Source organism: Schistosoma mansoni, chromosome 5 (assembly GCF_000237925.1).
Source record: "Schistosoma mansoni strain Puerto Rico chromosome 5, complete genome".
In the NCBI taxonomy this organism is placed as follows: domain Eukaryota; kingdom Metazoa; phylum Platyhelminthes; class Trematoda; order Strigeidida; family Schistosomatidae; genus Schistosoma; species Schistosoma mansoni.
The window spans coordinates 135,381-207,469 of record NC_031499.1 but is presented as its reverse complement, the minus strand read 5'-3'; the positions used below and the strand labels follow the sequence as shown (position 1 = coordinate 207,469).

Sequence of the window (72,089 nt, the reverse complement as noted above, 5' to 3'; positions counted from 1 at the left end):
GACCTTATCACACCATAAAATAGAAAATAATATTTATACAAGATCAAGCCAAAATGTGGCTGTGAATGTGGGAGACAATAATCAATAAACTGAGTATAATTAAGGAACAGTAATAATAATGTATGGGTCAAAATGAAGGTTATAATCAGAGGAATATTTAAAGAAAAAACAACATTATCAGAAGGGGCTTTTGTGGAGATTTCAGTGATTTTATAGTTTAATTCATAAGTCAATTAGAGTTAGACCACCATGGTTATCCAGTGCTTCCAGGTTTTTCATAGTGGTCTAGCTTTAATTGACTTATGAATTCAACTATGGAAAAAAATCATTGGTCAGTATTAGAAATAGATCTGTTTCTTTTGTTGTTGTTATGATAAATCTTTTTTGTAAAATGTTCATAGATTCATCTCACAAGTAAAAATTACACTCAATTTATACTTAGTTGTTTACTAATGAGTAGTATTTCAATCAACTTCCATCAAATAATTGACTATTATGTGTGAAACTTTGCACAGACTGATATCAATTAGATGCTCATTGAAAGATACAGTGTATTTAAAGGACTTTACATGCATGACATTGATCACCACCCAGTGATCAATCAATTATGATTACATCTCAGTCCTACAGAAGGTTGGTCGCGGCCAGAATAGCTCAGTGGTAACGTCTCTGAGTGTGAAGCTGAGTGACACGGGATCGAATCCGTCAGGGAGCACCAGTTCCCTCAAGATTACAGGTACACCTTGCTGACGAGTGCCAAGTAGCACGAAACCCGGGTCCAGGGTTTCCTGTTGACCACCTCCAACCACCAACTTATCTCAAAGGTTTTTTTAGTTTGACATTGGTAAATCTTCTGACTGAATGCTTGAATTGGTTTTTTAAAGCTCTTCTAATAATCCCAGACTAAATCTACACGACAACTTGAACATGAGAGAAAAGGTGCGAAATATGAAAAATTTTTTTACTCCAATGTTAGTTTATGTACAGAAAATTGAGGGTATTTATAGTATTTCAGATGTCCTTGAGATTCCAGAACATTCTGGAACCCTACTAAACATGGTAACAAGGTAGATAATCATCCAAAGAGAAATGTCACTCATGACTCTTCACTTTATAAATGTTTCTGAGAAACTTCTATTCAATTCTGATTGAATAAAATGTTTCCCAGTATTTTCAGAGCCCTTTTGGGCTTTTTTTCGATGAATATTTTAGGGTCCCCCTAAAAGACATGTGTTAGCGACCTATCTTCTTGAAACAGTGTACATATGTACTAGCTTTTAAGTTACATATAACATACTGATTAACTGAATCAAAAGAAACTGTATAGCATTCATATTTGAGGGAGTATTTGACTTCATTTTGCTAATGATTGCATAACTTAACGATGTTATGACTAAAATCAACTTTTTCTTGTTTTCCAGTGTCACTAATTCTACGAGTAAATGCGATCATCTTTTTTTGTCTAACATAGATTTCTTGAATAACTTCAAACTCTCTACAATATTCTACATTTATTTTCATTAATCAAGTAGATTTTTAATGAAAAAAAGGATAAATTTTAAATATAGTTTACTTAATAAATGAGAAGTTTGTTATAAATTGTAACCTTCTACCCTATTAATATATGATGTAATGTTATCACCAATAAGAGAAAAGTGACTTATCAACAGGACTAATGATGCGTAAAACGGTACGAGTAGTCTAGAGTCTTTAACGACCCTGCTTCCCGCCTAGCCCTGCTTGTTATGTCTATATGCCAACCAGACAGACCATATCGTACCAACAAAATAGAAAATAACATTTGTACAAGATTTAGTCAAACGTGGCTGTGAATGTAAGAGACTGTAATTAATAGATTGATCACAACTCAAGAACATTAAATCGTATAGCAATAGTCTATAGGTCAAAATAAAGCTTATGATAAGAGGAACATAAGTATGAGTAGTTTAGCTACTAAACAATTATACAATAGAAACATATATATATAGTATTGATCCATAAATGGATCCCAAAAGTTACCATTCAATATTCTCGTCGGCATATAACATGTTTCATATATTCCTATCAGATGAGTATTATTATCACTACTGTGAGTTCACGCGATTCATCCACTTGTTTTTCGGTACTACTCTTCCATGCTTGCTTTACGTGCCTGTAATTTTGGATATCTGTGAGTGGTTCAATAATAAACGTAATCAACACTTTATATTCGCCTTCTGATTTATACACCGTTGGGGTGTTTATCTAGTAACGGTTATCAGGATGAACAATAAACAAAGTTTAAGGATAATATCGAATACCAATCACTACACTATGCTCTTTACATTACTATACTAATACAGATTAGAAAATTTCCATTTTTACTTTCCTCAATAAAATCAAATGATAGGTGATTAGTAAATGGGAACTGTCTATGGATATTCTGATAAAAATATTAAAAAAATTAGTTTCCTAAAAATAGACTGAAAAAACAACAACAAAAACTTGGTGCTGTTATGTAAAAAAGAAGTTGGCCAATAATAAAACATATTTGATTGTTTTCATGTTAGAAGTCATTAATTAAAGATCTAATACTTCATCAATTGTATTCTGGTATGTGTTTATTTAATAAAACAAAATTACAGGAAAAAAACACTAACAGATATATTTGATAGCACTTGAAGTATATATAGATATAAATATATTGAGGATGAAAAGCATGTTTATTTTATTATTGAATAAATCTATGAACATTAAGTATTCGAAAGAAACTCTGGCTGATCGACTAAATATTCTATCAGAGATCATGATTTAAATTGATTTAAAACCTACATTGAAGCGTGAATAGTACTAGTACTTTGAATCAAATCACCTGACACGATTGAGTAAACTAGAATGTCCAATATCTCGGTTTCATTCAGTAGGATTCTACGTTGATTATACACAGGTCGATTGTTTGAACTGTGCAGCAATCATGGCTTCCATTCAACTTCAAACATCGCATCTCTATATAAAGCCTAGATAAGTTGATTAGTTTACTACTGGAAGTGATAAATCTTATTCGTTCTGTTTATATGATTTCGCTTGATGTGACCACTTGATTTGTCAAGAAATATTAGTGAATATTGTAACCATATTTTTGATTTACTTTTGTAAGTTGTGAAAAACTGATTGATTCAGATGTATTTGTTATTGAAATCAATGAAAAATCATATGACAAACCAAGAATCACTAGTCATCTGACGTTAGTCTGTAGAAATAGAACTAAACTCAATTCCCATTAATCTAGTCAAAAGCTTTACAAATGTTTACTGCGAACATAGAGCTTTCACACATATCTCAATAAGTTGTCACTTCTAAAAGTTCGAAATAAAAAATTATTACTTTTTGCTGTAATATAAACATGTGGATGTGTCATTCACTTTTATCCAAAGAATAATAGACACATCAAGATGAAATGAGTCTAATACGATATCTCTTAACTGATTTCAGGACAGAGTGTGAGACACTGGTGATATCTATCGAACTTGCTTCGATCCGAATAGCTACACGTGGTGAATGGAAATACTAGAAAATCGATTGAATGCCGATTTGTAGTCTACAATAAAATGTGTGTAACGTCAAAATAAATAATTCTTTGTCCGCATTCATCTCAGTGCTTATTCATCGATACATGGACACACGTGAAGGTCTGGACGGCATGCCTTCATTAATGAATTAAGTGAACAACATTTTTACCAGATAAAGTCTCAACACCTTGTTAAACGTTTCTATAATTTACCAAGTCAAACAAACTTGCTAATAGGCTTTGGAAGCTAACATACATTGGTGATCACGAAGAGAATAACCGAAGTATCAATGTCAATATCTACATATATTCCATACTTACTAATTTTTACAATCGCATCACTGTCTCTGGTACTCAACAGTATGTTTTCAGGCTGAAATAATTGGAAAAATAAACAGTTGTTTTTGAGGACTGTATATTTCTCACACAAACAAAACAATATCACAACTCTTACGTTGTTTAGACTCAAGATTCTTCAAGCTATCAGATCCAAAACCCTAGATCTGGTGGTGATCATCTCGATTAGTACGTGAGATTTGGTTAGTTGAAATATCATGATTGGAGTCTGATTGCATATCACACATTTCTATCAGTTGTAGAATTTTGAAATGCAACTAAACAGCTACAAGACACTACTTAATTTTGACCGATAGTCACAGTATATTTATCTACACTGTTTTAAAGGATCTTTGAAACTAGGAATTTATGGATGTGAAGTATTTGAGGTAATCAGTGAGAATGCATGAAGTCGGTTGTTGGGCTTGTAGATAGCGTCGAGTCACGATTGAATATAATCACTACTACAGGAAGAATACGTGCCAGATATCCACTGGGATCCTTCGGTAGGCCATTAAGCAGAAGGCTGTTAATGGTCCAGCTAAGCTATATTTGTTGGCGATGTCACGTTATCGAAATAATACCGAGACGTGCCAAAGTTTACGGGCGTAACTGCTGAGCGTAAGCGAGTTCTTGCAAGGTCACAGCCAACTGAAGGAAAAGTGCTTTTGGTACATTTTAAGAAACATGCCTAGTAAAACAATCACTGGTACAATTGGTCATAAGGATAATCGTTTCCATTATACCAATTCCGTTCTCGCCATAAAAGTAGGCCACTGCACGCTTCATACATTCCCCCTTGTCGCATTGTTGGATGCGGTGTAGCCATATATTGGGTGCTAATATGTCTTATCGTTTCGCTCCCTCCAGCAGTGATGACCTCCGATGTCATGGCAAGAAGGTTCTCAAACCGCTATCTAATAAACTTAAAGTGGGGTTCTCACTGAGTCTTCAGTGACCGGAATGTCTTATCGAACAAGTGAGCAGTTTTTAGGAGTAGCTGGAAGTTAAACTGTCAGGAACAATAAAGGGCCACTCAACTACCACTCTTATTACCGAAGACTGAGGAATGAACATGCTCTCTCTCCCGCTTTTTATATGATGTGCGCTACTGTGTAACATGCTTTTCCAGATAAATTCTGATTATGAATCTGAGTCCTTTAAGACTGGGTTTCGTGATTGTTACTGCGATAGACACGCGAAAGAATTTGTCACAAGTAAGTGTTTATTTATCAGATAAGTCGTTTAACGAATTTACTTTAATGATATATTGTTCTGCACGAAGTGAAAGTTTAGCATGCTGTTGACCTTGAGCGACCTATCAGTTAATCAGGCGAAACTACCTCGTTCCAAAAGACTTACAGTTAAAAGAACTATTAAAACAGTGAAATAATTGGTTTTGATTTTAATCCAAGCGACTTCTCATGAGTCCCTAAAGACTCTTAAGTTTAGGAAAAAACGACATATTCTTATCGACTAAGGATCGTATGTTACTGTAATTTACCTGTTTTTTTCTTTTCCCTCCTTATCGTTAATATACCTAGGTTCTTGCATGGAGGTATCGGTGATCCTCTGTTACTAGAAACGGGAGTCGGTTAGGCGAAAATTTCTTCTATTCTATCCGAAACCACTTGAACTATTTTATAATCAACTCTGACATGTCGACTATTCAGTTCTCTACGATGTGTACTGACAAAAGGGGGCCTGCAGTCTGTGTCGGTATTTTTCTAGTAGGATTCTGAGTGTGTCTGGTCTTCTCTTGGTGTGTTCTCTAAGTTGTCATGATCTGGTAAGAAGAAAAAAAAAGATGATATATCAGGCCTAAAATTATATCCGAGAATTCAATACATCAAAATTAGTTCACTTCTTAGTCTGCGTTAGGATTGTGAAAGATCTAGGTTTTTATCAGTCTCTCTATGTAAGGTAAACCTTTGAGTCCTGGAATTCTACGGGTAGCTGTCCTCTGTACATTTTCCAAGATATCTGAGTCACCTTTTAAACAGGGGCTTGCGGCATGAACACAGTTCTCAAGTTTTAAATCTCACTTAGGTTCTGTATACTGTATTAAGCATAGTATCTATCTTGATAAATGTCTGCCTTAAATTTAATAGGGTTCTAAACCCCTTAGCTTCAATCTCCTAGCAGTGGGTCGTGGTCTTAAGATCATGGCTCACTGGCACATAAGATCCTTGTAAGACCAGACTACGATCACTGACCCTTTCCCTATGCTGTATCTATTCACTTTTTTCCCCACTGAAGATGTAGCAACATTTAGTCGCGTTGACAGATGTCGTTTTAGAGATTAGCTAACGAGAACATGTAAGTCCGCCTGAAGTGCACATGCACCTGCGTCTCCTGTCATTTCGTCATCAGCGTAATGGGACTCAACTATACTTGGGAGCCCATTTACATTCAGTATAAAAAGTAACGGACCTAGGACAGAGCCTTGGGATATTTTACTAAGTACTGGTTTTCAGGAGGAGCATTTGCAATTTATTCCTACTTTCTGTCTACTATCTACTAAGAAATCCTTGATCCAGTGAATGGGAGGTATGGAAATTCCTGGATTTTCCAGCTTCAAGAAGAGTCTATTATTTGGCGCCTTATCAAATGCTTTTCTGAAGACTACATGAACAGCATCTTATTAATCGGACTAGTCGCAGTTAATTTTATTCGCAACATACTGAGACGAGCTTAATGCTGTTCATCACATAGTGAGCAACGATAGAGTTAGGTATTGAGTACTGGGTAAAGATTGCAAATGGGTTAGTGGGGTAGTGAATGGTCGCAAAATGTCACGTATGCTTAGCCAATACCTAATTCCTCACGCGATGTTGTCCGGTGCAGGAGTAGCCTGGAAGGAAGCTAGGAGTTGTTTAGCCACGACTTGGCGTTACTCCATAAAGCCACTAAAAGTGTTAGACAAAGCTGCATATACTAGTGTTGCTCTTTTAGATTACTTTCTAACTTCCTAAATGTCAAGGGCTTTATGACCTGTGCCCTCAGTATTGAAATTTATTCATCTCGTTCATTAGGTGCTTAAGTATGAGCCATGTTAAGTCTGGGGGCTAATGGTACTATCCGTTTGATCAAACTGAGGTAGGTGGAGCAGATTTTGAGCCTTGGGTGGGAGCCAAACGCCTTTCTCTTCAGGCTACTGCTCTCAATGTTAAGTCAGGTACTTGAATTTTCTGGGAAACTGCTTCATCTGCCATATATATATTTCATTCTATACCGGAAATGACTCAACACACCTCATTATAGTATAGATTCAAATGGCTGAATTTTGTAGTTTTACAGGAATACTTATACGGCCGTTGTAAACAACCTTTTAGTTGCGTTTGCTCGTAATCGTTCACCGTTAGGTAGGGATTGTTTCGGAGCTTGACTAAATCCGGTAGTATTTGCACGTTAATCAAGTAAAAGATTTGCTATGTTTTATGGTGAACGGCTTAGATTACTCCTTGAGTTAATATCTATAAATCATATTGCCAATCGACCTTGTATAGCAGTGTTGACTTCATTCTCAAGCTTATTATATGAGATGTTCATATTATTTCAAATGGCAGACAGTAAAATAACTTAAGTTCGTTGATTGGTAAATGGACTACAAAGAATCCCATTTGTTTATTTTTGATAGTTATTTTGTGCGCTATTGTACTGTTGTTCACTTTCTCCATTTTCTGATGTTGGTTCATTTGAAGGTTGGGGGTCATCAATTCGGTTGTTGTATATAGTCATCTTTCTGCTACATTTCATCAATGTGAAGCAAACAGCATATTTATTCTCGTCTTTATGTTGTTGCTATATTCTGATAATTTTTTTTCAGATGAAAGTTTACTTAGACATATCCCTTTTACCTTTGCAAAGTTCGACAACTTTGTGCAGTTTAAACAGGAGATGGCAGGTATATTGGTCTTTTGTTTCTTGAAGTTTGAACTTATAGAAACTATGGACACGAAACAAATGGTTCAATCAGTAGAAGAGGAAGCTGAAAAATTACCTTTTCTACGGAGAGGAAACGATCTTTTTGCATTCTATCAAAGTTGTGATGTTATAAATTTGTGTTCAAACGAGAAGAATTCTTCCAATACTTCCAAGTTTCCTTTACTTGTAAGCTTTAGGTAAGTATATCAGATTTTTTATATTCACCAAACATTTCTTACGTATAATTGTTCATAACACTGAAATTCGGTACACCAGCAAATGTCAAAAAGAAAGCTTATGCTTTAAACGAGTAAATCCACATAAATATTATTTATTGAAAGACATGCTTCAAGTCGAATAATGATCGAGGTAGATCCATATGTGTCTAACGATACATTGTACTTTTATGAAGAATGTAATAAAAAGCCAAAGCAAAATCTCGACTGGCTTCTATTCTAAGCCACGTCTCTTAACGTTCACAGCTTTTGTTGCATGGTCTTCAGAATACTCAACGAGACGTCAAATACGAACACATGATTCATGTACAACTATTTTCTATTCCACATCATCGTCATAACTAGATGATCGGTCTTGAGCTGTATTGGGGTGTTATGATTTATTTTATTACAACCGAGCTATTCTTATAACTTGCTATTCCTGGAAACTACTTCACTCGACAAGTTCCCAAATCAGAACATGGTTGAACAGGAACGTAATTATATTTCAAATAACAAGGGTGGATGGAAGCAGGAATCACAATAAGAAGAACATTAGTTTGTTTGTAATTTTTACATAAGATTTTCGAGCTTTATCCAAGTATCCGTCAGCACTGATTGGTTGAAAAATAGCCATTCATTGTGCCCCAACACAATCCTGCACGAAAAATTCTTTAATCCAATCCATACTCCGCTAACACGGGGTGATGCTACTACCTCTATGCTCGTATTTGAAGTAAATGGAGCAGATTCAGAAACCTTAACTTAATGATTTGCAGCTGATCGGCATGTCATAAACTGGCCACTATTCCACTTTCTCTACATATCTCAATATTTTGTAACACATTAAGAAATTGTCACCTGTATTTTCAAGACCCACGTCTCCAGGTATTAGATCAACACTATAATTATCATCGATTTTCTTCATAACTATTTCTAGGATGTCGCGATTAAGTAGCTTTGCATAACCCCACTGAATTATAAAAATAAAATGATATGTATCCCCCCATTGCTTGGGATCATTCATTTACTGGCAGAGAGAACAGTCCTATCCAATGAATTACTGACGACTCCTATATCAAAAAACAACAAAGACTGGCTCGTTCGTTCCTAGTCAGTCTTTCATACCTTTTGCTCAATCTCCGGAGTATTATAATAACCAAAAGTTTGGTTGTAGTTAGTGTCTGTTTTATACCCTGACAGCTATCACATGAATCTTATAGACTTTCTTCAAATAATCACAATATGAAAACAATAATACTAATTATTGAAAAGTGTACATGCTTTATTTCGCACTTAACGAAATAGCTTGGTTAAAATTGAGGTTGATATAAATGTGTATTAACAGGAAGCAATGTAGGAGAATTGTAGGGATTGTTTATACATTTGACTATCATACTCAACACCATAAATATTCTGGAAGAGAAGCATGTAAACATTCCTTTAGAATTATTAAATCACTGTTGGTTGCGTAATACTAATTCCAATAAAAACTGATCAGGTAGGTGGAGCCCAGATGAGATCTAAGAAAGTAGGAAGAAGATTCTACAATTGAGAGTTTGAGGTGCGATGTTACGTAACCAATCACTGGATCTGAAGCTACCAACAAAAGACAAGATTGACGGCAGTATCCTATCGGATGCATAAATTTAGATCAAATAATCGACTGAGTCGTCTGTCTAGTGATTATTTCGAAAGATTTCGAAAAACCAACGTCTTGTCTAAGATCAGGCGAATGATGGATTGCACTGCTGAAGACATGTCCATGTAGCCTCAGTTTTTTTTAAATGTGTTAGGATGTGCGAACAATAACCCTTCTTTATATGCTTTCAATACGTCTGTTTTGGAATGTAAATGTGATGTGGTAAACACAGTCGTAGATAAAATGAGACCCGACCGTTGCTGCTACCTTTACGTGGTGGTCGGGCTTGCCTATGGTGATGAACCAATCGAGCTATACTGTCTGGAACAAATGTTCATCAAGGTTCGATCATGCCAGACAGGTCGGTTAGCGTTAAGACTAAAAGCAGCAATCCCAAGGTCCGAAGGCAAAGTCGTACTGCTGACTGTACAGAGGTGTGACGGCAGTAAGCTGTTTCTTCCAGACAACCAGCATAACAGCGATGATGCCTTCCCACAAGAAAGGGTGGGGTTAGAAAAGGTCGACCTTAAAAATGCACACTTTGCCTTATCCCACGGATATCCATCTCCGGCGGTAAGGTCCCAAAAAGTATGGAGCCTACACAAAAATTACTCTCGAAAAGGTCGTGTGTGACCGACCTCAAGCAGTTGTCCCATGGGCACTGCGGTCACGCTGTCGGGTCATTAAGACCACTTCTAATCCAAGTTTCTTTTCAGGTACCCCTAGAAGAACCATTCCACGGTGTGGGCAGCTGGGAAGTGATAACTACCCTCATACCTCTAAGAGCACTCAAGATCACTGTACTCATAATCAATCTCTACTAAACTTTGAGATAAAATGAAAGGTGATTTTATCCACCTATAACTAGCGGTTCATTTGTCATAGGCATTTCGCGTTATTAACAGAAGATTGTGGCCGATTTTTTGAAGCCAGTGTATAATTTGGATTGGTCTCAGTTTTGCTTTGTCCAGTGTTTGAGATACTTCTTAAAATTACCAATAAGCTCGTTGCCAGTTCCATAGAGCAGTTACTTGATATTAAGCTTGTTGCTAGTAAATCAGATGTATTGAAACAGCTTTCGGTAATCTCCAGATGCAGCTGTTGCTTATAACTTGTCAGCATATTCTGTTAAGTTTAGCTGTAATTGCTATAATGGGTCTATCAGACATTAGGCAAGCGACAAACACAAGTGGCCAAGATCTAGCTACCTTTTTTAAGGGATGAAATACACCCCACTGGTGTGCCTAGATTTCTGAGGGGTATATATATATGCATACATGTATGAGTGACCAATTATTTCTCGATTCGGTTGGCCAACATAAAGCTTGCTTCTCACCGATGGTCTTCTCGCTTAAATAGCTATCTGGTTGGGAATATATAGGGAGCTTATGTATCACAATCAGAACCGGACATCATACATTATAACAGTAATTAACTAAGATTTGTGAGATCCCACGCTTGCTGTTGTGACCTCTACTCATTAGAATGGACTGATAGATATTAAGTTGAAAGGTGTTCAAAGAAACTTGGTGTTTATAAGCTGAACATTTGACAAGGTTTAACACTATTTTTATAGTGTTGTATAGGTTCGACTTGCGTTAATCTGTACTTTCTAGTTAGTTGACAGATTGTCTGTTAGATGCAACCAATCCGTTTAGAATAATAGGTTTTGAGAGTTGACAAATTTGTTATTAGTGTCTATTATTAAGAAATAAGCATACTATATACAACTCGTGTGTGCTAATATCCCAAATAACAATGGGACAAATATGTTACCATTTGAGTAACATGAGTACCATCTGCTTTTCTTTTCCGAATCGATACATGATCTTATAGTCCATCTTATCCTTCAACGATTAAATAGGATAGTGAGATGGAATGTCTGTCGAAAAATGACCTTTACCTCCCAGTATACCTATTCTCTGAGCTTTATCTCATTATAATCTAAAATAAATCTAGTTAAATAATTGGTTTACGGAGCTGAATTTATCTGATTTGATGAACCCGTTATGGAGCGACTATCCGTAACTTTTGAGTGAAAGTTGATATCCATCGGAAATTTTAACCAAAAATGTCTTAAGTAAAACCACAATGAAATTACCAACAACGCCGAAAAAACCTTCGTTCTTAAAATCTCAGACCACATAACACTTAAAATCCTGGCACGTCGTCCAAAAACTCTCTGTGAATAATATGCATTGCTGCAAGATTAGTTTCTTCCTTCTCAATGTTGATCTCATGAAATAAGGATAAATCGTCAATTCTGTCACTTCGATGTGTGTTTACCAGTTCGAATGCTCGTAGAGAACCTGTCACATTAGGCGTGAAACCATCATTTTCAAAGAACAAAGAATTATAAGAAGCTCCCTCCTTGCATGATAGTCATTTGTTTCTATATAAATTAATTCTGCATTGGGCAATGATTTATATTCACTGTTGACACTGTATCATTGATATTAACGAGTTCTCCGCAATTCCAAAACTAAAAGGATCATTCAGTATTTCTCATCATTAATAAAATTAGTCGTTGAACGTTTTTTCTTTTTTCGTTGTTGTTTCTACTATATATATAGGACATTTTTATTGAACTGTGTTCTTCCTTGGTTGAAAGACATAACTGGTATTCCACTTTATGAAAATAAAGTTGATTTAACTTCTTCACTATACAAACATGGAGGTTAGTAATTAACTGTTAAATATGGAAATTGTATTTTCTCTGTTTGTTTGAAAGCAATTAATAGAGTAATCTTGAATGTAGCATTCATGGCATATGGAGTACTTAGTAATTCTATTTATAGTCGAACGTAATGTTTGTGGAAAAATCTATGCCTAAATGAAATAGCTACAGTCGGTTTTCATTCAGTATTCTTTAAAGAAACCTAAGACATGGGAAAATCGCATGTAAATAATCGATATAGGAAAACATGTTATGGAGTGATGGAAGTACAATGAGAATTCTTCCGTCTCACGAAACTAATGTGGAATGAATTCAATACATTAAATATTAATCATATTTGAATAGATCACTAAGTGAAATATTTTCAAGAATTTATACATGCTTCAGAATATGTCAATGACAAGTACAAATAGATGTTGTTGATAATACTAGTTCTAAGTTTTTAAAATGAAGGTGATTTATTCTGAAACTTTAACTGATAACTTATCATTTATTCCTAGAAGATTGCCACCTAACTCTCACTGCAGTTGAAATTTACCTTAACATCAGCAAAAACGTCTACCCGAAATTTTTATTGAGATCATGAATCTCTCAATGTTAGACCACCATTGGAAACCTGGAAGTATGGAGTGGCTGTTTCGTCGTAGCATGGGTTTGATTGAAGTTACACACTAAGATTATTGGATGCCAGTTCAGTGGTCTACAGGTTAAGCTTCTGCGTGCCAGACCGAAGGTCATAGGATGGAGTCCCGCTTGCGGAATAGTGGATACGTACTTCTAAGGAGTCCCATACCACGATGAGATAGCTGTCCGTTGATTTCAGGCTTTCAATAATGGTCTAACGTTGATTGATTTATGATCCCAATCGTTTTCGTGATATGGTAACGTAATTTTATCAATGTTCATTTTCATACTTATGCCTGTTAACCTTCGTGTAGGAGCATATTTAACTCCGCCTGTATTCCCTTCGGGGGCTACTGCCGGTCGCAAGCCCGGGTAAAGGAGGAGGGTTGGGCATAGGGTTAGCGACCCCAACCCGTAGAAAACCAACTCTCTAAAAAAACGCTAACCAGACAAATTTCATACACAAATTTATTTACAGCTGAAGCTGTAGTTCTATAAACCAATAAAGAATGAATGTTTTTCGTTTGCCCTTGTATCAAATTTTGGAACTGTGGGTTACTTTCCTCAACAATCCAAAGTCTCACACGGATTCTTAACCTCGTTGTTCGAAATAGACTGGGGCAATATAAAAATGATTGTTTGTTGGTCAGGTAGTGTACTCTCTAATGGATATTTGGACCTACGTTTCTACTTGGTCTAAAGCGAAAGGATGACATTATTAAACTAGACATAATTTCACACCCTTAAAATTTTGAATTCCGTACACTACTCACCACATTTAGTTAATGAACATAGTCAAAATAACTTGAATTACTGAAGTAGTATAGTGTGGCACTGATAGGGTAGTACGATTTAAAAAATTAAATCGCAAATTTTACACTAGAGGTTTCATAGTGATTGTAAAGTTTTCGGTCTTGGCTATAACACCATTAAAGACTTAGAATCACTGGACGGCCGTTTAATCCTAGTACGCGACTCCTCGGCAGTAGACATCCATGACCCCGCAATCAGTAATGAAATCCAGGACCTTTGGTCTGACGCGCATATGCTCACTGCTGGGTAGCTGAAGATGCAAATCTTTCAATCCTAGTGAGAAGCCGTGAATAGTAGAGTTCAATCCTTGTCAGGTTCGGGCCAGTTATCTACCATAGGTGATAGACAAAGGTTGCACAATATCCTGAATTGATTGAATGTATTCAACAGAATCCATCAGAACAAAAATTATACGCCTACAGGACGTAACATACTATAAAACAAGTAAACAATGCATTATAATATGAATGCGAAATGTTGATTGACATAATTTTTGTCTTTTCGGTGAAAAAACAAAGTTTTGGTAGCAGTTCTGAGTCAAAAATCAATCGAAAACGAAGAATATAATAAATGGTATCCTCTTATAAGAAAAGGTGCTAGAAATGAATCAAGAGATCATGTACGGATACCCCAAGCTGATGTTATTTAAGAAATTTGTAGAAGTAGGCATCTCAAGTGAATTCTGTGAGTGTTCTAGTGGCTGACTCATGGTTTCGCTAAGTTGTTAAGGCCAGTTACGTGTATATTAATAAAATTAACCGCCTTCACTTCATCATAAAGCAGACAAAAGTATTCACTTTCATCTCAATCTCCAGTGATGGGAAATGGAGCTTGCTTTGCAGAAACGTGATAGGGTATGTAAAAAACAACTAGGGGAAAATGTGCAAAGAAGTAGCTTACACTGAGTCACAAAATGTCAAAAAAAACTTAATTTTCTATTCATTTGAATATTACAATTACATTATTATGTTTATAAAAATATGCAAATGATGTATTTAATGCGTGAATTTTATATTTTACAAAGGCATTGTGTAATCTTACATAAAACAATAAATTGGTTTTCTTCATCAAATCCTTCGTTCACCATAAAATAACATTCTAGTCACTTCAGGAAATCGGCGCTTAAAAAATTTCTCTTGCCTAATCATTCATTAATTTTTAAATCATTCAAATCTATGTCTTATAGCCAGAATTGATGTTTTTGCATTGCATGTATTTTTCGTATTTTCACTAGTTCAACGGCTTGAGTTTCACTCTTAGAGAAGTACTTTCCTGAAAATAATAAGGTTCAATTATTAAGTATTCACTTTTGCAAGTATTACATATTTAGTATCACAAAATATGAACCTGATTCCTCTCTCTGAAGTTACCCAACTACAAATTAGTAAGCAGACTAAGGCACGTCAGCTTGGCTAGTTCGTAGAGGAAGCACCCAGGCTGTACATCATAATTTTAGTATGCTATGGACATTTCAGATACATTGGGATCAAGGTATCTCTAGTTATCCACTCGATGGCTCTATACTAATGCGTTATAGATCGGTTTAATCAGAAATGTAACTGCGAAAGTCACAAAAGTGAAGCGTTAGTGTTCTCTGATGGTATGAAAATCGACCATAAGATCTCTTCTACATAATTCCTGTTTTAACCTCCTAGATTATCTTCTCTGCCATGATGATAAACTGGAGGGTCGTCGCGTAGCGTTTATTTGGTATCTAGTTCCTGATAGTTGGGACAGTCAAATAGATGGAGGCGAACTACAGTTGTATGAAAGTCAGCCAATCACCGATGACAATAGTGACGAAAATTTTTTCCCAACTCAAATTTCCACAACGATACCTCCTAAACGCAATATGTTCATGTTTTTTGAAGTATCACCTCGATCGTTTCACCAGGTAACTGTATGGTACAAATTGCTTATGATTTTTTTGTGTGGATTTATCTGTTATAATTTGTGTGGCCTGCCTATTAGAGGGCTGTGAATTATCGATCAGACCAATGGCACACGAAACCCGTACGAACAGTCTAGAGTACTTATCGGTCCTGCTCCCTGCATAGCCCAGCCAGTTAAGTCCAGAACACCAATAACAGCCTCTACAATATGGATCCTTATATTTCAAATATACTGAGTTTATATACCAATCAAACAGACCACATCGTACCATTTGGAAATTCATTGAGGCTCTAAGAACAAATCCAATTTAACTAAATTTAAAATCAGACAGTTTTAGGGACCTAGCTACAGCACGTGAAATGAAAAGAAAGGTAGGTAACAGTGCCTATTAAAATGGCCGTAGACAATTGCAGAAAGAGATCAATACTGGATGAAGTATTACAGGGAGTACCGCACACGTGTTGAAGTCCAGAATGGTCGACAGTTCTCTACTTGTTCCCCACAATTATGACTGATAGCGATATAGTATTTCTGTGCCCATCGTTGTGGTGAAGTCAAACAATAAGGTTTATGTTGCGTCAGTTCTATACTTTTCAAACCCTACGGCTGAAACAGAAAGTCAATGAGGTATGAGAGAATGAGGGATTTAAAAATGAACACTTTTTAGCACTTTCATGTTTCACAACTCCGGATTGAATACGATGAACGAGTTTACTTCCATCCCTTTCTTCCCTTCTCGCTTACCAGATAGAGGAGTCCAGTTTTGTATAGAAACCTTGCTAGTAAAGAACTCATGTTTCACAACTCCGGATTGAATACGATGAACGAGTTTACTTCCATCCCTTTCTTCCCTTCTCGCTTACCAGATAGAGGAGTCCAGTTTTGTATAGAAACCTTGCTAGTAAAGAACTGAGGAAGAATAAAATTACATCAAACTTGAATAGTTTTATACCGATTCAATTCTTCCCTTCTCGCTTACCAGATAGAGGAGTCCAGTTTTGTATAGAAACCTTGCTAGTAAAGAACTGAGGAAGAATAAAATTACATCAAACTTGAGTAGTTTTATACCGATTCAATTGTTTATAGTTTATGGACTGGGAAATTATCACTGAACACAACAAAAATATGTTGAAAGTTGACACTAAATCGCGATCGATATTTGTATTTTCGAAACTCAAAAAATATGCATTCGACAGTAGCAGATACCTTGAGGTAGTGGTCAGGTTTGCTTATTGCGATGACCTAAGATAATTTTTTTAGTTAGAACACATTGCTTCATGTCGATTGGAAAACGGTAAGACTAAAAACAACGACCTTAGTTACGAAGGCGAAATCGTACTATTGACTGTACTGAAGTGTGATGACAATGTGCTTCCATCAGACAACCGGTATCCGTAGCGATATTGTCTTTTTACAACAGAAGAATGAGGTTTCAGATGATCCACTCTGAAAGTAACAAACCTCATTTTTTACTAAAGATTTCTGTTGTCAGTAGTAAGTTCTTTCAGATATGGAGCTAACTCATCACGATCTACTCACGAAAAGGTCGCGTAAGACCGGCTTTAAGCAGTTGTTATTTGAAGTCTGGTCACTATTTCAGACCGACGAGACCACTACCTATCCCGTTTCATTTTCAGGTAATTCAAGGAGAAGTATCCTCCTACAACACATGTGGGCAACTGTGAAGTGATAACCGTCCTTAAATGTTTGATAACACTTGAAATCAAGTTGTCTTAGGCCAAACCCCTTCATTATTTTTTATTATTTCTTTATGAATTCCTGATCATAGTGGTAGGGAAACTTCTTAAGAACATTGTCAATCTATGTTTTGCTATTTATCGAAATAAAAACAAACGTTATTTTGAAATTTGTTACAAATTCTTCTGATCACAGATTTCAATTGAATTGTCATATTAGTGATGGTAATTTAGTGTTCATCATTTTATTTCTCGTAGTTTAGGTTGCAGAAGTATTTGGTTATTCTAAGCGTTTATCATTACATGGATGGTTTCATGGACCAAGTCTATGGACTGTAGATAATAATATAATGCCGTCTATCGAGAAAATTTCTCCTATACACATAGAGGTAAGTTGTTGAGAAGATATTTTCTTCAATCGTATTTGACTCACATCTTGCCGTGTGTCAGGTAAAAATTTCTGCACCTTACTAAATAATTCACTGAGACCCAAGTTCGTTCCTTTGTTAGTATTCGACTGTTATGAAGGTGGATCTGATGCGACTCTATAGACGGGAGGACTTATACTTAGCGGCACTTCAGAGAAGAAAGTTGCACGCAAGTAAAAACAATAAGAAATACTATTTTCGAGAGAGATTTAATGTTTTAGTATGAAAAGTTTATATTAGTAGACATCACAATATTCATAGCTTTTCTCCAAATATAATAACTGATAGAAGTAGTTGTGATTTGTGTGACATTTCAATGGTCGAAAAAGTACTGAGACATGGAAGATCACAACTATTGTTGTCTTAGCAACCCTAGCAGGTCACAATAGTATTAATTTAGGTCAACCCTAACATATCGCCAATACATTTAGAGGATTTCTCTCTATCTAACAATGATGCATTGTACTAACATGCCGAGATAGAATAGAATAGAGCTTCTAAACTATTGATTGATAATGGTACTGTCTAAATGTGAAGGTTGTAGAGGCTGATTATAAGCGTGCTAAACTATCGCTTTTAATTGACATATCAAACCTTAGCCTTCAACATGAATGAGGCCCCCAAATGCCCTGGTATGGCCGAGAGTGGGGAGAGTCCGCTCTCCCTCTCGAAATGCTCTCACATGGCCAGCGAATATATAGCCTCTGCCAGGGAAGTCCTACTCACTGCCTTCTCGTGCGCGGGGGTGTTGTTCACAAAAGTGAGAGGACGAAAAGCGAATGTCCGGCGCTTTAACCGGGTTGGTGGACAAGGCGAGTCCACCTAGGGGAGTTGGAAAACCCTCACTCCAAACCAATGGTGCACATGGGCTCCAGTATCCTGAAGGAACAAATGGCGTACGAATCAATCATTGATCACCGACTACCATGGGACTGCATCTCCTCACGATGCTCCACTGCCTTGCGGACTAGACCTTCAGGTCAAAGGCTCGGGGTGTGGCCCCCTAAGAAAACCACCTGCTTCAGTTTGGGCACCTCAGCAGTGTCACAGCCCTCACACAAATCGAATGACATTTGTGCGGCGCATATGTATCTGGTGCTTCCTTGTACCAATATTTATGTGTTTAAATAAATAAATAAATATATAAAACATGAATGAGAGACCACTTCGCAAAAGTCCACCTCTGTTTAGAAGCTAAGTATTTGTCTGATGGACTATTGAATTCAAATTGATCCTTTGTAGCTTACATTTGTTTAAGCTGTCCACTACTCCTGAGCAATAGAAATTAAAAGAAGAACTACTGATTACTATTTTGAATCCTCATTGTATTTTCTGTGGTAGCTGATATGGAACATCAAATTTTTATATTTCAAGACCAGGCAAATAGTAGTCTTAAAGAATAGGACGTAGCACCTATCCTAGATTCCACTGCTGTCTACAATCCTAGTATACCAAGACCTGTAATTAAAAAGTTTGATCAATTTATCTACTGAATATGCTTATATATCAACAAAGAGTAATGATATGCAGCCCTCTAATATCAAGAACGGTAAAGTACAAATCTTCACTTACTGAGTTAGAGTTTTGCTTGGATTTTTATTCCCAAAAGACTATAATTGCCTAAATAAATTTCCTATCATTTATGTATCCTACATATGGAGCATAGCATTAAAGTCATTCTACTCCCACACAGACACATACACATCGACTTTTTCCGCATTTTGCCTAATCGACAACTGTTTTCCAATCACTGTATTTTCTTCATTGTATAATTGTTCCTCATTTTTAGTCTGTATTAGAAAATCCATACTACACTTAATAAATAGCAAAACATTTATGTGCTTAACTTCTTATTTAAATCTTTACTATGATGGTTCAATTTAAGCTATGTTGGATTTATTTCTCTAATACAACACTTGCAGAATGCTGATTAGTGTTGGGGATGGTTGGAAGAAAGTTAGGGTCGGTCAAACCAAAACATGGCATCACTAACTGCTGGTTTTAGTCATGTTGGTAGATGTAGACTACTTGTTTGGGGTCCACGTGACTATTGTAACTAATGGTTGGAGACTCTGGGTGATATAGTTCAGAATCGATCACAATAATGTGGGTGTATCCACTGTTTGTCTTCCCTTTAACTGTGAGACATCTTTCTTTCTAACAACTAATTCTTTCTTTCTGTACTATATCTTATACACAATCTTTCTTGTATATATTAATACCATTAAAGTAACTGCTTCTATGAATATGGTGTTCATCTTGTGTTAATGAGGTATGGCAACTTGGAGCGATACATCTATGTGCCTGGTTCTACGTTGTAGCTGATTGACTGAATACGACACTTCGAAGTTGAAAAATCAACCCCTTATATTAAGTTGTTGAAATTTGTGTCGAAATCTTTAGAATTAATGGTTTAAGTTACGCAAGAGATTAGAAACTGTGGTACAGTTATACTATTTACATTAATTGTTGGGTTCAACTTTAAGTTCTATTAATTAATATCTCATTGTTTTATTGATTTCAGGAAGAACTAGTTTATCAATGGATTAATCCAATCTACTTTGATACGGAGCAACTAAGCAAGATTCGACGAAGATTTTGTCGTTCCTCAGAGATTCAGTTAACTAACTTTATAAAAGTAAGTTCTACTAAGATATATGAAACGTGTCGGCTGGAACAAGATATGGCTTGTTTTGTGAGTATAGTATTAGAGATATCTCCGAGCATAACTACTGTCTATCAGTTTTGCTAATATACTCATTTGTATCATTCATGATACGTCTGGAGAAATCAGTTTCTAAAATATATTGAAATCATTTAAAAAAGAGTAATATCTACCATAATGGTTGTTAAATCACCTCGATGAGCTCCACAAACATAGTAATTGAGTCGTGCACAAGGAAGTCTGTGTCTGCTGCTTTGATGTCCGGTGGTTTCGGTGTGTCTTGTTTATTCAAGTGCTCTATTTACCTGTACCACTGCTCTCGAAAGTCAGTGGTCGACTCTCGTTCTTAGTTCGTGACTGGCCAATTTACTGAACAATATTTCCCTACAAACCAGTTGGTTGTATTATATAGTTTTATCATATTTCATTGTCTTGTAACTTGTTCTGTTGTAGGTTTCAAGTCTTCTAGTGCTTGTGTATGTAGGTCTTTTGTCTTGGCTCTCTCCGCTTTGTTTGGTTGTTGTTGACTGCTGCCTTCGTGTTTATGCTTTCTTTAATGTTGCTCAATCTGTCCACAGAGATCCATCTTTTATCCTGGTCCTTGACTTCTCTTCTTATTGTAATTCCTTTTTAATACATTCCACTTTTAATTTACTTCTCCTACTGATTAGCTGCATATCTTTACTAGCCCTATGCGTTATAGAATATTTTATATCTATTATTTTCAATGCTTTATTGTAAATACTCCTTTTTCATTTATTTAATTTAGACGGATAAATGGATAGAACTTGTTCAATGTATAAAAGGCATATCTGCACAGAATTGGTTACATTGTGGCCCTCCCAATAGAAGGTGATTATTAAACTAATTATTAGTTTCATCTATTTTTTGTAAGCTGAAACATTCTAAATGAAATCCATTTCATATTGCCATATAATTAAATTCTTTACCAAGACAATGACAAAGTATTTCCTTTAGATGTGTCCAAATTTTCAAAAAAAAATTACAAAATGAGTACTCGGTTAATCTTTATGAATTAAGTGATATCAACTGGACAAACGTTATAAGCTAGAGAACACTAAACAGATATTTTGGCCTAGTTTTATATATTTTAGCGATTCGTACTATGGTGAACGAAAACACTATTGGCGACAATCGAATGTATTTGATCATAAAATTACAGAATCTCTTAGTAAAATCTGTGAATCATACAGTGAGTACTTAATTTGCAAAATATCAATCAGTTGTCTCAGACTTCACTGTTCTTTTTATTCCCGTTCTTTCCTTCTCGACCTTCTACTGCCAGATATTCTATTCTTGACTAGAGTTATATACTCCTTATGTCGATATATATAGCACACACCATAGTATCCATCACACTATAAGGGATCCCATCCAGTACCATTGATTTAGTTCCTAGTTACTTGTCATGATCTTTATTTCTACAACCCCTATCACTATCCGATATTATGAATAAGTATTCTATCTTATTTCAAGGAATCCATTTGGAATACATTGAATCATTTTATCCAGTTATTTATTCATTCATTCATTTCTTTTACATTTAATCATTACTAGTTGTATTAGTTGATGATAAAATTGTAGTAATTATCTAGTATTGATAATATTGATTTTATGTATTTCTTTTGGAGTATATTGAATTGAATTTGATCAAATAGTTACCGGTAAAAAATTTTTATTTGACATGGATCGTTTATTTTTTTACTTTTAGTAAGGGTCATATTGATTTTCGATTGAATTTTTTTTCTTCTTTTTACAAAACATACACATTATTGATCCAAGTTCGAAACTAGTTGTTTATATGTAAGATACAATTCATCATTTTCAGAAGGGGTTTTGTGGAGAATTTAGTATTTTCATAGTTCAAAGCGTGAGTCAGTTGAAGCTAGACCACCATGGAATAGCTGGAAGCACAGGACGGCCGTTTCGTCCGTACAATTCTTTTGTTTTTCCTTACAGGGAATTCAATAGTAAAATACAGTTTTGTATACTTAACCTTGAATTTTGAACAATCAAGTTTTTATTAGAAGTCGATTTGAATGTTTAACGTCAATGTTTTGTGGGTTAGATGTTCAATCGAATAATTCCGTGACCCTATTTATGTTAATACAGTATATATATGACTTTATTATGTATAATTATATAAGGGCATGTCCATTACTTATGTTCATTGGTTCAATCACTTATATTTATTTAATAATCTTATTGTTGTATCTCGAACTTCGAATCCTTAGTCTATCGCACGATACTTGAGCACTCGAACGCTAGAACCTTCCCAAGTCACAAATCAAAAGACAGAAGACAAGTAGAAGGAATGTTATTCCAAACAGTATCGATTATAGTACAAAATTGTCAGGTATTTATAGTTTTTAGTAGAAACAAAATCATCATTATAGTTGTCCAATCCGCAGACGGGGAGTTATCAGCATTGTCCAATAGGGAAGCTCCACGTAGTGATTCTAGAATATTCTTCCCAAAGCTGATTGGATGGAATATGTTGGGCTCCTTCTGGGCTTCTTAGAGCTTCCTCGACTTCACCTGTGGACCATCCTCACACATAAACTATACCTTCATATCACTTACAATAAATGTGATTGATTTCTTTCTGATTGCATTTGAATTTATACAAAGAAAATTAACTCAGGAATCTCTGTTTTGACAGTAATAGTATTAATTTCTTTATTCCACAGTATCACTATCGCTACTGTAAGAAATTCTTAGCACAAATTGCTGATTATTGCAATGAACTACTGTTTAGCATTCATTCAAGTTTTAATTTTTCATGTATATCTTTCAGTATTCAACATTAATCATCCATCTTGATTTGCGAAAGTTTTACATTATGTTATCTCCTGTAATTATTTTTCCCCATTAATTAATGAATTATAATAGATAGGTAAGTGAGTGATATAAAACTGTGAAAGCGGATTTGAAACGATGATCCAACTGAGATTTGTTCAAGGCAAAATAAAAGTTAGGAACTGCTGACAGGATGTTTTCTTTTAAAATTCACTTTCCTAATAATTGATAACCAACACTACAAATGAAGACACATTTATTTATAGATTTTACTTGGATTCGATGATTGATCAACGGATATCACAAACAAAGAGGGGTTGTGTTGATATTATAGTAATTTTAGGGTTGAATTCATGAGTCAATTGGAGTTAGACCACCATGGAAAACCTGGAAACACTAGACAGCTGTTTTATCTTAGTATGGGACTCTTTAACAGTTCGCATCCACGATCCCGCCTCACGAGGTTCGAACCCAGGACCTATCTGGCTCAAGGATCTTAGGGTTAATTGTTCGCGCCAGACCGATAGGTCTTGGGTTCCAATCTCGCGAGGCAGGATTGTGGATGCTCACTGTTCCCATACTAGAACGAAATGGATATCACAAAGTCAATTTTACACAGAATTAGCACAACAAAAACTGCTTATTTATACTGAATAAACATCACACTGAATTGAAATATGTGCTCGTTTTTTATTACATTCTGACAGTAATTAAAAAAACCGCCCTTTATTTTCTCGATGATGTTAAACAAGGAGGAAAAATGTTCTAATAATTCCTGTATTTCAGTTTGAGTTTCTCAATAAGCCTTTTATAATATGATGGGTTTTAAATACCTATAGTTGACATTCATAATTATCCAGTTCAAATACTTTTTAAACAGAGAGATTCATTCAAATCTTTGGTCGGTTGAAAAATAGGCGGCTCAAACGTATGTATATGGGGGGCGGTCCTTAGGACAATTAAAATGTTGTTAATAATCTACTGTTATTGTGTTATATAAATAACTTTCTCTTTTTTATATTTTACATAGAAACTATCATTGCTTATTCAACACAAATTCAAACACTATACCTGATTTATGTGATCAAATTATTCGTTTGTTTAAATCAGAAGCTATGTTAGTCATATTGAGTGATATCACTGGTATTCAATTACATCCATGTAGTATAATCAATAGTATTCAAAATACTACTGTTGTCAATGATAATAATATTGTAAGTTGCGTTTTTTTTTAATGACTGCTAGATTATTATAGAACTAGAGCCTTGAACCTTCGAAAATTGATTACCGAAATACAACTTTCTATCGGATAATTGAATTGTATAGCACAGACATGCAATTTTAGTAAACCGAAATCTTACTAAATTCCATCGGAATAAATTTGTAATGGTTCCATCAATGTATTTCTGTTTAAATAAAGCTTACACAAATGTTTCAATGTACTTTGAATCTCTTCAGGAATCCATATTTGCGACTCTCGGAATGCTGGATAGATCATCGACACTTATCATCCTTTTTAGTTAAAAAAAAGGAAACCTACCCCTAACATTCTAGCATTGTTACTCATAGTGACCAGATGACTACATTTTGTCAGCGTCTTCTCCAGACAGGATCGTCATCCACGTATTTTAGGTAAACGATTGAATGTTCATGGAGAAGTTCAATTTTTAAAAAGTTGAACGATGGAAGAGTTATTCTTAGGAGAATATCTATGACAAAGTTAAATAAAATCTGATGAACACAGGTTGATATGGCCTATTCTGATGACAGTTGGCCATATGCTCTAACTCAACCATTAGCGTTCAAATAGAGAGCCTACATAAGGTTTATATACTTCCGTCGTCCGCTGTTCCATAGCAAACGCTGCCACATAAACCTCTCAATAAGTGATTTCGTATGTTACGTTAAGGCCCAGTGATTCAACTATGATCAGAAGTTATTAAGTGTACCTACTCTCTATAACTTGACGAAGAATATTTATTATATAAATGCATTCATGTCCAGATCTGACACCAAGCTATTATTTCTTGGGATAGAATGAATTCGTTTTGTTCTGCAAAACCTGATGTTCTTGCTCTGTTTAAATTTATATTTTTCTTGGGTTTAATTTTAATGACCCTTAATTAACCGTTGAATAATCGGCAAAGCTAATATTTTGGACACTCAGTCAAACTAATCCACCTGTAATTATCACAAAAGGATTTTAGTCTTTTATTATAAAGTGGAACGATCAGCTATCAAGGTTAGTCAGATGGGATTACACCCGGTTCCCATTCATTAGTATGTACCTCAATCAATCTTATTTTTAAAACTGATCCACTATCGTTAAACATTTTCGGAGTTAAAACTTCAGTCTCTGCTCCCCTTCACTCCGGCTTAACATAAGATTTTGCAACTTCCTTAGTAGTTGACATTCTCATCTCTCATCTAGGTTTTTTTGGAATGAGTAACTGGATGATATCTGAAGACCGAATGCACTGTTTTCTGAAATATTCTGTCGATCGTTTCAGTCATCCTGGACTGATGAAGATCACGGTCCTATACTTTCTGGAGGCTCTCTTATTACTTTATTTAATAATACGTTTTTCTTTGATCAGTTTAAACGGTTGTTTGGTGTTATTACTGAAAAGGTTTACGAAATAGTACGATTGATGTCTAGCATTTTCAGTCTTCACTAGTTTGTCAATCGATATCAATCTAAAAATGTAATGTACAGAGTAATTCCTTATGAGTGAAAATCGACCTTATCAGTTCGGTCGTAAAATCCGTTGTATTTAGTTTTGGGTTTGTGTATAAAACTGTTACTCACTGTCATATCTGTCCGAATTTATACATCTTTGTATTGGATGGTCTTTTTTAGACTAATGAAAATGCACCTCAGTCTAAGCGCATGAGAACTGAAGATATAGATAATGTCACCTCTCCAAGCGATGCTGATCAAGACTGTCTAACACATTTAACTGAACCTTGCCTACGTAAACTTCAACAAGGCAGCTATACTCTGCTCTCAGATGCTGATATGGCTGATCAAGGTTGGAGACTGGAATGTCTACTACACATCCATGGGTATGGTTTAAAATACCACAATGATAAGAAAACCCAACTTCAGGGTATAAATTCTCAGTCAAATTCATCATTTAGTGGGCAGACAGTTTATGTTGCTGATGGTGAAGAAGATGAGGTATGTTGGTTTGGTTATCATGCATAAGAAAACTCTCCTATGAAATCGATAAATGAAACTTACTGAACATGGTTAAGTTTGTGTATTGAAATATAAGCCATACATATTGTATGAAGACTTACGACTCGATGGTTTAAAAATTGAGTGATTAGAATCATAAACTACAATCTTGTATAGGCTTCTGTATGCTTCAAAATATGTATCAAATCTTTATTATGATTCTGTTAAGTGATATTTCAATGTCTCTGAATCAGTTAAAAATATCAATTCGAGCCCCCAAATGCCCTGGTACGGCCGAGAGTGGGGAGAGTCTGCTCTCCCTCTCGAAATGCTCTCACATGGCCAGCGAATATATAGCCTCTGCCAGGGAAGTCCTACTCACTGCCTTGTCGCACCACGGGTGTTGTTTACGAAAGTGAGAGGACGAAAAGCGGATGTCCGGTGCTTTAACCGGGTTGGTGGACACAGAAAGTCCACCTAGGGGAGTTAGAAAACCCTGATTCCAAACCAATGGTGCACATGAGCTCCAGTATCCTGAAGGAACAAATGGCGTATGAACAAATTATTGGTCACCGGCTACCATGGGACTGCATCTCCTCACGATGCTCCACTGCCTTGTGGGTTAGACCTCTAGGTCAAAGGCTCGGGGTGTGGCCCCCTAAGAAAACCACCTGCTTCAGTTTGGGCACCTGGGCAGTATCACAGCCCTCACGCAAATAAATGAAATGACACATTCAACTGACAATTATATTCTCGCTCATACTAGAAACAAAACAATTTGCATTATTACTGTTATTATTATTAATCATTATTATTTACCATATCGCTAATTCACCCCCTTTTATCCCCAATTTGTGTAACCTTACTTTTCAACTTATGCAGTAGCTCGCCCACGGTGGGAACTCTGTCCCATCTAAACGATCTCCAGTCACTGTCTGGTTGAAAGTGAATGCTTCCACCGATTACGAATACTGAAGCAGTCTTTCTGAAACCACGTACGCCGTTCAAGCTGGCTTCCTTCAACGTTCGCACACTAATGCAGATCAGACAACAGATAGGGCTGGCTTTGTCGTTAGAAAGTCTTAATGTTGACGTTTGTTGTCTATCCGAGACCCGTATTCAAGACTCTAGTGAAGTACTACAAATTCGCTCTCCATCTGTCGCCTCGAAAAGCTTGTTCCACGTGCGCTTATCCGGGGACTCTGTGGCATCTTCGTCCGGTCTTGCTGGCGTTGGTATCGCACTAAGCGCTAGAGCTGGGGCAGGACCAATCGATTGGATCCCCATTAACAGTCGGTTATGTGCTGTTAGATTAGAAAGTTCCATCAAATAGAGAAGAAATCGGCGTGAGAAACGGTGTCTTTTCGTCATCTCCGCTTATGCCCCTACAGATTGCAGCCCGGATGCAATCAAGGATGAGTTTTACCACCAGTTAACTGTTCTTCTACAGAAAGCGCGTCCGACAGATATTGTAGTATTAGCCGGAGACTTGAATGCTCAGGTCGGGCGTCTAGGCACAGAAGAGAGTCGTTTAGGTGGCCGATGGGGACTTGTTGGTCGCAGGACAGATAACGGGGACCGTTTGCTGCAACTGTGCACAGACCACAACCTGTTTCTGGCTAGCACTAACTTCCGGCACAGTCATCGCCGATGTGCCACCTGGCGTCCTCCCTCTGCATCCCAAGCCTGGACTCAGATTGATCACATCGCGATCAGCTACCGCTGGCGTGGTTGTGTACAAGACTGCCGCTCCCTTTGGAGTACCTGTCTGGAGTCTGATCATGCCCTGGTCTGCGCCAATCTTACCTTACTTTTCAGTGGCTGAAGGATTGACCGCCATCAACGGATCGATTTTAGTAAACAGGCTGCAACTTCTGTTGCAAGTAAGTATCGAGCAGAGCTAGCTTCTAGGCTAGCTACCATCCCACCGAAAAGTATAGATGAGCATTGGTTGCATCTTCACGACGCCATGAAAATGGCGAGTAAAGCCGCTTGCGGCTTCGCGAAAAGTCCCGCTTATAAGCACTGGGTTTTTTCTGGCTCCTTACAACTGATGGAAGCCCGTCGGTCTACTCCGGGTGACCGTGAGTTTGACCACAAACGAAGGCTGTTACGTAATGAAATTGGGCAAAGCTTGCGTAAGGACCGAGAAGCCTGGTGGTCGGAGCGTGCTAATGAGATGGAAGCAGCAGCTGCATCTGGTAACTGCCGGAAGCTCTTCCAACTCATCCGAGCCACTGGCAGCAAGAAGTCTGGTGTGAGTGAAACAATCTACGAGGATGACGGGATGCCAATCACTAACATCTCTCGACGTTTTGGACGATGGGCGGAATTTTTTGAAGGGCAGTTCAACTGGCCTGCTGCTCCGGCAACATCAACCAGTTTGTCCTGCCCCCCATGGCCGGTGATGACTGATCCACCAAACGAGGCGGAAGTCCGCAAGGAACTCCAACTCTTGAAACGTTACAAATCACCGGGCCCAGATGACTTACCTTCGGCTCTTTTTAAAGATGTTGGTGACTTTCTGGCTAAGGAACTGACTGTGTTGTTTGCAAAGGTTTGGGAGCAAGAAAGTGTTCCAACATCATGGAATGAGTCAATAGTCGTCCCTATCTTTAAAAAGGGTTCACGTTGTTCCTGTAACAACTATCGGGGGATAAGTCTACTTCCGATTGCGTCCAAACTATTGGCTTCTGCCATTCTTCGTAGGTTGTTTAAAACCCGAGAACGATTGACTCGCGAGGAGCAGGCTGGTTTTCGTTCTGGTCGAGGATGCATTGATCACATCTTCACCCTCCGCCAAATGTTAGAACACCGTCATACTTATCGCAGGCCAACAATCGTAGTGTTTCTTGATATCAGGGCTGCCTTCGATTCGTTGGACAGGACTGTTCTCTGGGATTGTCTATTGAAGAAGGGTGTGCCTGAGAAGTTCATTAACATCTTAAAGGCCCTGTATACGAACACCTCAGGCAGAGTGAGGGCATACAACCACCTTTCTCCCTTGTTTCATTCGAGCAGCGGGGTTAGGCAGGGTTGCCCGATCTCACCATTCCTCTTCAACTTTGCCATCGATGACATCCTGGAAACAGCTCTGATGGATGTAAGTAATGGCGGTGTGGATATGTTGCCTGGAGAACGACTTCTCGACCTCGAGTATGCGGATGGTATTGTCTTACTGTGCGGTAATGCCCAAGGCATGCAATCCGCACTTAATCAGTTGGCAATCAGTGTCCGCAGGTACGGCATGTGCTTTGCACCCTCCAAGTGCAAAGTACTCCTACAAGACTGACAGGATTCTCATCCTGTACTCACCCTGGATGGTGAGCAGATTGAAGTAGTTGAGAAGTTCGTGTATCTAGGTAGCTACATAAGTGCTGGTGGTGGCGTGAGTGATGTGATTGATGCACGTATAATGAAAGCCAGAGCGGCTTATGCCAATCTGGGCCATCTTTGGCGCCTTCGTGATGTTAGTCTGGCTGTAAAAGGTCGGATCTACAACGCGTCGGTGAGAGCAGTTTTGCTCTATGCTTGTGAAACCTGGCCTCTCCGAGTTGAGGATGTTAGATGTCTCTCTGTGTTCGATCATCGTTGTCTCCGAAGGGTTGCTGACATCTAGTGGCAACACCATTTTAGTAATGCAGAGGTTCGGCATCGTGTGTTCAGGCGCAGAGACGATAATTCAATTGGTGTCACCATCTTGAAACACCGATTTCGGTGGCTTGGACATGTTTTACGAATGTCGTCCCAGAGAATTCCACGTCGTGCATTATTTGCCGACTCTGGGACTGGTTGGAAAAAGCGGAGAGGAGGTCAGTGTATGACATGGTGTCGTGGCATGAAAGAAAGTTGCAAAGGGCTAGCTTCTGTTGGTCCTTCACGACTCCCTGACTGGGGTCCGAGAGATGGTGCAACACAGTGGCTAGAGACGTTATCAGATATGGCTCAGAATAGAAGCCAGTGGCGATCCTGCTGTAACCTTCTTTTACTTTCTACATAAAGAGTGGTTATAACTTTCTTAACTGAAAGAGTCTTCTGGTTGTACATTTCAGTCCGCCTTATCTTTTCATCCCTTCCCTTCTTACTTTCATTTTTTTGTGTGGCGCATATGTATCTGGTGCCCTTTTGTACCAATATATATGTGTTTAAATAAATAAATAAATAAATCAATTCGAACCTCAAAAGGAACTAAATGTACTCCATCAACAACATGGCAACGAAACTCTTCAAGGTTAGTAAAATCAAATTCAAATGGTACCAGTCTTCGCTGTAATCAATTGCAGGTTTGTATATTCATCTTCTGACGATGCATTATTGTTTATGAGCGCCAGCATTAGGTGGTGACAGTTATTTATTCAAACTAATGTAAATGTGGTGAAATTCCAATATGTAACCCCTAATGCCTGAAAATCAAATGTTACGCCAATGCAAACTGCCTATGTTCGCCTGTTCTATGCTACATTTTACTGGGGATCTTCTAAAAAAATTAGCGACTTTTTCCCACTCGTCATTTTTCCAGTATGACCTACGTAACTCATAAGCTGTATTGTATGTAGATAAACGATATAACCCAAAGTATTACCAGATTCTTCAGAGCTTATTACAATTTTATATACATGATAAAGATTCGGAGCAAAAAGTGAATTACTCAATAAATTATACGATGATTATTGCAGAGGTTATATGGTAATCTTGTGAATTCCTAACCATTTACCTTCCAATCTTAGCCATTATGATGTCACTAATATCATCAGTAAGTATTACACAAAGTGCATACATTCTCAACGCTCTTTACTATGAGGCATGGTATATCTGAACCTGATATACATTGATAACATTTCCGATTTATATTATTTACAGATCTATCATCTTTTACTTCGTATTCACTAGTCTTTAACATGTTTACACAATAAAGTATACAAATAATATTGTTATGATAAGTGATTAATAGCTCAAATAATTAGTTTCCTAAGTACTATGATAAATATGTTGATGGTATTCGTCAAGGATTGAACATCAGGAGAGACTAGAAAGCACTTGACAGTTGTTTCATCTTAGCTTGCGACTTCTTACAAGTGCTCACTTACAATTCTAACAAAGAATAAACAAAAGGATATCAGGTCTCATCACTCATACAGTTTTCTACATCTAGCAAGACATTCTATTGTATTATATCAAATGAACTCAGGAACGACTGTTATTACTTTTATTCATAAATTTTATGGCCATGACTATAAGTATTTTAAGAAATAGTTGCTGGCTTAAATATTAACGGAATATGTGATAAATATTTGTATATGTACAATTTATTGCCCGAGTATATAACGATATAACATTCTGAGAAACTTTGTTTCTGGTTGTAATCGCGTTCGAACTTGAATTTACAGTAGTGATAGCTTGATTACTATAACCCATTGTTATTGAAAAGGTAATCACTACCCAAACCATTGGTTTTTAAATCCATCTTTTAAATAATAACAACGAATTATACCATTTTTTAAAATTATTAATATTGTTGAGAGACAGGTTCGGGGAGTGCTAAGGGGGGGGGAAGGTTTGCAGCTTTGTTCATTATTGCAAGGGTGGATGTAAATAATAACTCTAGGCCCTAGTTATTATGTTATTCCTATACACAAATACATCACAACAACCGGGTAGTATAATGTATTTTTTCCATGAGAACATAGACTTGATGAGAACAGTTGCTACGTAAGAGCCACCATTTGTATTTCGAGAATAGTAAAATCTTTAATCTCACACAACATTTGGATTGCAGCTAATTAATTGAAATGATTTCATTCTTAAATGTACCAATAGTGTCGTATAGTACTTAATTCATAATTTAACTTTAGTAAAACTTCATTTATATTTTATTTTATTTATACACATAAATACTGGTACAAGGAAGCACCAGGTACATATGCGCCGCACAAATCAAATGAGATTTGTGTGAGGGCTGTGATACTGCCCAGGTGCCCAAACTGAAGCAGGTGGTTTGCTTAGGGAGCCACACCCTTAGCCTTCGACCTAAAGGTCTGATCCAAAAGGCAGTGGAGCATCGTGAGGAGATGCAGTCCCATGGTAGCCGGTGACCAATAATTTGTTCATACGCCATTTGTTCCTTCAGGATACTGGAGCTCATGTGCACCATTGGTTTGGAATCAGGGTTTTCTAACTCCCCTAGGTGGACTTTCTGTGTCCACCAACCCGGTTAAAGCACCGGACATCCGCTTTTCGTCCTCTCACTTTCGTAAACAACACCCGTGGTGCGACAAGGCAGTGAGTAGGACTTCCCTGGTAGAGGCTATATGCGCGTGGCCATGTGAGAGCATTTCGAGAGGGAGAGCAGACTCTCCCCACTCTCGGCCATACCAGGGCATTTGGGGGTAGTAAAACTCGATGTTTATATACGAAAAGGATTCACTGTTTATTTGCCATCATTAGTATTGATTACTGAAAAGAGAAGATAATTCTTAGCTCTCTCTCTCTTGTTGTCATAACTTTTTGGTTGAATTTCACTTGTATTAAAGCAAATTCTAATGGGATGCAGTTGTATTTGATAAGTTACTCTTTCAATCAATCAATCAATCGAAATGATTGAACTTGAAGGTTTGAAATTTACCTTGACACCCTTTGCAAATGAAGAGAAAACTTTTTTTATTAAGTTGAGAATATAAAATGCCCATTTTCCTAGAATATTGAGTTAATAAGTGAAACAAACAAATTGTCGCTGTAAATCATATACTTCCTTCTTTTTACGTATATGGTTCATACACATATATAGACTTCGTAGAGTAATAAGCATTGGTTCACATTAACCTTAGTTTGCTTTCCATTAACAGTAATGATAAATTTGATTTTTAACTTTTTTCTTTAGCTTCTAACTGTCACACCATCAGATAACGCTTTGACTTTAGTCTATGCTGGTCCGGCCACAGCTAGTTTCTTGAAATATATTAACTACACAACTAACCACTTTCCTTCAGATAAGAATCAGATTATCAAACAAGCTGATTGTAATCCATTGATAACTACTGATAAGTTATCCTACTCGAAGACTGATCACATGAACAAAGATCTTATTCAACTTTTTGATTTATCAATTAAATACTTCGAATCAAAATCCGGTCCTGAAGATGTGAATAGTCTTCAAAGTGATAATAATGATGAGGTCAGTAGCATCAGTAGTCTGAGTGAAAAAGAATCAATTATATCATCATCCCAAAATGGTGACAGTGATTTACAGAACGACGAGGATGAGGAGGTCGATGAGATAAAATAAACAATTGGTGCTTGTGCATGTGTAAAATCATATTTTTCTGAATAACCGAAACCTTTTGTATTTATAAAACTATTGTATATCAAATCCTTTTTGTATTTGACTATCTTTAACTAAACACAGTTGAGATACTTTCTTCAATCATTGCAATTCAATAATATAACGTAAGGATATTATTTCCTTTAGATGATTGTCTATTTTCTAAACAAATATGTGTTGTATAAAACATCCAAATGTCTCTGTATAATAATGAATATTACAGTTTGTAACCTTGATGACTCCTGTTAATCTTAGTTACTGTATCGCTTATTACCAGCTTCAATCTCTGTTACGTCCTTGATCTGTCTACCCAATAATATACAGGAGGAAACTTTTCTCGATCTAAATTAAGGACTTGGCGCGATATACTATCTGTTTTAACCTTGAAGCTAGAAATGCGTAAGTTCGAATAGCAATTAATAGCCTTAGGCAGAGGGACGAGAACTTTCCTATCACCTGATTGATTGGCAAATGAGAGAGAGAAGATGAGTCTTATGGACCATTATTCGATTCATTCCTGATTCCCAATTCATATTACTGTAAAATGATACATGAATTAATAGATGACTAACATGACCACCGTGCACAAACCGGATATTAGGGTAGAAAAATAGAATATAAAAGGTTACGTTTGAATTACAAAGGCTTTGGAACAGAAAATAGTATAGCAGTGAATCATACATCCAGCAAAAGCTTATAGTTTTAGAATAAACAACAAAATGTTAGTATTTTGCAAACTTAGAATTAAGTGGAATAAAGTCCCCGAAAGTAGCTTTCTTTGTTTGTCATGGCTTCTTTATTTCTCTGTGCACATCAATCTCTCCTCAAATATGTTTCTTCTAGTTTTCAGTTGTGTTTTCTGAGTTTCGTTAAGCAGATATTCCCCTCGCCAGACTCAAGTTTGCAAAAATTAACTTGAACTAAGACAAAAGCCGTCATTATTTGTTCCCGGGTCAAGTCATATGAAGATGAAAGAAACCTGTAATATGTTTCTAAATAGATCACAGTAGCATGGACTTGCCCACTTGCTATCTTCTTCCACTTTTGAAACATATTGTTATCCCTCATTTATTTATTTCGTTCATGCCATATATATTTTGCGTACTCCACCAACTTTGTTTTCGAGAGTACTTTTATGTAGTATGAACTGTTTGTTCATCTCTTTTTAAGCGAAGTTTTACATTTATATGTCTATTCTTGTAGTTTAGCGTGTTATTGAATTTCGGCAAAATTTGAATTCAGTGATAAACGGTTTTCGCCTTTTTATATTTTGTATATTATCATATAAAATGTATATGATGACTTTTGGAGTTTTACATTACGGACCAACTTTAGTTAATGAGCCATTAAAAATCATGTACTACACAGTCATCTTGTCCTAATAGGGAACTCTTCAGCAGTTCGCATACACCATCATACCTAGGACTTAACCATAAATATCACTAACGACAAAAGCTAAAGGTTATTTAGGACGGCTAAAGTCAGAGATACAAGACTCTGGGTAGCAACTCAGTAATCTAAGGGTTAAGCGCTCGCCTTGGGTTTGATCACAGGTGTGGTCATGGGTCAAGGCAATCTCTAGCTCCCGTACTAACAGTGTGCTTCGAAACCAACTGCAAAAACCTATCTTTTGTAGATGAATTACACTAAAATAGAAGTAATCCATTCCAGCATATATATTGATTATGGTGTCTTTATCCAAATCCTAAACGTCACACTGTTCCATGAAATTCATCCATTCCATTTGAATTTTTCTCATTACCGTTTTTTAAATAATAATAGATAATGCGACTAAGCACATTAGATAATTAGGCATAGGCAAAGCTCTTATTGTGATCCATAAACGCCCGCTCCATGTAGAAGTTAACTAACTAATTATATCAAGAGCTGCAAATCAGTTCACCGTAAGAATGGGTATCAGAACAGATCGAGTTAGCATCTGTGAAATGATTTTTAAAAATTTTGTGTACGACGTAAAGGTTGATGTCCAAAATAACAAAGAAAGCTTGAAGAACGCGGTCCCACCAAAAGCATCCACATGAGCTACCAATCTACACGCATTAATATGTTTCCTTCGATTTATGTTGTACTGACTAGAACGAATAATGAGTTGTGCAGAATTAGTTTTATAATTATGATTACGATAAATCCATTTATCAAATACTACAATAAAATTCCTTTCAATCTCTAGTTATTAAACTGTTTCAAGTGAAGAATCGTCAATAAATCTCACAAATAATTTGCCTCGAAATATTGGAACTTCCCAAAACAATAGTAGCCAGAGTAAAAGGTTTTTATTTCACTGAGTTTCGACGACTCTTAATGAATACCAATATTCTTCGGCAGTCACAAGACCGATGTCCATTTCGACAGCCAGGAGAAAAACTAATATAGGTACATAAAATGTCCGTATGGTGTAGGAAACCAGGCGAAGCATTCAAATAGCAGAGGAACTAAGAAGGTACAATCCGGTTTTGCTGAAAACAGGAAAAATTAATTAGACATGAGGTGGAAAGAATAGACCAGTTTCAGTAGAATTGTTATTGTATTCCGGTCATGAAGAAAAAGCTCCATACACAAAGAGTAGTGATTATCTACTCCAGAGAACCACACAGAGCGCTTACAGAATACGAACCTTGTGACTCCAAGATTATAAAATTATCCTTTAAAACAAAGAAGTAAAGAATTACACTGAATGTTATCCAGTAATACTCACTCACCAACGACAACAAGAAAGATAGCAAAGACCAATTTCATGGGAAATTGCAGTCCATATTTGAGAAGTTCCCGGAAAAAGTCTTTACCATCTCAATAGGAGAACACACCATGGAGTGAGGTGAACTGGGAGGAATCAACCAGTATCGTGAGTGACTGGCATTGGACCACACCGCTGAGAATCAGATTGACAATATCTTCACGAACAAATGGTTCAGTTGATTCATAGAAGAAAGGAGCTGGTATAGAATCAGATCACAACATTGGACAAATAGTGCTACAGAAGTATAAACAACCTCCCTTCTAGATGCTAACGAATTCAAGATAGCTCCTAGCAGCATGTTCGAAGCCTTACAAAATACGTCAGGAAAATAGGAAACCACCATGGAGAGCAAGTGAAATAGGATAAGAGAAGCAATACCTCCGAAATATCAATAGGTGCTAAGGCCTAACAAGCAGCAGAATAAATAATGAGTCTCTGTAGACAGTTTGAGGAACGTTGAAAGGAAAAACAAGAAGACAGCAACTAAACAAAGCGGAGAGAGCCAAGACACAGGACCTACATACAGAAGCAAACGAGTGAAGAAAAGTATCACAGCTGACAAACGGAACAATGTAGAAGACCTGAAAATTACAGTAAAAGATGTTGCTAGAGAATGAAATATGAGAGAACTATATACTATAACCAACAGGTTTTTAGGGAAATATAGTATACAGTGTTTCCAGGTTTTCCATGGTGGTCTAGCTTCAATTGACTCACGCTTTCAACTATGAAAAATATAGTATAGTAAAGTGACCGATCACAAACAAAGAACGAGAGTCAGCCATCGACTTCCAAGAGCAGTGGAATAGGTAGGTAGAGCACTTCAAAGAGATCTTGAATGGACCAGCCCCAATGAAGCCACCGGACATCAGAGCAGAACATACAGACCCCATCAAGTGTGAAACAAATTAGCAAGGCCATTAGACAAACCAGGAATGACAAATTAGCCGGATCAGACAGTATACCAACTGAAGCACTTATGTCAGATATGTGGGTAACTGCAAAGGTGTTCAATGTTCTCCAAATGATTTTTGTAAAAGAACAAGTATCAACAAAATGGAAAGGAGGATAATTCGTCAAGAAACCAAAGAAAAGGATTCTCAATAAGTGTGGGAACTACAGATAAGTTACGTCATTGTCATTAACTGGCAGGGTTTCCAACAAAGTAATGGCGAGCTGAAGATTCAGTAGTCATCTAACTTCGAGATTAACCAAATGGCTTTCGTAGGAACCGACCCAAGTGAGACACTATGGATCATTTTTGAACAATCAGTCTAATGGAACTCATAGCTATACACCAAGAGAAAGCACTTGACAGGGTAGTAACAAAGAAACTGCAGTATGTTCAACACTATGAAGTACCTACGAGTGACTGAGTTTGGAAACGGTGTAACGGGGTGGGAGCTCACAGATTTACTTTATGTAAAGGGTTGTTTCAGACGGCTGCTTGCTGTCTCCCATTCTTTTCTGACAGCTGATGACTGCATTATAAAGATATCCATGTTTCAAGAAAGGCTAGGAATACAGTGAACACTACGAACGCATTCCGATGAACTAAACTTTGAAGATGGTCTATCCCTGCTACCACATACACAGTAACAAATGGAGAAGACAGCTTACACGGAAATGACTTACGCAGATATATGACCTAACATTGACAATGGAAAAATGAAGCTCCGGGAGTACAAAACATATGTACTTTGTCTCTAAGATCAGCACAACAGAATGCAATTATGAAAACAAGTTGATCAGAAGTCGAAATAATAATACCCAATAAATAAGGGTTCTTACATTTATAAAAATCGTTAGTCTTAAAATTGTCAAATGAGTACATTGTTAAAGTAGATAGCGATACCTCTAACACAAATGAGATATTTGATTTCATTAGGGATAACAAGAATAAACAAACTATAATTCAATGTAAAATGATTAAAAAAATGGAAATAAGTGGGGAGACCATATCTTAGCAGAACCGGCTGATAATACAGGGGAAAGCCAACAGAAGTAAAAAGTGAAGATTAAGTATGCAGTTTATTGTTTATTTTTGACAAATAGTTTCAATCATGAAACTCGTTTGCACACCTATTGTTTGTTTCAGATAGGGACATTGCGATTGTCTATTTCTGGTATCGACCTAAAATATGGGCAATATTAACGGCAAATATATGTAATTATTTGTAAGCTGTATGCATAAAACACCTACGAAACAAACTTATGTGGAGATCAGCCTTAATGATGAAAATGGGTCTGGGACTTCAATTATTTGATTGACACTGTAATTAATTTAAAAGATACAATTGAGTATAAACGTTGTTTTTATTTTGTGAAGAAACCATGAACACACACATCAATATTAATAAAAACAATTCATAAAGAAACCGATCACAATGTTTGCTTTTTATGAATTAAAAAAAAGTGATATACCCAAGTGAAAAACAAAAAAAAATACTTGAAGCCAACAAGAAAATACAATGAAAAGAAGAAAAAACAAAAACAAACTTGAATAGAACACAAAATGTTAAAATATGAAAGCTCATTCTTTTCTCCTGTACTGAAATCAATAGCTTAATCAAAATAACAACTAAGTCATTGTATAAGTATTGAAATAAGTTATATATATTCAAAGCATAAAACGACAATGTATCCATGTATAAACAACGTTTGAAATAGATAATCACTAGAGATTTAGTTAACAACAACAAAATCAAATTGTAGGCAAGATTTTAATTGACTTTATATCCGCATAGTAATAAAAGTTCAATGAGGTGGTGAAATATTCCATCGATTTGTAAATGATTTTTTTAATTTTGGAAAGTGATCAATTATTCAACTGTCACCGATTTTGCCAAATTTCTAGGGCAATCAACCTATTTGTGTAAAGTAATAAATTTTTTAAAAAGAGATTACATTATTATAAAATTTTAATATTGAATTAACTTGAAGATCATCAAAGTTAAACATAAAATACTAAATCTCCACAAAACCCCTTCTGATAATTAATATAATCATATGCTCACTAGTGACTGACTTCGAGAAGTACATCAAGGAGTTCTAGTGAGAAGCAGTGACCAGTGGAGTTCAACCAGGTCTGTTGTGAGATATCAACTCACTGAAGACAATTAGTGAACGGTTGCTCAACTTCGTGGATCAGTTGAAGTTAGACATTAACACCGTTGATGCCGGCTCAGTGGTCTATCGGTTAAGGGCTCTGGCTCGAGACTGGTAGATCCTGGGTTCGAATCTCGCGAGTGCAGGATCGTAGATGCGCACTGCTGAGGAGTCCCAAAATAGGACGAAACGGCTGTCCAGTGCTTCCAGGTTTTCCATGGTGGTCTAGCTTCAATTGACTCACGCTTCCAACTATGAAAATACTAAATTCTCCACAAAACCGCTTCTGATAAATAATTAAACAGAACTATTACAAGTACAATTCCTTGAAAAAACTCATTAATAAATCTCGTGAAAAATTAAAAAAATAAAATTTTCAATGTAACAATCAATAGTAGCAAGGACTTTCAGACATTCTAATGAGGATTTCAGAATTGTCTTACTTCGTTTAATATACAATGTAATGATCTTTATGAATGATTGACAGATGATATCTTTCTTCATAACTACTACTTTGATAAGCTTCACAGCTGATGAGAATGTCATCTTTAAATTCCTAATGATTCTCAGGTTACAAATCCAAAATGCTTCTTCACATCTCATTATTTTATAAAAAAAATGCTACAGTGCATAACCTGCTATAATTTTACACCGACATCCTTATTCAATAAAATGATCTGCTAGCTCCAAAACATCAGTAATTTTGCCTTAAATGGTCAAACAGTTGGTTGATTGTACAGTTTATCCAAAGCTGTACATCGATCTATTATGAAACCTAAATCATTTGACACAATAAGTTGTCACTTCACATAGTACGATGAAATGAATATAATAGCCCAGTAACAATATTATTAGAAGGGTGTTTACTGAGGCATAATCTAACTATTATACAATTTAGCTACAGTGTATCCAGATCGCTTAATACTTAGTTTTACTTAAATGTTTTGCATAAAATTAGGATAAAGTTTTATTGGAAAAAAGCTGACAATTTGAAGAAATATTATTTCTTTTTAATATCCTGCATGAGTAACATTGGGTATGAGAGCGAAGAAACCCCCTCCATTGCCCCCAAATGCTCTGGTACAGACGAGAGTGAGGAGAGTCCACTCTTCCTCTCGAAATGCTCTCACATGGCCACGCGAATATATAGCCTCTACCAGGGAAGTTCTACTCACTGCCTTGTCGCACCACGGGTGTTGTTTACGAAATTGAGAGGACGAAAAGTGAATGTCCGGTGCGTCAACCGGGGTGGTGGACACCGAAAGTCCATCTAGAGGAGTTGGAAAACCCTGATTCCAAACCAATGGGGCACATGGGCTCCAGTATCCTGAAGGAACAAATGGCGTATGAACCAATCGTTGGTTACCGGCTACTATGGGACTGCATCTCCTCACGATGCTCCACTGCCTTTTGGATCAGACCTTTAGGTCAAAGGCTCCGGGTGTGGCACCTTAAGAAAACCACCTGATTCAGTCTGGGCACCTGGGCAGTATCACAGCCCTCACACAAATCGAATGACATTTGTGTGGCGCATATGTATCTGGTGCTTCCTTGTACCAATATTTATGTGTTTAAATAAAATAAAATATGAGTAACATTATAACTGAGCATTGATTCAAAGGCTTCCCTAATAAAAATCATACTATTTAGGTTGAATTTACAGAAATTGATGTGGAACACAAAAAAAGTTCCATTTGAAAATGTATCAATTTAAATAAAATTTAGAAAACTACCAATTTCCTATATGACAGTAGCACAGTCCTAAATATCAATCGAAAGATTCAAACAAACAATATCAAGTAACTTTAATTATTAGTTGAGTTCATAGGCATCAATGCTAAAGTTGGACTTAATAGTTTCAAATAAATTGAGTAATGGGTAGTAAGTTAGTAATAAATATAGTTTTTGTTACATCCCAATGAAGAGGAAAATTGTATTTCTGATGTTTCGTGACTTAATGTAACCCAATTCTTCAGAGTGGTTTACATTAAGCCACGAAGCATCAGAAATACAATTTTTCTATTCATTGGAATATAACAAAAAATATATTGATAATTACACACAAGAAATTAGAATGAAAATAGGAAGAAAATGATAGCAATTCAAAACCCACATCCAATCCACGTTGCACCGCAATGTGAAATGAAATCAATTGCAATGGAATAACTGCTAGTACACTTTGTAAACAATCAACTGTTTCAGGTATTTGAATAGCAAATGATGCATCCGCCATAACTTGCGAATCACCCTCACTGCAAATAACAATCGGATGACCCTGAAAAATTGCAATTCAATCACAATAATCAGAGAGGTTTCATTTGGAAAAAGGTAAAAATAAGTTAGAAACTAAGCATTGATGTGATATATATATATATATATGTTTGAGAGAAGAAATTCTATCAGCCTCATCAATCTGTATTTGCACGTCATTATTGATATGCAAAATTTAAAAATCGCACATATTCACCATGAAATATAATTTGTTAGCAAATATAATCACTTTGAACAACAACAAGTTCATTGATTTAACGTTTATAAGATATTTGGTCAAGTTTTATGTAACAGGATTGCAATACTTTTAAACTGGATATTTTGAAAATTGCCAGCCAAATTAAACAAATTCAACCGCTTAAACTCTGACCCGCGAGTTTAAGGTAGAATTATGATGCCTCATCGGGACAGACAAAATTCTTTGGAAGTCAAGAGGCCGATACACCACTTCTAACAACCACAGCAAAATTTTTTATAGGTACATGGAACATCCGGACAGTGTGGGAGACCACAAGGACCAGTCAAATAGCAACGGAAATGAGGATATACAACTTGGCAGTACTCAAAATCAGAGAAACCCATTGGACCCAAACTGGACAGCAAAGGCTAGATAAAGAGAAATGCTGCTATACTCCAGTCACAAAAAGGAGAATGCTCCACACATTCACGGAGTTGCTCTGATGCCATCCAAACAAGCACGTAATACATTTATACGATGGGAACCTCACGGATCCAGGATTATTGAAGCATCATTCAAAACAAGGAAGGAGGGAATCGCGATGAATGTTGTTCAATATTATGCACAAACCAATGATAGCAACGACGACAATAAAGATCAGTTCTATGAGAGGTTACAATCAATCATAGCGAAGTGTCCAAGAAAGGACCTCATCATCCTGATGGGAGTTCTAAACGCCAAAGTCGGAGTGGACAACAACGTTTATGAAGATGTCATGGAACGACATGGTCTGACTGAGAGAAATAAAAATGGGGAGACATTTGCAAACCTATGTGTGTTCAACAAATTGGTTATAGGTGGCACAATATTCCCACACAAACGCGTATACAAAACTACATAGGTAAACCAGAGAGATTAATCATTCACAAGGAAGACAAGCCGATCAGTGAGATTAGAAAACAGAAGAACAGGTGAGGAGAACACTTTGAAGAACTCTTGAATACACACGCCCTACTGAACTCAACAAACATCGAAGCAGCATACACAAACCTTCTTACGGATGTAAAGCCACCAACGACAGAAGTGATCAGAATGGCCATTGAACAAATTAGGAGTTGGAAAGCAGCAGAACCTAAAAATATACCAGCCGAAGCACTAAAGTCAGACATACAATTAGCTGCAACAAGACTTCACGTCCTGTTCAGGAAGATTTGGGAGGAAGAACAAATGTAGATAGACTGGAAAGAAGGACAGCTCATTAAGATACCAAAAAGGGGATCTGAGCAAATGTGAAAACTACAGAAGCATCACACTAAGATCGGTACCAGGAAACGTTTTCTACAGAGCGTTGCTGGATCGGTTGAAGGATTCAGTAGACGTCCGGTTTCAAGATCAACAGATCAGACTCCGTACGGATCGGTCCTACACAAACAACGTCGCTACACTACTGATCATTGTTGAGCAACCAGTTGAATGGAATTCGTCACTATACATCAATTTCATTGACTATGAGAAGGCGTTTGACAGTGTGGATAGGAGGACTTATGGAAACTTCTTTGAAACTACGGTGTACCTGAGAAGGTCGTCAATATCATCCGAAATTCATACGACGGACTGCACTGCAAAGTCGTGCATGGAGGACAGATGAATTCCAAATAATGACCGGAGTCAATGCCGCCTACTCTCCCCCTTTCTCTTTCTTCTAGTGGTCTCCTGGATGATGAAGACCTCCACATCTGAGGGGAAGCACGGAATGCAAAGGAGAGCTTGGATGCAACTAGACGATTTGTTCTTCGCACATGACTTACCACTTCTATCCAATACATACGAACATATGTAGATGAAGACAACTAGTGTAAGTAATTAAGTCTCACCTTCGAAAATTGCTCAATAAAACATAATTTGACAAATCGAAATATGATAAAATAGTTTGAAATCCACTGAATAAAATATCAAGTTACATGATTGTAATAGATTCAGTTTTCTTGTTTATTTCTTTGTAAATTTATTCAATGGAATAACATCAATGATATTTTAATTCTATCCATTGATGGATCGAATACATGTTCAAAAATAAAGAGTTCACAGATTAAAGTTCTGTTTAACTTAATAATGAAACCAAAGTAGTTTGATTAAAATATATGCAAGACTTTAGGATGAACACTTTTCAAAATGTGTTATATATCGTGTTGAAACATTCACAATCAAACTGTTCTCTATGAACAGTGTAATAACGATTTTTGAATAATAAGAAGAAAAATAATCGATTTAATCGTAAGGAAATTCCATCTTTTAAAACAAAAAGTCTGATGTTCATAATGATGATGATAAAATACCTTTGCTTAAAGCAACAAACCTACATTATAGACAAGTAAATACAGAATTTCAGTTACCCTTCTAATAAAAAGAAATTTTCTAAATGTGTAAGTATTACCATGGTTACAAATAGTTGATTGCTCTATCAAAGACAGTCAGTAGGGGTAGAAATTATTTGAGTATTTTTATAAACAGATAATGTTTATTTACCTTTCGTGCTCTAATTTCTGATAATGCATTCAATGTTTTCTAAACAATAAATAAAACAAAAGAAAACACAAGAATAATATTATTAGGACAAAAAAACACGATCCATGACAGAGAATATAGAAAATCAAATTGAAAAAAATAAATACTATCCGCTCTCCCTCTCGAAATGCTCTCACATGGCCACGCGAATATATAGCCTCTACCAGGGAAGTTCTACTCACTGCCTTGTCGCACCACGGGTGTTGTTTACGAAATTGAGAGGACGAAAAGTGAATGTCCGGTGCGTCAACCGGGGTGGTGGACACCGAAAGTCCATCTAGAGGAGTTGGAAAACCCTGATTCCAAACCAATGGGGCACATGGGCTCCAGTATCCTGAAGGAACAAATGGCGTATGAATCAATCGTTGGTTACCGGCTACTATGGGACTGCATCTCCTCACGATGCTCCACTGCCTTTTGGATCAGACCTTTAGGTCAAAGGCTCCGGGTGTGGCACCTTAAGAAAACCACCTGATTCAGTCTGGGCACCTGGGCAGTATCACAGCCCTCACACAAATCGAATGACATTTGTGTGGCGCATATGTATCTGGCGCTTCCTTGTACCAATATTTAGGTGTTTAAATAAAATAAAATAAAATCCAAAGTAATACACATTTTAATTGCCAATATGTTAATATAGACGACATAGTCAACGTTTGGACGAATCATTGAGCGTCTATTGCTTGTCTAATTATTTACAGATTATGAGAAAATGAACTTTATAAACTAGATGTAAGTCCATGGAAAAGCCGTCGACATTCGAAAATGTTCGCTTTTAGGAGAACACTACAAACTGAGTAATTTGTCAGCGAAAAATATCTAATTAAACCATATAGAAGTCAAATATTTCTGAAATACTTTTAAGTAATAGACCCGTTCAATAAACTCTAGCGGTCAACATTTTTTCTTCTTCCTAGTCTGACAGGTTGAATTTAAAAGGACTACTAACTAGGGCAACGCTTCAGAACTATAAGATCTTCCGCAAACAAACATACAACATTGTTTAGTTATATGATATGGGATAGCCAATAGAAAATACTAGATCTAAGTTTCGTGCTATTGGGCACTCGCAACCAAACGTGTACCTCTGTATTCTTGAAGGAAGTGACGCTACCTGGTCGAGTTGAACACGTGTCAGTCATGTTAAAGTAACTTGACCGATAGAGTTTGATGAGCACTGAAAAACTAAACAAACATAACGTTGGTCACTAATTAGTTAATTGTAAACTAAATTTCTGTGCAAAAATTAACCTACACAGACATAGTTTTATTTCGATTGCTACTTATTGGATTGTTTGAAGTTCAAGAATTATAGCTTGATGAAAGTTAACAGATTAGGAAAGGAAGCCAGCAATCTATACGTAGATTTATCAACATATTATTTCTTTGCTTTACATAATAGATTAACACATTCTATCTACTTTTTTATACCTCTAGGTTAGTTGAATATTTTATTATCTATCTTGTTATTTTCTCTGCGGCTTTTTTTGAATCAAAGCAGTTAAAGTTTCATACACTTGCCCCTACTTTTCCACATATGATGATAAACTATTATTTCTAAATTCTAATTTACTTAGTTCATTGTGATGTAAAATAGGAATAATACCTATCTATGTAGTTAATTTACTATAAACAAAATATCAGCATAATGTAACAACCAACTTACTTTAAATAAACGATCTCGTGTTATAATCATAATAATAGTACTTTCACTATCAATCATTGCTAATGGACCATGTTTCAATTCACCAGACATAATACCTTCTGCATGCATATAAGTTAATTCCTTTAATTTCTACGGGAGAAAAAAAACAAAAACACGAGTAAGTAAATTAGAACACAATTGACTAATGTTGAAAATCTGTAAAACTACCATGTGCTCACTAGTAACTAGCTTCGTGAGGGAATTCTCGGAGTTCTAGTGGGAAGCATTGACCAGTGAGGCGAATCCGTGTCAGGTAGAAACAGGTATCTGCCTCAGTACAATGGAAGATGGTCGCGCAATTTCGTGGATTGGTTGTGGTTAGATATTCACACCGTTGGATGCCGGCTCAGTGGTCTTGTGGTTAAGCGTTCGCGTGTGAGACTAAAGGCCCTGGGTTCGAATCCAACGAACAGGATCGTGGGTGAGCACTGTTGAGGAGTCCCACAATAAGACGAAACGGCATTCTAGTGCTTCCAGGTTTTCTATGGTGGTCTAACATCAATCGCTTCGTGATTTCAATCAAAAACATGATAATCTCCACAATCCCATACTGATAAAAGTGAAATTGTTTAAATATTTTTAAAAGAAAAAGATTTAATCTAATATTGAGCTAAAAATGATTGATATAATGTGTTTAGTCGAAATTGACCAACTACTTCTTAATCGTCATGAAGGACAAGATGGAAACGAATACAGTGAGTCAAGTTCTTCACAATATACCATGAAATTGTTTGTTACTATGTGATTTTAGTTAATATTAATTAATCAACTTTATGGGTTTTATTGTACTCAAATTAACCGATCAACCTATAACCACGTAAAATTCATAAAATTTAATTTCCATGTATAACACAGAACCAATCTATCAGCCATTAAATTCAAGAAGATCCAAAATTAAAACGAGAGCCTTAATTTGACACAAACATGTCAGAATTCAGTGATATACTTTTTAAATTTGATCAGTTCCCTAAATAACTCAACATAGTCCGATAACTCGCGATGGTTCCGAAAACCTTTAACATTGAATTTATCGCTTAAAAACATTTATCTGTGAATTTACGATTCGCTGTCATATTCTAGTCTGACCAGGCATACGAAGCTATCACCGAATTACAAAGCAGATGCTATATGTTAATGGTAGGTAATTATTTTGCAGCAGTTATTATTGACTTCAATCAACCTTTGATCAAGGCATTTTTAATACCTCGTTGATGAAACTTAGTTTTATTAACCTAAAAACAAAACACTTGGAGACGAACATTGTTATTTTACCTGTAAATTTACTGATCCCCATACTCATTCAACTCAATTCCACTTAGGCTAAGCTTTAGAATTTCAAAGCTGTACGAGATTATCAAATTATTGATAATGAGCAACAAAAAAACAACAGAAAAACAGTGCAATAGCTTACTTACCAATGCGCCTTCCAGGCAAGTAGCATAGTTATAACCACGACCCATGACTAAAATGCTCTTTTTCATATAAATTGTTTTAGCTAATTCTTGTAATGTCGAATCTAACTTTAATATGGAACGTATCTGATCTGGTAGTTTTTTTTAAGAAGAACGTAAAACAGTAAATCAACAATTAGTCATAACAGATAAATAGGAATACGAAAACATTTCTTAACATTTATCATCCAGTTAATTATAAACATTCCATCGTTCTGTCTCCTCGATAACATATCTCAACTTTTTTTCTGTACTCTTTAGATTATTTGCTGCTTTCTATTAATCATCTGTACCTTCAAAGCATTGCTCTCCTGTCGCGAAACAAGTGAGTGAGCATTCCTGAGGTTAGATCTAATGTAAAAAATAAGGCTATAGTTTTCGCCGCTGAGGCTTTGAATCCTCATCAATCAATGTGATCAGGATATGGACTGTAAATGCCCAAACATCGCCTACTTCAAAGTGCATAGTTCGGTGGAGTAAAAGTAAATTAGATGGGAGTTAAGAAGCACCAAGCCGAGAAATAACCTAAGTTTGTGAAGTCATCAACTATTAGTTTGAATCATCTTGGTAGAAGCAAACTGTTTGACATACGGGCCAGCTAAACATCGTAACAAATGGTTTGGAACGTTAAGTGACATAGAAGCTGTATTAACTGTTTATCATCACGTAGAACTTAAGTTTTAAAATTATCTAATTAATTTTTATTCCACGAATCCATTTGCTCCCTTCAAATTAAATTCCCTATGCTTAATCTTCTTTACGATCATTGACACTATTACCTCTCGCTGGGCTGATACGGTGTAGAAACTTGGGCCAAAACATAGATACCAGGTTGTAAGTTGTTTGTGACAGGCTTACGATCATACTTATAACACATATTTTGTATGTTTAGCTATCCCCCCACCGTGAGTAACGCCGGTAGATAGTGATGAATGGATCAAGTTTTTAAGTGGTCAAACTATAACATTATACCCTATCATTAAATCATCGACTGTTCATTTCGTCATTGTTATCAAACTGAGAAAAAATTTCCATACATCATTTGAAAATGTTGCAAACAGTTTTATTAAACCGATAATATGCCGTTGGCTAGAAACGTCAGTAATCTTAAGGGAAAGAGATCACAGAAATTAATGGAAACTTATCCTCATATGCATTCATTCTGTTTGGTAGTATGCACGAGATACAGTTTCTAAGCTTTTTTAGTTTTAAACATTATCAGGTAATCTACAAAAACAGAACAATGACTAAGTAACCTGAGCACTCATCATTAAAATCAATAGGTTACATGTTTGACCTCTGCTGCAACTGCTTTGATCTGAGAAGTTAATTGGACTTTTTAACCTTGATCTAATAATGTTGTTCAAAGCTTATTGTTAGTGGGATGCAAATCGGATCAAAAAATGTACCTTAAAGAATTATGTTGGGAACGCTGATTGGTCGATTCTTAGCCGATCAGTGACCGTGGATAATTGGAAAAGACCCTAAAATATTCTCGTGTAAAACCATACAAATACTAATGTTTTTATCAATACAATTTCCAATTCCTTTCAACCATGTTCATTTGAAATATAATTACGTTCCTGTCCAACCGTGTTCTGATTTGTGGACCTGCCTAGTGAAATAAAGTGTCCAGAGAATACTAAGCAATAAGAGTAGCTAGGTAGTAATAACAGAGATCATAACACTCATAATACAAAATAATACTTTCCCTGAAACACTAGACTATTGAAACTTCCACTTAATCTGTTCACATGACAGTGACAGAGAAGTCAAACATCTGACATTTTAAACAGAGTCTGTTTAGAGTAGCTTGAAGATAATGATTACAGAGTGGTTATATATGAGGACTCCGAAATATTGTGTAGATATGTTTCGACCACCAACTACAATCATCACGAGTCCCCTAAGATTGATTCACTGCTTTATAAATTGTCTTTGGATGAATTGTTCTGTGGTTCACTAAACAACATTGTGCTTTTACCTGGGTTGCCCTAAAGTATCACATGTAAGGCATACAATTAAACAAAAGAGCCTACAATTAAACTTCGGATATAATAATACCATGAAATCATGAAGGAACCTACAGTTACATAGATTTGGATATGCTACGAAAATCTCACTGTAAGAATGAATTTCAATGTGCAAGTAAACAACGCAGCTGCATACAAAAAAGTGTAAAATGAATGACTTCATATTTACTAGATGAAACAAAAGACTATTGAAAAAGTAATTGAACAGCACATCGACCATTTGATTCTCATCATAATATGCAGCAAATAAACAAACTACATATATATTCACAACGGAATTCGAACAAAGTGTGTAGCAAAATATTTTTTGGAAATGAAAATACACTACTTCTACTACACCTCAAAATTAAATTTAGAACTCACTCACCAGACAACTTAGACAGTGCTTCAATAATTGCAATACGTTTTGGTTGAAGAGAGATGCGGTCTTCAGATAAGACTAAAGCGAACATTACCAGGGCAATTAATTGACTTGTATAGGCCTAATGTCATTGAAAAGAAAATAAGGTAAAAACAAAAAAACGTGGATTACATTAAACAAACTAATCATAGTCAATAGATATGAGGAAATTTGACGAATGTTGAACTTATATGTACAGAGTGTTCAAGTCACAACTATTGAGGGAACTTGATAATTATCACACAGGTTTTATAATATTTTAAAAAAACTTGAATCTATTAATATATATTGAATAACTAAACTTTTAACAGTATAGAAATTAAAATTACATATGTGTATAATGGCTGAAGTTGAAAGATCAGAATAAGTGAATGATTGAAACTGATTACTTGTTCATTAAGTCTCAACTTTTCTTGAATATTAAGAAAACTGAGAGAAGTACCATATTGCTCAATAGTTCAGTTTTACTGTTCAGCTGATAGCACCAGTAAACAGGGGAACGAGGGTTTAAACCCTATATTTTTATACTTAAACGTCCCATTCTGCATCAGCTACAGCGTCTACCAACCGAGGCTCTCAGACGGTCTAAGCCACGAAACACAAAGGTCTAAGATACATGAAGAATGCACTTGGAAGAAATAATGTACCATTTCGAACTTATTTGAAATGGTGGCGAATACTTATTTGCTTGGTGAGAAATAAATTGATCTCTCGGCTTAGGAAATGTGTCCGCGAACACGCTCATATAGAAAGCCTATGTGGCATATCTACATGGACTGCCTTCGGCCCTATTAGGACATTGGTCGAACTGCAAACGTTTGGGGTTTACAAAGTTTTAGTGTGAGCTCTAGACTTCTGAAACGTAAACCCCTGCGAACTGAGGATGATCAAAAAATCGGTTTCCAACCAACACTATTTTCTCATGAATCGAGATATTCGAGTATATAATTGATCACAGTATTTGTGTAATATTCTAAGATACATAAAACTAGATTCTTGACATTTCACGACTCAGTGAAAATTGCTTTTCCAAGGAATATCTAACTTTTTTTAAATTAAATCAATTATTTACGTATGTACTGATATAATTTCTAAAAAGTTACCTTAGTACTAGCCACTCCAATTTCAGGTCCAGCATTGATATGCACTCCACAATGTGATTCGCGTGATATTGATGAACCGACAGTGTTTGTGATACCAAGAGCAAGTGCTCCACGTTTGATACAATAACGCATAGCTAACAAAGTGTCAGCTGTTTCACCCGACTGACTTATAAATACACAAACATCATCACGAAATATTGGGGTTTTACGATCTAACAAATCACTAGCTAATTCAACCATAACTGGTAGTTCAGACATTTCTTCAATGAGTGCACGTGTCTGAGAAAAAGAGATAATAAAATAAATAAAGTTCAAAAAGCAATAAATATAATATATTTAGTATATGAAAAAGAATTCTATGGAACACTGTATAGCAAAAGTCATTCATATCCAGCATTATGGATTGATAAGTTTATAGGTTACTGGATAGGAAATTAATATAATTATCAACCAAACACTTATATAACAACTTATATTAAAATAAAATAATTAGAATCACTGAGATAAGTATGTGTGACTGGCAAGCAGTGACATCAAAAAATGTTGACATCACAAACTGTTCCACACGAAGTCTTTCCACAGTTTCGTTGTTATTGATACCTCTTCAAACTTACTATTCGATGTCAATAAAATAAGGAAAGAATTGATACACACTAGCTAAACAAAGTATGGCGTTATCACATTGTATTAATCATTAGTTATTTACATAAATATGATATACTTCATTTTATCTTATTTAAACACATAAATATTGGTACAAAGGGGCACCAGATATATATCCGCCATACAAATCTCATTTAATTTGTGTGACGGCTGTAATACTGCCCAGGTGCCCAAACCGAAACAGGTGGTTTTCTTAGGGGGTCACACCCAGAGCCTTTGACTTGAACGTCTGATCCACAAGGCAATTGAAGTTCCATGAGGAGATGCAATCCCCACGGTAGTCCGTGAACCAACGAATTGAATCATACGACTATTTGTTCCCTCAGGATACTGGGAGCCCATGTGCCCCATTGGTTTGGAATCAGGGTTTTCCAACTTTCCTAGGTGAACTTTCCGTGTCCACCAACCCGTTTAAAGCGCCGGACATTCGCTTTTCGTCCTCTCACTTTCGTGAACAACACCCCTGCCACAAGAAGGCAGTGAGTAGGACTTTCCTGGCAGAGGCTATATATTCGCGTGGCCATGTGAGAGCATTTCGAGAGGGAGAGCGGACTGTCCCCACTCTCGGCCGTACCAGGGCATTTGGGGGCGATAATGTAATCTTAGAAATTTATGTTGAATGAAAATTGACAGTTTGTTAATGGTGAGTCTTAAAAGGATTAGTGAGCTTTGTTAAACATATTGATCCTGAACACGTTAATGTTGTGGTCTGTCGGTGTTAAAAAAAATCTTTGTAACATAAATTAGAAGGTGAATTCATTGAACGGTAAAATTTTAAGCAAAGACTAACATCTCATCAATTACTATAAAAATTATGGCCTGTCTTTAAGTGTTCCACATATAAAAAGATTATGGATAAAACAATGAGTTAAATATATCGCCCGACTTGAATTAAATTAAATCTTCGAACCCTCAAAATACTAAACAAACTATCATTTACATAAATTAGTGAAATCCAGTACACAGAATCACTGAAATGTAATATATATAACTCTTTAACAAAAATGAAATAATCTTATTCTAAGTTTACTAACGATATAAACTACTTTGTAAGTGAATTTTTAAGATTATGGACTAAATCTGCTACAATCTATCCGTGAAACTAAATCACTGTCACCGTTTGTACGCTACATCGAGGATTAACTTTCTACCAATACTTAAACCACTGGCTAGATCTCACTTTACTAACGAAACTATACGAATATTAGATGTTTGATCATTGTAATTACTTAGCATACTTACTGAAATTCCGTTCTTGCAACTATTTTACAATTACATCATACCTGACCAATATGATCCAATCAAATCAGTAAGCCATAAAAGAAGCTAGAACAAATATGGTGACAGGGATGTCATAGTAATTTTTGCTGCTATTGTTCCGTGCTCACTGTTTTTTTTCTTCCCTCTAAAAGTAGATGGTTATAATTATCTTAGAGCAGCACCGAAATAGCCTTTGCATTCACTACTTATCCTCAAAGGTGACATCCCAATCCACCTAATACGAAAACACTGGTTCCCAATTTCTGTCTCATAGTATTCCAATTCTTGTGACAAATGTCCTTTTAAAACAATTTGTAGATGCCTATTCAAAAGATCTCTCTGTACCAGCCAGATCACACCCTGTAAATAGTAATGGATTCTATAATTAATTTTACGATAATTATCTGCTTATTGAAAGTGTTATTCAGTCAAATTAACATTCATTTATTCAGTACAGTGATAATCTAATAGAAATCGATTAAAATATAAACGGAAGACATGTAGAGTCACTTGACACACCACCACCCAGTTGGAAAAAAAATCAGGGGTTAAATGTTATATTTGTATAGAGAACAAAAAGAATGTTTATAGAAGATAAACAACTTACTGCAACTGCGCTATGATAACTAGTTCCACAGCCAATAAATATGAGTCGACGGCAACGACGTATTGCACTTAGATGTTCAGCAAGACCACCTAATTTCACGGTATTCATATCGAATTTTATTCGACCTCTCATTGTATTTAACACTGATTCTGGTTGTTCGAAAATTTCTTTTTGCATAAAATAATCATAATTACCTGGGAATTTAAACAAGAGAAGTGATGGATAATTATTCCGATCAGATAACGAATTTGATCATTTTACATTGAAAACAGCAATAAGCTAAATTAAAATTGAGTATTGAAAACTAAGTGAGCGATAATATCACGGTCATGTAAACATTTGTAGTTTTATTAATTTCTATGGATCCACTTTTGAGGAGTATCTCATGAAAGAGTTTGTGTTATCACCAATTCAAAGCAATTAAATAGATAAGAAAGAGGTTGATCACATTGTTACTTCTCATAAGTCTGTTAATAGAAAACATGTATGACATTAGATTTTTTTCCTGAGACTTAACAACAACAACAACAGTGGGAACAATCGGATGTACTCCGGGACAAAATCTGAAGCAGATGTGAAGGCGCGGATCGGCAAAGCAAAAGCAGCATATTTAACAACTGAAAAGCATCTGGAACTCAAAACAATTGTCAATCAACAGGAATGTCAACATTTTCAATACAACTGTCATGAAAGTTCTACTGCATGGAGCGGAAACCTGGAGAACTAAGAAAGTCATCATCCAGAAGATACAAGTGTTTATTAACAGCTGTCTACGCAAAATACTTCGGATCCGTTGGTCAGACACAATCAGCAACATTCTAATGTGGGAGAAAACAAACCAGATTCCAGCGGATGAAGAAATCAGGAAGAAGCTCTGGAAGTGGAAAAGACACACATTGAGGAAAGCAGCCAACTGCGTCTCAAGGCAGGCCCTCACTTGAAATTCTCAAGGCCAAAGGAGAAGAGGAAGACCAAAAAACATATTACACCGAGAAATGGAAACAGACATGAGAAAAATGAACAACAACTGGATAGAACTAGAAAGGAAGGCCCAGGACATAGTGGGTTGGAGAATGCTAGTCGGCGACCTATGCTCCATTGGGAGTAACAGGAGTAAGTAAGTAAGTTAAGAAGTTCATTGACCAATTTACCCCCCCCCAAAAAAAAATAAATAACTCCATCACACTACCAAGCAAAACGACTCTAGTTAATTTAGTTTACCTTTCATTATTTGTTGCAATTCCATTTGTAAAGTAACAACTTCACGTGTCGCTGATGCACTTCTTGATAAACGATGAATTGTCAGTTGACCATTACGAACAGCCGCTACATCATCATCTTCTAGAAAAATAACTTTGTCAGTATGTTCAATTAATGCACTAGAAAAAGTAGTGGATATAAGAATAAATAAATAAAAGAATTTAATAGTTATTAAATATTCATTAATTATAATAAATTAAGAATTACTATTGGCGGCCTGTTTAAACATCTGGACTACCTGTTCTTGTCATCTAGATATTTCAACAAGTTATCTAATTTCGTTTGTTTTAATACATTATTATGCCTATTAATCGCACAACCTATTCAGGTGCGTTTCTGAAAAGTGTAAGACCTTTCGCTGTAAAGGTTACAGAAAGCTTAATCAGAGATATCGTGGTTGCTGGCAATATGCAGCAAGAAGAATGTACATTATCCAGATGTCGATTGACTGGGCCGCTAACTTCTAGCTGGCGATCACTCAATATTTATCGTCAGGAAGGATGAAGAAGTAAGAAACGGAAACTTGTTGAAGTACTTTGTGCTGAGAATTCTATATTGTACCAAAAATATAATAATAATAATAATATTTAAAACATACGCCGATAATCAGGGGAAGCGAGAGAAAAAAGTTAAGATTTAGTATAACAAATAAATTATTATTATTAGCATTATTACATTGTAAATTATAGAATAAACGTTATCATTAAAATGATGTGGATCTTCAAGACAGACAGAGTGAAAGACAGATAAAAGAGAAAAAATTTAAAAACGAAATAGTCCATTTTCATCAAATGTAACCTGTATATTCACTCTTTTATTCATTCATTCATATTCATTTCATTATGGTATTTTGATGTTAATTCTTGGGTGTTTCATTGATCATCTTCGTTTATATCGTATTCTTCCCGTTCTTCTACGATTAGTACATTTGAGGAAATAAGATATTTTGAAAAATATGGCTGTACGAAGTTACATTATGCATATTTAGATAGTTAGACAGTCGGTGTGAGAAACGACGTCCTTCCGTCATCGCCACCTATGCACCGACAGACTGTAGTCCGAATGTGATCAAAGATGAGTTTTACCACCAATTTACTGTCCTTCTACAGAAAGTGCGTTCGACAGATATTGTAGTACCAGCCAGAGACTTGAATGCACAGGTCGAGCGTCTAGGCACAAGAGAGAGTGGTTTAGGTGGCCGACGGCGACCTGTTGGTCGCAGATCAGATAACGAGAAACGTCTACTGCAACTGTGCACAGACCACAACTTGTCTCTGGTTACCACTAACTACTTGCACAGTCATCACCGATGTGCCACCTGGCCTCTTCCTCCCTCTGCATCTTAAGCCTGGACTCAAATTGATCACATAGCGATCAGCTACCACTGGAGTGGTTGTGTACATGACTTCCATTCCTTTTGGAGTACCTATCTGGACTCTGATCATGCCCTGGTCTGTGCCAATCTTGCCTCACTTTTCAGTGGCCAACAAAGTGATCGTCATCAACGGATTGATGTCAGCAAATTGGTTGCAACTTCTGTTGGAAGTAAGTATCGAACCAAGCTAGGTTCAAGGCTAGCTACCATTCCATCGAAAAGTATAAATGAACATTAGTGGCAATTGCATGAAGCCATGAAAATGGAGATTAAAGTCGCTTGCGGCTTCACCACAAGTTACCGGACCAAAATAACTTACATCTGGCCCATTATAAAGATGGTGGAGACCGAGTTGTTGACAAAGGTCTGGCTATTAGAGAGTGCTTCAACGTCGTGAGATGATTCGATAGTTGTCCCTATCTTTAAAAAGGGTTCACATCATTTCTGCAACGACTATTATTATTATTATTTAAACACATAAACATTAGTACAAGGAAACATCAAATAGATATGCGCCACATAAATCATTCGATTTGTGTGAGGGTTAGAATACTACCCTGGTGCCCAAACCGAAGCAGGTGGTTCTCTTAGGGGGTCACACTCGGAGCCTCTGACCTAAAAGTCTGATCCACGAGGTAGTGGAACAACATCAGGAGATGCAGTCCCATGGTATTCGGTGACCAACGATTGGTTCATACGCCATTTGTTCCCTCAGGATCTATAACGCGTCGGTGAGAGCGGTTTTGCTGTGCTTGTGAAACCTGGTCTCTCCGAGTTGAGGATGTTAGACGACTCTCTGTCTTTGATCATCGTTGTCTCCGAAAAATTGCTGACATTCAGTAGCAACACCATGTTAGTAATGCACAGGTTCGGCATCGTGTGTTCGGGCACAGCGATGATAATTCAATTGGTGTCACTATCTTAAAAATATCGACTTCGGTGGTTTGGTCATGTTCTACGACTGCGGTCTCAGAGAATTCCGCGTCGTGCACTATTTGTCGACGCTGGGACTGGTTGGAAAATGCAGAGAGGTGATCAGTGTATGACATGGTGTTGTGTTATGAAGGAAAGCTGTAAGAAACTGGCTTCTGTTGGTTCTTCATGACTCCCTGGTTGGGATCGTAGAGATGGTGCAACACAGTGGTTCAAAATAGAAGCCAGTGGCGATCCTGGTGTAACTTTCTTTTGCTTGATAAAAAGTGGATGTAACTTCTTTAACTGAAAGAGTTCTTTCTGGTTATACCTTTGCGAACTGAATCGCCTCTCCCATTATTATTTCACTATCATATACTAATTTCTGTTCGTTATTGTTCTCCTTTTTTATACGCAATTTACATTCTCTGTCTCTTCTCATCTTCATTGTTATTGTGTGCTGCATATGTATTTGGTGCCCCCTTTGTACCAATATTTATGTGTTCAAATAATAAACAATAATAATAAAGACGGTCCATTTGGAGACATTATTATTTATATTGGATTATAATGATAGAAAAAAAGATCCTTTTAAAGAAGAGGAGAAAAATGATTAGCATTAGACGTCCGAGCGACTGTTATAATCGATAGTTAGAGAATTTGAGTAACATGACTCAGAATCGCTCGCCATGGTGCAGATGCATCCACCTTTAGTTTTCCCTCAGATTCTGACTCCGAAAATCTTCTTATAATTCTTTTTTTCCAAACCTAATCTTTCCTATTGCAACAACAATTATTATTATTGCCGATACTGTTGTTACTTTTACTAAGCTGGGATTTGTCTTGAAATAATTTTATCGCATTGTCCCAAAGACGTATGACAACTTGAACCGAAGTACTCATATACGAGGTTCTACGTTGCGTATGACTAAGTGACTGACTGAGACATGACAATTTTTTTAGTGACAGTTTAAACGATTTACTGTAGAAGTTAAGTTGTTAATAATAGAAATAGTAAGGGTTTATGATACAAATATTTTAGGACCTATGGTTTTACAACACAGGAAAATTCACTAAAAGCAATATAGAAATTAGGTACAGTCTCATGCGTTTATAAGTAAGGGTCAATGACAACATATCACAGTTTACTTATCGAAAAATGGAGTAGGTTTAAAACGCTATGGTCCACTAATTCACAGTTGGATTATTAAGGAATCCTAATTGGTAGACGCAGATACATCTAGCTGATAGTACTACTGATTCAGGCAGTTGGCCTTCAAATATACGATTGAATATATTAGAACCGCTCGTAATTTGACAACATTTGAGTAGTTAATCAGTAGAGTTAGAAGTTATGGCAGATACATCTCATTGGATTACTTGACTAAACTCATATTCTTTGCATTATAGCAAGCGACTGCACGCTAGAAATTGTCCCCTCCAAAAGATCATATCACTGAGTCATAATCAACACAGAGCCCGTAACAAATATGCGTTGGTCCAAGTTGTTAAACCATATCGACACAGTGAGATGAAATTAACAAAACAAATATTGAAATCACGTTACAATAAATTTTCTGAATCTTAATTACTAATTAAATTGGTTCAAACTCAAATGCCAAGACAATTATTTCGTAAAATTCAGATGGAATGTATTTCATATGTAATGGTAAAAGACAAAACAAAATTTACACGGGAATACACCGATATAGTGATTATTTTTTGTTACTTTCACTTACCTTGCACAACTAGCGAAGAAAAACTCGATTTCTCGATGACCATCTGCGCCACTCAAAAAATGTGTCACCTGTTCCATTGACGAATCTCCTAATTCAACATGCCCATCATTGGATAACGGTCGAACATTATATTTAGTGTTAGAAGCTTTAATATGATTAATAAATAAACAAAAAGGAATAATAAGATGAGCGATAAGGTTAACAGAGGAACAGAAAAGATCTTCGAAACCGACATTACATTAACAAACTGAATTTGCCGGGTAAACATTAATAATGAAGTAGAATTGGGGCGCTCAGTGCTTTATATAATGAGGGTTTGTGGCCCTATTAACACGTGACGTGACAATGCCACCAATTAGAGAGTAGTGAAATTATCGATCAGACCGATGACACACAAAACCTGTACGAGCAGTCTAGAGTACTTATCGGTCCTGCTCCCTGCATAGCCCAGCCAGTTAAGTCCAGAACACCAATAACAGCCTCTGTGATATGAATCATTATATTCCAAACATACTGAGTTTATATACCAATCAAACAGACCACATCGTACCATAAAATAGGAAACAACATATGTACAAGATTCAGTCAAATGTGGCTGTGACTAAAGGAGATAGTAATTGATAGACGGCATAACTCAAGAATGGTAAATCGTATAACAACAGTTCATAGGTCAAAGTAAAGCTCTTAATAAGAGAGACATGAATATGAATAGTTTAGTTATTTTACAATTATACGATAAAAATATACGCATAGTATTGGTCCACAAATGGATCCCAAAAGTTACCTTTCATTATTCTTATCGGAATATAACACTCAGAAACTACGATGTGAATAGAATCTAAACTGATAAGTATAAACCGACTTATTCAGTGGTTGACACTCAAATACTTGGGACATTATCCGATGTCTTTTTATTCGTGAGTCATTTTCGAAAACAGAGTCAGCTGGTTATCAGATAACTATAAAATATCCAAAGACCAACACAGTAATTGACTAATTCCCAGTACGTGAAACAATATTCAAAACTGTGATAATGAGATCATAAGCATACTGAATAATTCATTGAGCCAAAGGTCAATCAAGATTAAAAAACTGGTTGACACAAAAAAAATACATACCCGCGAATGAGATCGCAGATTTATTTAATATTTACGATAAATTGAGGGGCAAGGTATTAGCTCATAAAGCTTAATCCAACTTGCCAATGATTACACGGACTGATAACATGTCTTCTTTTGGTTGCCCGTAGCTTTCCTTCACCCTAGTGCCTAATGGTTAGCAATACTATAAACAAATAACTAACCGTGATATTTTTGTTTTTTAGATAACATGTATAATAAAAAACAACCTAAATCAACGTTACTGGGCACCTTGAATAACAATGTAGGCACATTTGGATAACATTCATCTCTCTCCAAATGTAAAATGTTTCTTCACAACTGGTCTGCGTCGACGCATGATCTAGTGACAGGAAGTGAAGTAGTTGAACAAGTTAAACAATTCACTTGTCTCGAAGATCTGAACGGGTTGGCGTCTGACAAAATCCCGCCACTGGTTCAAAAAGCCCAGTTGGTGTTTACCAAATTCAGTCATTTGTAGTGTAGGTGAGATGTCCATCCGCCAATCACAGGGCATGTCTATCACATAGCAGCCCTTTCTGTCATATCTCATCTGTGAAAAACGGTCTATGGGATTGAAGACATGCGTAGACTGGATGTTTTTAATCATAAGTACTCCTAACTTATCGCGAACCGACGAAGTGAGTATTGTTGAGGTTATGGACAGGATATCTAGCGAAGATGTCGAATTAGTTGATGGGGTAGTGAATCTTCATCGACTGAGGTGTTCAATGCATGTGTTTCGTACGTTTAGACACTGCCTATCTCGACGAGAGACGCTTGATAGTACGAAAATAGGTTGTAATATAGCCATAAGGGGCCGAACCGGAACATGCTACTAGTCTATGAAGTCTCTGTCTGTTGGTCTGAGCCATGTTGGTAGGTGCAGACTACTGGGGTCCGTGGGATAATCGTGATTAGTGATTGGAAACGTTAGATAACACTGCTCAAAATCGTTCACTATTGTTCAGATGCACTCACTCTTCATCTTCTCCATCCTGAATTATGGAATGCACTTAATCATTTTGAGATCTAATATGCCTCTGACGATTAAAAAACCTGGTCATATTATCCTACCATTCAGAAGTGAGTAGGATAGCTTTGCGTTGAAACAAAGGCCTAAGTCGGTTATCTGCAGAACGCAGTGTGCAGCTACAGTCCTGATTATTGAAAAATAACTATTCCCATGATTCAGCAAAAACCTAAGCAGCAAATAAACATTTATGTCACATCCTACCGTTTTACAAATCAACAAGTGTTTGTGGTTCAACATACATAGGAAGGAATAGTAGTGCTTTACAAACCAAAGTGGTTGGACATGTACCAAGATAGCTGCAAAAAACGAACGAGACCTGTGGCTATACGTAGATTCAAACCCCCTATGTTCAAAAAATATTTGTTGAGACTACCGTGGACAGCATTGATTTATTAGCCATAATTTCATGATTCATATTGCATTTCTCATCGCTCAATCTGTCACGTTTGACTGTAATCTCTTAAACCCGTAAGTGTCAAAATAAGTTAACGTGTTGTCACTTTGTTCGACATGTGACAAAGTTTAGATAAACTCCGTGTTTTCATTGTATTACATAAATGAATTAAACGGACCAACCGACTGAATTAATATTAAGAAAATCAATATACAAGGAAATATACACATAACAATAACCTACTATTCGGTTTATAAAACACTGGTATATGATTCATTGTCAATTCATGCGGACTTTTAATTCCAACCAACATTGGTGAACCCCGCCTAGGGAAAATGACAGAAACGTTTAAAATAAAGTTATTCAAAAATTAAGATTTAGTTTCAATAAACTATATATAGAATAATTTACCGAATAATCAGTCTTTGTATTAAACCTAGAAGGTAAAACACCCATAAGATTCAGTCAGTCAATCAGTGATAAGCAATAAAGAACCAAACATACGTTCACTGACTCAAGATTCCAAAACGCAATAACATAGTGAGATAGAATTATTTCAAGACGAATAATAGAATAGTAGAAGCAAGAACAAGTGTCACTAGCAGTTTAAAACACCAGGTATAGAAAAAACAAATAGGGATATTTTAGGACTTAGACTCTAGAGAAAGACAAAGAGTCAATGTACCTACGTTGTTGCAAACGATTTTGAGCCATGCCATTCAGTCTCTAACCATCGATTACGATAATTATGTGGACCCCGAACAGGACTACACTTACCGAAATGGCTCAGTCCAATTGTCAATGACTTCATGGACTGTTTCGAGTTAATCTTTACTTTTAATATAATAGTGTAGCAAACGAGACTCAGGTGAGGAAAATCAATTTATTATTCCATGCAAAATTACAAGGACTTCGTAAAATCTGAAAATCAAACACTAAATACATCATTTGCACATCTTGCTTCAGTTGTCCTGTACCTAATTTTTCATTCTTCAAATTCGGTTGTTATTCCAACTCCTGTTTCGCTTTTATTCTCTTCAACTCAATCTTCTGTAGGCAGGCATTCCACCTCCGATTGGTGCTACATACTTATTAAACTGATTAGTCCTATCTGTGCTCATTGTACATTAAGTAAATAAGTAAAAACGAGACCCAGATTAAATGTTTCGTGTTGACTACGTTCAACAACTAACAACAAGTATGTTAAGCTTGTTTGGAAGCCCAGTGATGTGATTAGTGCAGGTGTTACACTGGCTTATTTACTCGACTTTCAACCAACACTTTATAAATCCAGAGGCCACTCAACAAGGCGGCCTGCTTGAACATCTGGGCTACCTGTTCCTGCCATCTAGATATTTCAACAAGTTATTTAATTTTGTTTGTTTTAATACATCATTATGGCTATTAATCGCACAACCTATTCAGGTGCGTTTCTGAAAAGTGTAAGACCTTTCGCTGTACAAGTCACAAAAATCCCAGTCAGAGATACCGTGGTTGCTGGCAATATGCAACAAAAATAATGTACACTGTTTAGATGTCGATTGACTGGACTGCTAACTTCTAACTGACGATCACTCAATATTTGTCGTCAGGATCCATCAAGAAGTAAGAAACGGAAACTTGTAGAAATACATTGTGTTGAGAATTCTATATTGTACCAAAAATATAATATTCAGTAAAGCTAACGATAATAATAATAACCTAAAGAGATGAGACCGGCAGCTAAGCATCGTTGTATTTACCATTATGCGGCGGACGTTTATTCCCTAACGTTATAAAAGTCATTTGAGATTTTTGGAACTACAATGGACCAAATTTCAACACTCACTGTATACAAAAAATTATACCCAGTTATAAAATGCTAGGCAATGAGTTTTTGACCGACTATTTAATAGTAATGTAATCATTATGAAATAATAAGAAAGAATTAGTTTTAAAAATAAATTATCCTAAATAAAACTATGAGTACTATAACAAGATAGAAAGTACATGATATCTACTCTACCGAGATATATGGTGTTTAGTCGATCCACATATATCCATATAACTTTATAACAAATACGTGCACTACTAAATCCGAAAATTTAATGAGCTAAATTTTTCAACACTTTAATGTCTTATGCTAAATGAGAGACTTTAATGAAATATACTGAGAAAGTAACAGTAACAGTAACTGACCTGGCCACAACACATTCACCAGGGTAGTAACAACTTTTAGTTGCTAATGCAAACGATCCTTCCTAAAACATGAGTCATAAAAAATAAAACACAATAGTTCAGTAACAATCAACACATTGTCTACAATATGGAGGATTCATACACATGAATGTATTAAGAAATTTCGTTTAACAGATTTAAAATACGTCAATTTGGGTTTTATTACATTAACCAGCTAATTCAGAATGGAACATGAACACAGATAAACAGATTCAACGTGGGACTTTGAACAAAAGTTCTTACATTTAAGCTATAACATGTAACAACGAAGAATGTTCAAAAGAAAGAAGATATGTAGGTAACAAAGGTTATGAGTTGAGAATAAAAAAGAAATGACAAGTAATGACATTTTGGTGAGTTAGAAAGTAAAAAGGATGTATTCGTGTTTTTGAAACGTCTTCGAGCCACATCATTTAGGGTCTCTAATAACTGATTTTCATAATTTCAATGAATCCATTAAAATAATTTACAGCTCTTCACATAAATCACGCAAAAATCAGTGAAATCATGAACTGGGTACAAGTTTTCGAACGACTAGTTTCAGCTTTTATCTAACATAATCATATATTACCCAGTATTGTAATCTACTTAAGTTATGTACCCATAACTTCTATTACTCAGAGACATAAAGTAGCATATAATGGGCAACTTGTGCAGTATATTCACTCTTAAATTGATAACAAGTTGGTAATTCTGAAACGGGCTCATATTCTTGCTGTGATTTTGTTGGTAACGCTGGCTCCTCAGAGGTGATACAAGATTTTCAATAAGTTGCATACAGGCACAAACAATTCATTTCATATCTGCAAGCTATTTTTAATGCAAACTATATATATTAGCAGACTTACCAGTTGCTGAGCAACCAATTCAACAACTTCTAAGAAGGTAATGGGATTTTCTTTATGTGAATCATAAATCATTTGCATAAATTTTGGAATCACTTCTGTATCTGTTTCGGATTCGAATATATAACCGCGACGACTCTATGAGTGGTAAGAGATTATAACAAGGGTTGACAAAATACATTATGCATCGGAAATTGAATAAAAACGACAATGACAATAATACTGACAGATGTTAAAATACATAGAAGGCAAATCTATTACTGGCCATGAGCAACTTCATCCATCAAATAAATTAGTGGATGAAAACATTTTATGTTGAGTAATTTCAGGTTGTCGACAAACTTGTTTTCCCATTCCGTTGCAATATATTGGTAAAACAACACACTATGAAAACTCGACTTTCCTGAGGTCAGATCTCCCTGAATTTATTGTCGAAATCTTTATCCTTGCGCTATTTGAATCATAAATAAGTCAGTTGGACACTTATGACTGAAGTTTGTATTGCCTTGATTTCGCATTTCAAAATCGAACAGTATTCGTTATTATCCGAAAACCGCCCCCAAATACCCTGGTACACCCGCGAGTGGGGAGAGTCAGCTCACTCGCTCGAAATGATCTCACATGGCCACGGGTATTAAACCACTACCATGGAAGTTCGACTCACTGCCTTCTTGCAGCAACACTGTTGTTTACCGAATTCAGAGGACGAAAAGTGAATGTCCGGCGCGTCAACCGGGGTGGTGGACACGAAGATTCCACCTAGGGGAGTTGGAAAACCCTGATCCCAAACCAATGGTGTACATGGGCTCCAGGATCCTGAGGGAACAAATGGCGTATGAATCAATCGTTGGCCACCGAATACCATGGGACTGCATCTCCTGACTTTGCTCCATTGCCTTGTGGATCAGACCTTTAGATCAGAGGCTCCAGATGTGACCCTCTAAGAGAACCACCTGCTTTGGTCTTGGCACCCAGGTAGTATTCCAACCCTCACACAAATCGAATGACTTGTGGCGCATATCTAGTCGATGCCTTCTTGTACTAATGTTTATGTGTTTAAATAAAATAAAATAATGTATATACATCAATCGTTCTTTAAACACTAGACTATGTTGTAGCTAACTAGCTCCTAGTAAAGTTGATTCCGATCAGTCAAATATATTTCAACTCAACCAATAAATACGGTGAATAAACCATGACTTAGTTAGATCAACACTTCAGAATAGAGATAATACTGATTGAGAATATGGGAGTGATGTTTAGTAGGCCTAATTAGTCATTATTCTTAAGCGAGATAGTATTTTATTTCACCATATAGATCTCATCCAGAATACCTTAAATAATTAATTGAAAAAAAAAACACGTATGACGTGTACAAAATGGTTTACTTTGTGAACTCTAAAGTCTACTAATCTGTCCTACATGCTCTTTGTAACCAACAAAAATTTGAATGAGATCAAGTGATAAGTATAAAAATACAACAGGGTGACACGTTACGAACAAGCAGGTCAACTAATACATATAAATCGATTTTGTAGAAAACGAAATATTTTTAAACAAATCTCGTCCAGTTATAACTTTAGTCATCACCTAATTACTTCTGGAAAGTTCACCACAGCTTTGGCTTCATATATCGTAATAAATATATGGTTTTATTGTCTAACAAATAAAGTTCTCGCTAGGAAACTGGGAGATGCCAGGCTTAACTCCAGAATGTATTTACCAGTGGCGTGTTTTGTTATTTCACTTTTATTACCACCACTTATTTTATTAGAATCTATATTCAGACCAAAAAATTAACCTACCAGTAATGCCCTTAGATCTATGTGGTTGGTTATAATACCATTGTGCACTACAACGAATCCGTTGTCAGGACCAGAACGTTGGGGATGAGCATTTACTTCATTTGGCTCACCATGAGTTGCCCACCGAGTATGCGCTATGCCAACATGTGTTGTGATTAGTTCATTTGGAAAGTCATGATCGGTTAGAAACTCTAAATAAACAATAGTATTTTCAAATTAATCCCTTGCCGTATACAATATAAGTCATATGTAGATCCCACAAAATAATTTCATATTAACCATAATGAAGAACACATAATTATTAAGTGAAGTAATCTCCACTATAAATATTTCTGAAGTAAATTTCTCGGCGAGGTGTATAGGAACAAATTTTAGTTCATGATCGAAAGTCTTAAGAGTAAACCATATTAATAGTGATAATTAAACCTGCATAATCAATATAAAATCCAACATGTTTCGAAAAACATGAAAGTGCATTCAATGCAGTAAAAATTCCCAAAAAGAGCATGAGCTTTTTAACATTTTTGGGTGTCTTGATGATAACTACACATAAACATGCGATTTCGCACAATCTCTGTTTTACCTGCAATGAATTGCGATTCCATACGTCACTTAGCTAAGTGGTAGTGTTACTACTACTCTCAATTGACAATTTTCCCAGAAATGATGACTACAAAACAATGTTAATGATGACTTAATTCATATTGATATAATTAAATTAGTACGATATTAACGAATTGAGTTTACTAAACACCTTGTATGGACAATAAATGACTATTTCCTCTGTCCCGACATTTTATGTCTAGGTGGACTGCATTGACAATCAAAGATATCTATGGCTTTAATTACTAGTTAGCTAAAATAAAACTTGTGACAAACATTTCAACCGATCTAATATTGCAATAGACGGTTAGATTTTATCAATATGTAGTCTGGCATATACGTGAGATGGTTCACGTTCAAATAACTGAGATAACAATCACAAAACAGATAATGATAATTTAGTAGCAAAGATAAGAAGAAAGAGTAAACCTGTTCTGATTCGGCCCCTTATGGCTATATTACAACCTATTTTCGTACTATCAAGCGTCTCTCGTCGAGATAGGCAGTGTCTAAACGTACGAAACACATGCATTGAACACCTCAGTCGATGAAGATTCACTACCCCATCAACTAATTCGACATCTTCGCTAGATATCCTGTCCATAACCTCAACAATACTCACTTCGTCGGTTCGCGATAAGTTAGGAGTACTTATGATTAAAAACATCCAGTCTACGCATGTCTTCAATCCCATAGACCGTTTTTCACAGATATGAGATATGACAGAAAGGGCTGCTATGTGATAGACATGCCCTGTGATTGGCGGATGGACATCTCACCTACACTACAAATGACTGAATTTGGTAAACACCAACTGGGCTTTTTGAACCAGTGGCGGGATTTTGTCAGACGCCAACCCGTTCAGATCTTCGAGACAAGTGAATTGTTTAACTTGTTCAACTACTTCACTTCCTATCACTAGATCATGCGTCGACGCAGACCAGTTGTGAAGAAACATTTTACATTTGGAGAGAGATGAATGTTATCCAAATGTGCCTACATCGTTACTCAAGGTGATTAAAAAATTACAGTTACCAAAGAAGACCATTTAATCACTGCATTTAAGTCGATAATCGGACCTCCTGAGTGCAGATCGATCGCTGGAAAGTTAAAGAAAATGTTATTTCATGGACACTGATGACAAATACAAGTGGGATTAGTGAGCAGCAGTGATGAGCGCCATTCGAGGTTAACAGTTCTGGTGACAGTTCATCGTAAGTTCCAATTGGATCAATAACATCTGAAAGGAGAAGCTGTATAAGATCCATGTACTATATGCCACAGAATCGCTAGATCAACGGAGACGACCGCTCCCGTAAGGTCAGGAAATACAGCTATATTTTGGCGTTGGTAATCGTGCCTATGTTCTAGAACCTGATAAAAAGTTAATAGTTGAACTACTGAGAGATATTCAGGTTTAAAACCAGCCTGATTTTTGAGGTTGTACTTTACGTGCCCCAGATAACTGTTGGATGGTCATTAAGTGATATGACCGGATGAAAGCCAAAATTAGATTTTTTTACTTATTATGATTTTTGTTCAAAGCTAATTCCGTTTTAATTCAGTGTGATGATTACTCAATGTAGTACTTTTGTTTTCCAATATGATATTTTATTCCGTATAACATACACTCTTGTATAAAATTAACATGAATTACGCTGAGCATAACATGCAGCATGTGTTTTGCTATAACTCCAAGTATTTTTCATGTGTGATTTCATCCTGATTATTGATCGAAATGGGTGTACAATCAATACATGAGTGTATTTTTGACTAGGGTCGCCGTCGTCCTATTTCGGAATCAATAAACCACTTGTACCAGCCTTTGTGTCCTTACTTTCACGTCATGGGAATTGCAGTGGTTCCTTGCTTTACAGGTATAAGTGATAAGCGATTACAACATGACAATCAGCGACGATCAGATAAAACATAGTAGCGTTCAATCTAGAAGACATATCACTAAGGTTAATGTTTTAGACATTATATCAGTTAAACTGAGTTTTTTTATCTTTCTTGTAGACTGGAGCAATCAGCAATCGAGACCACTCGGGTGCGTCTGAAATCAATGCCTTGACTCTAGCTAATACCACAGACAAGTTAACTGCTGAAGCTGGTCTACAGCCTCTGAGGTTAAAATATCGGTGCCCACTGACCCATGTCGTTTCAGACTACTAACAGCCTTTTCAACGTCAAGAGTCGGGAAACCTGTGTGAATTTGCCACTAAGGATCTTTAGGGGCAGTGAGTAACTGAAGAATAGTTAGAAGCCAATTGAAATGTAGCTTAAAAGAGTCTACCCATCAGTTTGATCCCCTGAATTGAAAGTCAATAATAGTTACGTCCTTTTTCAAACAGTCTTACTGACACGTGCCTTTTTAACACGTTTCCTTGACCAGTCAGTAGTGTTGTTCAGGGTCATTTGTTGTTACTGCCTTTTTTGTTTCTGCTTTCGTTACCTACCACAGACCACGATCATTGAATGGACGTTTCGTCACGTTACATTTGAAATGTCACTTTTTATAGTTATTCAAGCCTCCGTGGATGACACTGAAATCCATTAGTTCTCCTTAACTTTCAGATCTAAGCAGTTGATAGATGCCACTTCTGTACTTGGATGTCTTTCCATATTTCTTCCATAACTGTTTATCTGCGGTCAACTAGTTGCTTATTCAATTCTTTCCTGAAGGAATCACTGACCGCATAATCGAACTGGCATCTAGGAGATCTTGATTCAAATTTTCCTATTTACTATTAGAATTATGCCGAGCGAATCCAATTACTATTTAATCTACTGGAAATCGCTTGGTTTTGGAACTATATAAAGTCACAGTCCTGTAGTACATTCACGATAAATAGCTGAAAAAACCGCGCACTAAAATAATCTGTTTACATATAGAAGTATTGAGGAATAAAAAAATCTAATAATGTGCAGGTGCATATTAAGAGACAGTACAGCACACCTTTAACAGCTTGTCCCAATGATGCTACTTTCCCTTTACAACGAACAACTCGAATAAAAGTCTTGTGAGACCCATCATTAGTAGATAAGTCATCCTGTTCCGGACAAACGGCGTCTACTGCTAGTCCTGCAGAATCATAACCACGATATTCTAATCGATGTAAGCCATTGAGCAAAGTGTTTATAATGACTTGGCGTGTAACTGGAACTTGATAATTGAGGTAGGCAAATATTCCTAAACCAAGAGAGAAAAGTTATTAGGTTTGTTGGTAAACAATGGCAGAATTAAAAAGCACAAAAAGACAAGTGATTAGGACATACATAAAGTAGATACAATGTCAGAACTCATGACAGCTGTTTTTAACTATCCAGGTATTGTAGTAAACTAACCAATAAAAATGTGGTTTTATAACCAAACTTAGCCTACTTTACAGATGATACGGAGCTCTTGTTTAGCACGTGACGCGTGAATTGTCACGAATAAGTAAGTTTCATCACATTTTGACCTACAACTCTTCGAGATGAAAAACAAAAGTATGGTAATGCAACTACATCACGAGGGTAACATTAAATGTAGGTATTATCAAAGTGACAGTGGATTACTATTTCAGACCATCTATTAAGCAACCTGTCACTGTGTGCACAGGGACTTCCTAAGTTAGTTCAATTGGCAGGGTGACGAACGTCTGTACACAAACCTAGCGATCGAGTAAAACTACTCCAAGATGCATTTATATGTAAAATTAATAATACTTTGAGCTTATTTCGTCAGACTCCTGCCCGATAATGTGGTAGCTATTAGGCATCCAGAAAACCAAATGCCCTTAAATAAACCCACTCATTCATTATAAAGTATGCAAATTCACAAATAAACACCAAACTAACTAGAATGAATCTAGTCGAGTGGTTAAACAACCACACATTGGTCATAAGCAACTACCTGAGACCGTAAAAAAACAACGGAAAGCAAGCGCGAAGAAACCAAACGATTTATAAAAGCTCATAACAAAGATACTGAATATTGAGGGTAACATTTCCATGCAATATTGCTTTAACCACTCGATTATCAACATAGTGAAGATAAAATAGAATTCAGATGACAATAAACAGCACAAATAACACATATAGGTTTTTCTTCGAACATGAACTTCCGGATTACGCTGCTTAATACTTACCACACATTCTACGATGATAACGTAACTGTAACACGTGGAATCAGCAGTTAGGGAACAGCAGTACAGATCTGAAGAACAGCACAGCACACAATGTTAAACGAGGACTTCACACCAAGAGAGAACACAGTGGGAATCACGAGCCTCTTTATTTCAAAATCAAAAAGCGCGGTGCGCGAGAGTACAGCGGGAAGAGTCAGTTTACAAAGTAGTCTTATGAGTCATCCTGTAAGCTTAGTGTACATAGGGCTTGCTCTTCTTCCTCTAAAGAGTTTATGTTTGGTCGCCCTGCAATAGAAAGAAAATAGAATGCATTAGTATATCATACATAGAAATTTCAACTCCGTCACATAACGACAGACGAAATGAAGCGCTCAATCTTCTTGTATCCAATACCTGAGTACATATGTCCAGTTCAAAACCAACGATCCAAAATATTTGTGATAATCATATATAAGTCGGTTGATGTCTTTGTACCAACATCTTGTTGTTTTGATACAGTTTTAGTTTCTCTTCAATCCGAAAAGCTAATTCCGTCATGCAGCTTATCTTCAGCAAGACAGAATCGGAGTTTCCCAACAGCAAGGTCCAGATGGCAAAACCAACAACGATAGTGATGTCGCCGATTTTCTGGCACAACAGTACACTCGGACATTTCAGTCGAACCATTATAACCATGTTGATGAAAGCTCCAACTGCAACTCCACAGGACTTTAGGGGCAGTGAAATGTCACTGAGCCCTAGCCAAATCGTTCGGCAGTTGGGTCACT

The 72,089-nt window shown here is 36.3% G+C and overlaps 2 protein-coding genes across 2 annotated transcripts; one reads left to right on the top strand and one right to left on the bottom strand.

Annotated features, from left to right (window-relative positions):
• Positions 1-5,003: 5,003 nt before the first annotated feature.
• Positions 5,004-34,149, top strand: Smp_136270 (serine/threonine kinase; the record flags this gene model as incomplete). The annotated part of the gene is made up of 10 exons (XM_018797537.1): positions 5,004-5,100; positions 7,713-8,007; positions 12,241-12,344; positions 15,437-15,675; positions 17,635-17,760; positions 20,324-20,437; positions 21,234-21,316; positions 24,315-24,498; positions 26,145-26,465; positions 33,343-34,149. 10 exons carry the CDS (start codon positions 5,004-5,006, stop codon positions 33,745-33,747), a joined length of 1,968 nt encoding a protein of 655 aa, XP_018652569.1. The 3' UTR covers positions 33,748-34,149.
• A 4,904-nt stretch (positions 34,150-39,053) lies between these two features.
• On the bottom strand, positions 39,054-71,334 carry Smp_136260 (family C44 unassigned peptidase (C44 family)). The gene is made up of 17 exons (XM_018797536.1): positions 71,323-71,334; positions 70,149-70,382; positions 66,587-66,777; positions 64,785-64,919; positions 63,898-63,959; positions 61,963-62,045; positions 59,172-59,316; positions 55,107-55,264; positions 53,886-54,079; positions 53,514-53,638; positions 52,465-52,579; positions 50,220-50,334; positions 47,784-47,911; positions 46,330-46,458; positions 44,625-44,663; positions 41,763-41,924; positions 39,054-39,408 (listed from the first exon to the last, which is right to left on the bottom strand). Exons 1-17 carry the CDS (start codon positions 71,327-71,329, stop codon positions 39,364-39,366), a joined length of 2,067 nt encoding a protein of 688 aa, XP_018652568.1. The 5' UTR covers positions 71,330-71,334; the 3' UTR covers positions 39,054-39,363.
• Positions 71,335-72,089: the final 755 nt, after the last annotated feature.

Coding starts and splice junctions, on each gene's coding strand:
- Smp_136260 (XM_018797536.1), bottom strand. Junction 64,920..66,586: donor TAGATCTAAGGGCATTACTG/GTAGGTTAATTT, acceptor TACCACTCATAG/AGTCGTCGCGGTTATATATT. Junction 50,335..52,464: donor CAGGGGTGTTGTTCACGAAA/GTGAGAGGACGA, acceptor CAATGACATTAG/GCCTATACAAGTCAATTAAT.